Below are 56,756 nucleotides of genomic sequence, written 5' to 3'. Positions count from 1 at the left end.
AGACCTACAAACATTAGTTTCTCTGGGCTTGCCTTCGTTGTTTTGGATGTAGGAATACAGGATTGCTGTCACTAGTAGAACACAAAGGAACTTTGTGCATTTCTCTGAAGGTCAATTTCCTGCTACATCTGGTTTGTCTGAATGTGTGCAGCACCTCTTCTTGTGGCCACTCACCAGGAGGGTCCAAAGAAATACCTACAAAATCTTCACTAGATATAGATTACTATGCAAATGTATAACTGGTTTCATATGGGGACTTATAAATTGGCATGCTTCTTTTCATGCAGTGAACGACTGAAGGTTAGGCAGGTGTACAGTATTTCTACTACATTATACGGTTTTTGGAGAGGATGATTCACTGAACTATTCCATATATAGTCAAAAATATTTGTTATATAAGAGAGGAAGTCTCTTTTAAATACTTTAACTTATTTGTTTATAATATATATATATATATTAAGATAAATTTTGATTAATTAACCTTAATTTTATTTGGTAGGATTTCTACATCGAGCCAAAAAAAAATGCAAGGGAAAGAAGGGGGTGGATGAGTAATTTATGGAATGAATATACAAGATTTGTATTTGAAAATGTGAGATTATATTATACTATAAAAATGTTGGAGATCCCACATCGACTGGAGATTAGGATATTTCATTATATATAAGTGGGTGCAAATCTCACCCCATGAGCCGGTTTTATGGGGTTGCGTTACGCTTAAAGTCCGCTTCTTAATATGGTATCAGAGTAATTTTTGAGTCTATCTTAGCAAGTGTTTGTGTTGGACTTATCGCGCCACCCGCTATCGGGCCGTTATCGGACCACCCATAATATATATAAAATAAAGAGATCTAACTAAAGACTAGAACCACAAAAGACAAAATAAAGATTAAAGGAAGTTCTTATTTAACGGAGAGGAATTTAAACCTTCCAAGGGCCAGGCTAGTGAGACAAGGAAGGTGGGGAGGAATGAAATTGAATGTTGTATGTTACAATTTGCTAATGACACTTTGTTCATGTTTGAAGACTCCTAAACCAACATTTTCACAATCAAAGCAATCCTAAGGTGTTATGAACTAGTTTCAGGTCTAAAAATCAACTTCCACAAATCAAAGTTGACAGGTATTAGTGTTGAAAGGAACTCCCTTGATACATATGCAAAAACTTTAAATTGCAATATCATGCAGATTCCTTTTAAATGCTAGGGGTTAGAAGTAGGAGGTAATCCAAGGAAGAAACAATTATGGGAGCCAGTTGTGAATAAAATAAGTGTTAGACTTAGTACTTGGAAGGGGAGATTTTTATCTTTGGCAGGAAGAAATTGCTTACTTAAATCGGTCTTTACTGATATATTACTATTCTACTTGTCATTCTTTAAAGCTCCGGCATCGGTGTGTAACAGAATCATTAGTATACAAAGGAGATTCCTTTGGGCTTGGGGTAGAGATCAAGGTCTATATCTTAGGTCAGGTGGGAGAATGTATGTAAGCCCCTAGAGGAAGGCGGGTTGGGGGATTAAAGATATCAAAAAGTTTAATAGTGCTCTTTTGGCGAAATGGAAATGACGGTTGATGAGTGATGAGAAAGGAAAGTGGAAAAATATTCTTGTATCTAAATATGACTAAGAAATAGGGAGAAGCCAAACCCGTTTGAAATCCTAATCTTGGTGGTGGAGAGACTTATCTAAAGTTTGTGGTGAGGGAGAAGAAGATGGATGGTTCCAAAAAGCTTTAGTTTGGAAAGTTGGTTATGGGGACAAAGTTAGATTTTGGGAGGATGCTTGGGTCGACAACAATAATCTTATTTCCTTGTATCCTAGGCTATACTCCCTGTCTCTGGATCAAAGGATGACGGTGGGTGAGGTAGGTACATGGGAGGATTCTGGTTGGCTATGACGGTTAAGGTGGTGGAGGGCTAGCTTTGACTGCGAATCTATTTTGGAGGAAGAAATGATTACGTACATAACTAGGGGAGTTATGAACAAGGAAACCAAAGACCATCTTGTTTGGGGACAGGGGTCTTCTCTGTGACATCAGGTTATGTAAGCTTAGCTAATCAAGACACTGGCTCAACGAATGGTGTCTTTAATCTTTTATGGAAGGCAAAAGCATTGCTTGGAGAATCTTACTAGACAAAATACCAACTAGTATTAACCTTTTCAGAAGAGGCGTGGTAGTTAACTCTTCTTTAAGGCCCCGTTGTTTGGATCCAGGGGTGGTACTGTTGTCGACGACGGAAGTCACAACAGCACCCCGTTTGGATCCATGCATGGTTGCAGGTGAGTGTGGAAGGAAGGAGAAAGTTGAGTGAATTCTCCTTCTGCTCAAAGATGAAGAGAAAGTTGCACTGTAGAGTGGGAGTGCCAAGTCATCCGAAGGAAGTTACAAAGTTTCCCTTGCTTTTGCTGGAATCAAGAGGAACAGTGGCCCTGCATGCATGCCACATGAAGCCATGAGATTCCTGACTTGGCTCAGGAATCGTTTGACTCTGTGTGAAACTGTGAAAGGAGAGTGAATGCAGTGGGTGAGGTAGGTGGGCATGAAGCTGGCTATATAACAGCATGAAGGTGGTTCCTCCATTCACAGAAAACCAAAGAAACCGAGCCATCAGAGAGTGCAGTGTAGTGTGGTTGGAGAGATTCCTATAAGCCATCATAGTTTGTGTTAGGATACCTTGTTCATCTCACGTCCTGGGTTGATCTGTGTGATTCATCTGGGTTCATCTGGGTTCGTCTGAGGTGAGAGCATTTTTTGGAATGGTGCATAATTGATTATGCCTCAATTAGAATCAGTCAGATAATCGATTATGGTGCAGATAATCGATTTTTCAAAGTTAGTAATCGATTATCTGTAAAAATTTACAGGCATAATCGATTATCTGTAGTGTTGAAAAAGGGCCATAATCGATTATTGAGTGTCATAATCGATTATGTTGGATTTTTGCCTACCAACATAATCGATTATCCATGGATAATCGATTATCCTATGTGTATAACTGAGAGCATAATCGATTATGTTCTAAATTTTTTTGGAATTCTGTGTTTCTTAATTTTTTTTATGTGATTTTCAGGCACTGTTCTTCATCCTATCAGTCATCCTAAGTCATCCTATTGTGTTGTTCTTGCTTATCTTCAGGTTTTTAATTTTTTTTTATGTTAAGTTATTTTTTTTATTTATTTCTGTTTTATATTTATGTTTGGATGATTATGGTTTTGTAATATAATTTGTTTAGAATTTAGTTTAGTTAATTATGTTAAGGAGTTAGTAAATTAATGTTGGTTGTAATATAATTTGTTTAGACTTTAGTTTAGTTAATTATGTTAAGGAGTTAGTAAATTAATGTTCTTATTTGATTTATTGTTTTAATTTTTGTAGATAGTTATAATTTTTGTAAGATTTTAAAAAAATAATTTATTTGTATGAAATGAATGATTTCCAGAATGGAAACAAAAAATTTTAAAGTTTAGGTGATTAAAGAGAAGTGAAAAAGTTTAGTTAAATATTGTTTATAAGAGAATAGATTTATTTATTTAAAATGATTGGACAAAAATTATTAATATTATCATTAAAAGTATTAAAAAAATTGTTTTAGTTATTTTTGTTATAAGATTTAATTGTTTATAAGAATAAAATTAATGTTTTTAAAATGAATATTTTTACAATTTGAAATAGAAATTTGTAATTCGGTTTTTTAAAAAGTAATTGATATTTTTAGAATTTGTATTTTTAATTGATATTTTAATAATAAATGTACAAAGTTATTATTTATTTAAAAATGAATTGTTTCTAAAAAAGATTTACAAAATTTAATTTAGACAGAATAAAATTCAAAATTTTAAAAATATTTTTATAGGGTTTTCACTTTTGTAGATTTAACATAATCTATTAATGTTATAATTAAAAAATTAAAAAAATGTTATAGTAATTAAAAAAAAACAGTTAAAATGTTGAGTAAAAATATGATTTTGACTTATTTTTTTTAATTTGTATTTCACATTAATTATTGGTGTTAGAATTAAATGTTATAAAAAAAATGTTATAGTAATTTAAAAAGTTAGAAAAACATTACATAAGAAATATGAATTTTTAATAATAATTTTAGATAGTTATTAGTGTTTCAAAATTAAATTGTTTATAAGAAATAATATTTTTACTGCATGTTGTAGTGATTAAAGAATAAAATTAATGATTAAGGTACAATGAATATTTTTACAATTTGAAATAGAAATTTGTAATTCGTAGATTTTTTAAAAAGTAATTGATATTTTAGAAGTTGTATTTTTAATTGATATTTTAATAATAAATGTACAAAGTTATTATTTATTTAAAAATTAATTTTTCATAAAAAAGATTTACAAAATTTAATTTAGACAGAATGAAATTAAAAATTTTAAAAATATTTTTATAGGGCTTTTATTTTTTAGATTTAACATAATTTATTAATGTTATAATTAAAAACATTAAAAAAGATTTGTAGTAATTTAAAAAAACAGTCAAAGTTTTGAGTAAAAATATGATTTTGACTTAATTTTTTTTAATTTGTATTTTACATTAATTATTGGTGTTAAAATTAAATGTTATAAAAAAATGTTATAGTAATTTAAAAAGTCAGAAAAATTTTACATAAGATTTTTTGATGTTTAGTTAATATTTTTTGAGATTGTACATAAATGATTTGGTTTGTTTATATTTATTTGTTGTTTGATTAAATTATGTTATTGAATGATATAGTACTTTTTATGAATTTTTTTTATTAAAATTAATTTAAAGTACGTTTTAGGGTAACTGATGAGAATCAAAAAGATGTTATCAATAGAAGAAATGGACAAAGGCCAAAGCATTTAAAGTTCTTCTTATTAGTCTTTGCAAAAGATGAGGCCCAAGCCCAAAGCCCAAGAAGGCCCAAGCCCAAGAAGCCCAAGTCCAAACCATGAGGGGCAAGGCCAAGCATTAAATAAAAGAGCATCATTTGAATGACTCTTGTAGGAGGTGTGGATATTAAATAAATAGGTGTGAATGTATTAGAGAGAGTCACATTGTCCATGTGACTTAGTAGGGGGGTGTAGGTGTAGTTTTTAGGAAGTGTCATAGTAGAAAAAGGTCACACCTCCCATGTGACTTGTTTTTTGTGGGAATTTCAAATGAGTTCATTTGAATTTTCCCACCTATTTTTCAGCACCTCTTAGGCTATAAATAAGGTGCTTGCCTTTGTAAAATTCAGATTTAGAATTTTATAGTAGAGAGACTATACTCAAATTTGGAGAGAAATTGTGAGTCTTGAGTCTTCTTCTTCCTTTGCCTTATCTTGTGAGCTATGGTGAGCTTCAAGTGGCGGCATTCCATCACTTATCTTGGGTCAAGGAACCAAGTGGCGTGAAGTGTCTTCCAATTCTCAAAATCCAGCAAGCTTCTTCTATAAGTGTTCTTCCTTCATGTTCTTTCAATTCCATTCGGTAGATTAGCTTTGTTTGTTGTTTCTTTTCATTTCTACTGTTTGAATTTCTGTTTTCCAGCTTTGCTTCTAGTTTCTGTTCGGTGCAGTAGTTTATTATTTCATTTCTGTCCAGCTTTCAATTCTTGTTCTTCATTCCTTGTGTTTTGATTCCATTTGACAATATATGGACTTCCATATGAGTCTTGGTTGGTGCTAAGTCTTGGTGAGTTCTTGAATTAGAACATTGATCCAATTCTAAAGTAAGGTGCCATTTATGACCAACTCAAGTTGCTCCTAAGAATGTCAAAGAATCATGTATTCTTGTAGTTACATTCACATCATGTCAGGAGGTGAATTCATGTCAGGAGGTGAATTTCAAATGAGTTCATTTGAATTTTCCACCAAAAACAAGTCACATGGGAGGTGTGACCTTTTTCTACTATGACACCTCCTAAAAACTACACCTACACCCCCCTACTAAGTCACATGGACAATGTGACTCTCTCTAATACATTCACACCTATTTATTTAATATCCACACCTCCTACAAGAGTCATTCAAATGATGCTCTTTTATTTAATGCTTGGCCTTGCCCCTCATGGTTTGGACTTGGGCTTCTTGGGCTTGGGCCTTCTTGGGCTTTGGGCTTGGGCCTCATCTTTTGCAAAGACTAATAAGAAGAACTTTAAATGCTTTGGCCTTTGTCCATTTCTTCTATTGATAACATCTTTTTGATTCTCATCAGTAACTGTATTGGTGTACTTTTACACCGATACGGTAACCGCATTCGGTATGAATTCAGAAAGAAATTATGACGAGGCAGAGATGGAACATTTTGAGGATACAATTGCAATTTATGACGATCTTGTTGCGGCGAACATGAATTTAATTTCACAAATCGAAGAACAAATAAAAAATAATAATGAAGGTGCATCAGTCATGATTCTTTGTATGATTGCTTTTGGATTGAAATTGTTACGCACGGTGCCTACTACAAGCAACTGTATTAGTGAGTCTCAACCACAAAAAGAGCGTCGCAGACAAGAATTGATGGAGTACTTGGTTCACATTGAACAATCTCGTCACATTATTCGCATGGGACCGGAAGCTTTCATTAAATTATGTGAACGAATACGGGGAACTGGACATGTTAAAGATGCATATCGATCAACCGTGGAAGAACAAGTAGCGAAATTTCTGCACATTATTGGGCATAATGTGAAGAATCGAAGCGTGTCATTCTTTTTCCATCGGTCTGGAGAAACAGTTTCCTGTCACTTTCATAATGTTTTGAGTGCAATTTTAAGGTTGGAGGGGGAATTCTTAATCCAACCAAATGGAACGGTTGTAGAACCACACATCCTTAACAACAGTCGATTTTCCCCTACTTTAAGGTTTGTTGATAAAAACATTACTTGAAATTATGTGTAATGTCTTCTTTAGTTTGTGGTTAATTAAAGTTATGAATTTTTGTTTACATTAGGATTGTTTAGGGGCCATAGATGGGAGTCATGTACGTGCTAAGGTTGCACGTGCTGATGCGCCTCGTTTTCGAGGGAGAAAAGATTGGCCAACCCAAAACATATTTGCAGCCTGTGACTTTGACATGAAGTTCACATATGTCTTAGCCGGTTGGGAAGGAACTGCCTCCGATTCAAGGATATTGAAAGATGCTTTGGTACGAGGCGATCCTTTGGTTATTCCAGAAGGTTAGTTATAGGGGATTGGGTGTGCAGAAAAATTAAAAGGTTGTAGTAATATATACTAACCCAGTTTTCCACAATCTTTGTAGGAAAATACTATCTTGGTGATGCAGGTTTTATGTTAAAACGAATTATAATAACACCTTATCGCGGGGTGAGATACCATTTGAAAGAATATTCATGAAGAGGGCCACAAAATGCAAAAGAGTTGTTTAATCATCGACATTCATCACTTAGGAACGTAATTGAGAGAACCTTTGGGGTGCTTAAAAAACGTTTTCCAATTATAGCTAGTGGGACTGAGCCACATTATGATGTGGATACTATGACAAAAATTGTTTTAGCTTGTTGTATTCTGCATAACTTTCTACGCGGGATCGACAATAATGAGTCTCTGCTTGAAGAAGTAGATAATGAATTGTTAGAACAAGATGTCCAACCAAGCACCACCCATGCTCGTGAACATGATTACAGGATAGGGTGTGATATTAGGGACGCTATAGCAAACGAAATGTGGCAAGATTATGTAAACAAATAATTTAATGAAATAATATATTTTCTACCATTTTTCAATGTTTGTCATCCTAACTTTATTTAAGTTAATTAGATGGATCGCGGAAAAAATGTGGCTTCAAATTCATCAGGTTCTTATCGAGAGTTCACCAAGTGGACGACGGAGATGGACCTAATTTTGCTCAATGCAATGATTGACGAGGTACGAAAAGGGTGTAGAATTGATGGTAGCTGGACCACTCAAGGATACACTAACATAATTATGGCTTTAAATGAGGCTGATTTATCGGGTCTTAAGAAAAATAATGTGAAGAACCGGCAGAAAAGCCTGAAGGATAGGTGGGAAATCCATGATTTGTTTAGTGGATTGAGTGGTTTCGCATGGAACCAGACCACCAAACTTTTTGAAGTCGAGGACGAAGTTTGGAGTGAGCTGATTAAGGTACAATGATAAGTACTTTTTTACGTAACAATTACATTTAACTTCACATTTCGAATAATATAATAATATGTGAAATGTATGTAGGCCAAACCATCTGCGGCAAAATGGCGTTTCAATCCCATTCGCCATTATGACCTCATGGAGGAGTTGTGGTCTAATGATAGAGCCATGGGAAGTCGGGTGAGGACAGCTTGTGACATGAATTCACCTCCTGACATGACCAATTTCAGTATCAACCTTGGGGAGAATAATATGAATTATATCTCCGAACAACCGAACTTTGAGGAGGCAGATGACTACGTCCCACGATCACCTGCTGCTCAATTCCAATCTAGTGACACTCCTTCAGACACACCATCGAACACTCCTTCTATGCCGTCTGCTGGCTCTGTGGGCACATCCTCATCCCGAGGATCAAAGAGAAAAGGCCCCACTATGTACGGCATTGATGAATAATTTGCAATGTTGAATACTAATCTTCAACAATGCGTGTCATCAATGAAGGATGGAAATGAAAATGCCTCTCAGTTAGTTAATATTGCTCGTGCACAAGCAACGACAGCTCAAGATATAGCTGCCGAAATTAGACGAAGAAACGACCTATATGCTGAGCATGTACACCACCATCGACGTCATGCCTCATACCAGTACTCAGAGTCTGATATTTGGGCAATGCTCGTGGAGCTAAACATTCAAGATGAACAACTCATGGATCAATGCTATGAGTTTTTATGTGACCATCCCGGAAGAGTTAAGCAACTATTTGGGATGCCATATGAGCGTCGAATGACAAAATTGTTTGGATTTATGACTAGGCATTGATTTCATATCTCTGCGTGGGGGTTACCTTTAATTATTATTAATCTAATATTTGACTGTCTGTGTTAGTTATTGGACATGTAATATTTTGCTTTGTGAACTTCTACTTTCATTAGCAATGTAATATTTTGGTTTTTGAACTTGCATTATTGCTTTATGATATTATGTTAACTTCTGTTTAGTTATTTATTGTAGTAATTGCATTATAGATGGCATCATCATCCCACAAACGTAACAGAATCCGTAAGGGTAAATCTCCAGCAGAAGATGTTGACATTCCTCCTCCACCAACGAGGATTCCAGAAGTTCTTGATTATTCAAGATACTTCAGTACCAGGCGTCAAATGGTGGTTTTTGAAAAGAACTTTCACGCAAGAGCAGTATTACCACCAAAAGTGATGCATACTCCATTTTTTGCTGGTCCAGGATTTGAATTCCAAAATCTTCTGAATTGGCAAGGTTTACAACCTTTCCTTGGAATTAATCTTCCGTATTATGAGGATTTGGTAAGAGTATTTTATACAAATGCAAAATTCACACCTGCTGGTCACCTTGCCATTGAGATTTGCGGAAAAATGATACACATTAAAGAAATAGATTGGATGACCATTACTCATCTACAGTATGACGGTCTTAAGTTAACCCCTGGGACGATACCTGAGGAACTGAATTTTGATCGAGGTCTAGCATTATCGTCCATGATTCGTGAAGATGTTAAAGGTCAAAATCTGAAAAATGTCGGTAGTCTGAAAATGAATGACCGACTGTTGCATTACACATGGGTGCATATCTTGTGCCCTCGAGGAAGCAACTATGCATAACTGCTGAATGAAGATATTTTCATGATGTGGTTAATCAAGAATAATGTACGCATTAATTGGCCTCATTACATAATGCAACACATCATCAAATGCTGGGATAACAAGATGCCTCTCCCATATGCAAATTTGATAACGAGGATCTTGCAGGTGTATGGCTTTGACTTGTCCAATGAACAAACAATAATGCTAGGCTGGAATCATTACTTTGGCAAAAAAAGTATGAAAAAATTAAATATATTCCAGGTCAATGGCATATGGCAACTTGGTAGACCCCAACATGCAAACGAAGAAGATGATGAAGAGGATGAATTGCCAGCACAAGATGTTGAAGGTGGTCAACCTGAGGAGGAAAACCCCACTCAAAGGGAATTGTTAAATCAAATTTTGTCCGACATACAAAACATGAATACCCGAATGGACAGAATGGAGGTTACTCTGGCTGACATTCGACGTCATCAAGGCCATTGAGTGTGTTATTATTATGTTATTGTCATTGTTATTTTTATTTCTAAGTTTCATGTTGAACATTGATGAATTGTGTTTGTTATTTTTGACGTTGACATTGTTATTGTTAAGGTTTTATGCTACTTTTCATGCTACTTATTTACATAATCATATTGTTTTTAATGCAACTTTTTTACCATCTTATTTCTTCGACAGCATTGGTTAAGTGTCATTAATGTCTGCGTATCACAACACGTCGTCATCTAGTTGTACTGGTTGTAGTGTGCAAAAACGTGATACTTTTACCCATGCTACTGGGAGCACAAGTGCCTTCGCTGATCCTATTTGTGATTGTGGACAATTTGCTGTTTTGAGAATAGCGACAACACAAAAAAATGCTGGAAATTTTTTTTGGGGTTGTCCCAACTACAAGGTAAAATTTATTCAATTACGTTTCAAACAAACTTAAATTTTAAACTTATTCATTGTTCAATTTTATTGTTTTCTTCAAAACAGATTAGAAGTGGCATGGTTCTAGGCTGTAATTTTTTCAAATGGTGCATTGAAGACGTTGCCGATGAAAAAGATGAAATTATTATCATACAACGGAATAAGATATGTCTTCTAGAAAACCGTTTGAAGGTCTCCACAAGAAGGATTCAAATGTTATTACTGGGAATGTCTTTCCTTTTTCTAATTAACATTATTATGTTCTTCATGTAATGACTTTATATTATATATTTTGACACCTACTTAATATTCATGTTATATTCTAAATTTCTATTTTCTTTTTAAAAATATATTCATTTTGCTATTCATAATAATGAAAATTATTATTAAAATTAATTTTATATATATTTGTATATATATATATATATAACATAATTGATAAAATCATTTATAATATTAAAATTATGTAAATAAATTAACTTAAATAAAAAATAATTCTTAATTAATAAAATGTTAAATAATATAATTATACTTTAATTTTAAACTATAATTAACTAAAATATGAAATAGGATTAATCATTATTTATTCTTTTTTTATATACAAGGGTAAAATTGTAATCTCACAAACTTTACTATTCAAAATAATTTATAATATTCTTACAACTATCACATCACTCACAATTTTCAATAAACTTTCCTCACACATCCACTCTAACATACCCCAATCCAAACAACCTCAACTTTTTTCACACTTCCACTCCCACTCGCCCTCAACTTTCCACTCCCCCACACCCTCTAATTCAAACACACCCTAAGTGCACTTTGCAGAGCGTCTGAAGAATCTTCCCAACATCTATTCCTAGATTGTGTCTATGCACAACAAGTTTGGTCTCTATGTTTCAGGTGGATAGGTATCCTGTTTGTCCAACATAAGGACCTTATCACTTTGAGAACTTTCATCTAGTTCATTTGTCTATCAAGCAGAGAATCAGGTGTGGAAAGGAATGTGGCAGGCAATTGTACTATGTATTTGGAAGCAAGGAAATGTTGTTATCTTTAAGTAAGGGGTTCCTGACGCTGAAGAAATATTTCACTCGACTCAACTTGGTTATGGATGAAACAAAAGGTGAGTTCTTTTAATTATGCCTTCTCACATTGGAACTTGAATCCTGGTCAATGCCTTCAAATTTTTTTTGCTGGAGAGGTTGTAAGAATGGGTGCAGGAGCAGGAGTATGTTGTTCAGTAGGTGCTGGAAAACAATTATAGTTGAGCGGCTACAAGGGAAGGCGATATACCAGTTAAAGTTTCTGCATAATTATGAAGAGAGGGCAGCAGTCTAGCCAGTGCTTATGTAGAAGATGGAAGGTGGTTAGGAGTTGTCTATAAGGGTCTAGATGTACCTAGTATTAGGACAACTTCAGGAAGGATGGTTTGTTCCAGCTGGAGTTTGAGGTGGAGGAAATCAAGCAACTATCTTGCTTAGAGGCTGTAATTAGGCCGGAGCAGCTAGAGGAAAAGTTTAAGGAGCTGTAGAATTATTTTGGAATAGCTACCAACGATTAATCAAAATACATTGGAAAATGGAAGTTAAAATAAGAGGAAATATGTTCATAGTTGTAGCTGTGTAGAATTTTATCTTAGCAGCAGGCCCGTTTTGTTGAGGAGTATGGAAGGAAGCATATGAAGAGACGTTTGAAGAGCCAATTAATTGAAGTGTTTATCCAAACCTTGTTACCTAGTTGATGGGCTGTGTTAAGGATAAGCTGATGTCCTGTTTTTACTCTGTTCATGTAGGCAGGGCTCAACTCTCTTTTTGCTAGAATTTTGCTGGGAGTGTGCTGGGCATAGGTGCAGAGGTATAGAGGTAGTATAATAATAATTAAATTAGAAAATAAATTAATTGTAATTAAAATATTATTTTATTGATTGGTGAAGTATATGATTGTTACTGTGGTGTTAAAATATTACTACCCGCACTATTACTAGACTGCCTAATTGTTGGAATACTATTTACACATTTAGATGAATAAAAAAATAGTTACATGTCAAAGTAGAAAATAAATCAAACATAAAAATAAAATAAAATCACATACAGTTAAGTCTAATTAAATTCTTACATTTAACAATGGAGGACATATATTCAACCTAATTTATAAATATCTCTCTGCATAATTACCATTCCATACAGTGAACTTGGGGTTCTGTTTCAACATCTCACCAACCTTAATATTTCTCTACAACAAAGAAATGAAATATTTTAATATTTTATTATGACGTAATTAAAAAAAACATAAGGCAAAACATGCACATAAGATGAACGTATGTTGCTATATTTATCGTGGTTTTTTCCTCATTTAACGACCCAGTTACCCTCCGCTACTTTTTCGGAATCCTTTTATGTCTCTTCCTTGGTGATTTCCCGAGAAAGTTTGGTTTTTATGGTGACATCATGATCTGGAATATCTGGGGTTGGTTGGTGGTCGCATGGTAACGAAAGAAGAAAAGAAAGAGCCACGATGAGCAGCGATTTCTATCGACTCGCAGTTTCATCGCACTTCAGCAGTTTCCCCAAATCCTTCTCTCTGCGAAAGAAAGTGCCATGGTGGTACCAAATCCTAAACCCTCGATCAAAGTTCGTTGCCAAATGGAACCGCACCTTCCTCTACGTCTGCATTGCAGCGCTCTTCCTGGACCCTCTCTACTTCTATTTCCCCATCACCGGAGACAAGGCCTGCATGCAGACCGATCTCCTCCTCGGAGTCTTCGTCACCTTGTCGCGTACCGTCGCCGACCTCTTCTTCCTCTTTCACATGGTGCTCAAGTTCCGCACCGCCTACATTGCTCCCACCTCTCGCGTTTATGGCCGCAAAGAACTCGTCACAGACCCTCGTGATATTGCCTCACGCTACCTCAAATCTGATTTCATTATCGATCTCCTTGCAACCCTTCCTCTTCCTCAGGTCATTATTTTCTTTTCCCTTCTCATATTCCTTCAACTATTCAGCTCTGTTATGTATGTAACTTTTCTTAGTAAATTACTTTATGATTGTACATATTTTAAAAAAAAATTACAATAATTTTATCCATCGAAATATCTTTTATAATTATTCGTTGGTATATCATGAAACCTCTTGTATATATCGCCATTCAGTGTTTTCCACACTCCACAAACATTTCACACAATTACACTTATTCAACCATTTGCATTTAAAAATTAGAATAAAATAATACAATTTGAATCTTTTAAATTAGGAAATAAAGTGATTTTGATATTGGATTTCTACTCTAGTTCCATTGCAGCTGAATTACGAAAGTAAAGTGATATTTTATGTTATGAGAATTCATGTCATAATAATCATGGATTGTTGTTGCCTTTGTAGAATTTTCCATAACAACCATATTATAGTCACAGTTTCAACTGTAGATCTTAGTTTAAAAGTATGGTTTAAAAGCTCGTGTGGATTAAAATTTTGTATTTCTCGTACTTGAAATCGTTAAAACCAACATCAAACAACGTGCATTATAAAAGGAAAAATTTGCTATTTTTTAGATTGCATAAAGGTGAAAAGAATAGAGAAATAGAGAGGGAATAAAGAGAAGATGAACGAGAATTGGATAGAAACAAGATAATGACCTAGTTTTAGTTGAAGCGAAGAAATCGAAAAACTTATATAGGTGATTTGATCATTTTTGAATTTTCAGATATAATTTATTTTCTTGTGTTGCAGATAGTGGTCTGGTTCGTGATTCCGGCGGTGAAAGATTCTAAAGATTCTACGATGGCTCATGTAAACCACACCCTGTCCTTGATTGTTCTGATTCAGTTTATTCCTAGGTTGTTTCAGATTTTCCCTCTGCAACGGAGAATCTTGAAGACTAGTGGACTTATTGCCAAAACTGCCTTGGCAGGAGCCGTATACAATCTTGGCTCCTACATGCTCGCCAGCCATGTAACTATTCATACATACTAATTCCATTTTCCAAAGAAATTAATAATACATTATCAAATTTCATTAGGAGAAATGCAAAAGAAAAGAAAATTGCCAGTGTAATAAATAAATTATCAAGAGGTGAACTTTAAATATATTTTAACTTTATAAAATTGATTTATTATAAGATGAAATTTATAAAATTTATAATACTTAAATAAAAAGATATGTTTTTTTTTTATATTTTGAAATATTGTTGTCAGTGCAGGTTTTAGGAGCTTCGTGGTACGTGGCATCAATTCAGAGGCAGTACGACTGTTGGATAATAACCTGCAAAACGGAGATGAACAAGACGCACTCACCATCCTGTAATCCATCGTTTCTGGACTGTACTAGCCTGGAATACCGCGAAAGGCAAGCTTGGTTCAAACACAGCAGAGTTCTAAGTGATTGCGACGCCCTCAACAACAAAAACGAGTTTCAGTTTGGACTCTTCGCTGATGCTTTTACTGACCACGTTTCCTCATCAAGATTCGTCCAGAAATACTTTTACTGCCTCTGGTGGGGTTTGAAGAATCTAAGGTACATTCACCTTCCATCTAGTTCACTTTTTCCGTATTTGATGTTAAATATAATTTTTATTTGAAATTGAAGACATCGTTACGGTTCTCTAGTTCGTTTTGAATCCGTTTTCATATGTGCAGTTCATACGGACAAAATCTTCAGACTAGCACTTACAGTGGTGAAACGTTGTTTTCGAGTTTCATATGCATAGCAGGTCTAATCCTGTTCGCGCATCTCATTGGTAACATGCAGGTAAAATAATTGCAAACCCTAACACTTTTTAATGCATTCGCTTTTAACACAATTTTTTTGTTCATTAAAATTAAAACTCCTCAATAACTATAAAAATGAAAAACATGTTTGAAACTGGGTTGATTTTTCGTTTTATTGAAAAAAGAATTATCTGCAATCTTCAACTGCAAGAGTTGAAGAGTGGAGACTTAAACAAAAGGATACAGAAGAGTGGATGAATCACCGGCAGCTTCCAGAAGAACTGCAACAACGTGTTCGAAGGTTTGTTCAATATAAATGGCTGACTACCAGAGGAGTAGACGAAGAAGCCATTTTGCGTGCTTTACCTTTGGACCTTCGCCGCCAGATTCAGAGGCATCTCTGTCTTGACATTGTTCGTCGGGTAAGTATCTTCTTACATCACTACAAAATAACATCTATGCATGTAAATAAAACATTGCTGATTTCCCTTCAAATGGATTTTTTTGTGAAAAATATCTGAAACCCGTTTTTTAAGACACTATCTTAAACGTATTCCATGATCAGTAAATATTTTGATGAAGTTTAATCATTGAGAAAATAGAATAAAATGGAGATGGAGCCCTAATTGTGGTGGTGTTGATTGATTCAGGTTCCATTTTTCGGTCAAATGGATAACCAGCTTCTGGACGCAATATGCGAGAGGCTGGTGTCGTCTCTGAACACGAAGAACACGTACATCGTGCGCGAAGGCGATCCGGTGAGGGAGATGCTATTCATCATAAGAGGGCAGGTGGAGAGCTCCACCACAGACGGTGGCAGAACAGGGTTCTACAATTCCATCACCCTCCGCCCGGGCGACTTCTGCGGCGAGGAGTTGCTCACGTGGGCCCTCATGTCCTCCTCCAGCCTCAACCTCCCCTCCTCCACTCGCACCGTCAAGACCATCACCGAAGTCGAGGCCTTCGCGCTCCGAGCTGAGGACCTCAAGTTCGTGGCCAGCCAGTTCAAGCGCCTCCACAGCAAGAAGCTGCAGCACGCCTTCCGCTACTATTCCCACCAGTGGCGGGCCTGGGGTGCCCACTTCATCCAGGCGGCGTGGCGCCGTCACCGCAAGAGGAAGCTGGCCTTGGAGCTGCTGGGGAAGGAGAGCCTGTTCTATAGCAATGTATTGGAGATAGAAGAAGATGATGATGAGGTTGATGTTGGTGATGGAGGTGGTGCGAGTGAGAGTTCGATTGCGCATAGTGTGGGGGCTTTTCAGAATCTTGGGGCTACCGTTTTGGCTTCTAAGTTCGCCGCCAACACCAGAAAAGGAAAGATTAAGAAGGTCAAAATTAATCTTCCCGATTCTGATAGTTTGAAGATGCCCAAGATGTTCAAGCCTACTGAACCCGATTTCTCCACTTTCCACGATTAACTCAGAGTATATGCATACATCACTCAAAGATTGATTCCTTTTTTTTGTATATATCTAGTACAACACAAACAAACAATTTTCTCTCACTAATTGCTCGCCTTTGTAATTATTTAGTACATTGATACATGTTCTATTAAAAGATTTTAAGGGATCTTTTTGAGCCATGGTCACTTGAATTTTGTGCGCATCTTTTCCCTATTTATAACGTTAGAATGATTATTTTAATGTCTTGCCTGATTAATTGGGCTTGAACTTTCTATGAAATCACATGTTATTCAAGGAATTTGAAGGTCACGATAGTTTGCTTTAGTATGAAGTTATTTAAAAATAGAAATTTAGGCGAATATTAATAATTAAAAGTTGATCAATTAATCAACACGGTTGAATTAACCTTGTACAAAAGATTCTTAAACTATAAAATTAAATTTCTAAAGTAAACTCTAAGTATAATTGAATGTTGATTAAAACAGTTTCGTCATTATAAAAAAATTCATTTTTACAGGTTATATTTGACGATTTTAGCGGTTTAAATTCATTTTTACAGGTTATATTTGACGATTTTAGCGGTTTTAACTTACACGCAGATGATTTTTCTCTTAGAGTATTCAATGTCCGATTACTAGCGATTTTGAGTAATCCCTAAAAGATTAATTATTTTTCGACAGTTCTGTAAACCCTCTTATTACTTTTAGGTGTTTCTAAATTGTCGTTACTTCAAGGGGGTTTACAAACCCTCGTTACTTCTAGGGGTTTTTCAAACTTATTAGTTTCAGGATATTCCAAACTTCCGTTAATTTCACTTTTTTGTGTTTTTTTTAAATGAATTGTGTTTTTTAATGGGTTGTTTGTTTTAATACACACTACAAAAAAGCGTGTATGTATAGTGGTGGTTATAATATGACGGTTATTCAAAATCGTCACAATTCGTTGTATAATACGACAACTTCGTAGGCATCATAATGTTCATTTGAAATGTGGCATGTAGAATCGCCACAATCTTCATCTTTCCCAAAGTTTTTTTTTCGTTTTCCTTTCTTTCAGTCTTCGAAAATATACCTCTTTGACTCTTAGAAATGTACCTCTTTTAGTCTTCACATTCCTCATTCACTCAACCCAAAACCCTCACTCTCACTCTCATCCTCTTTCAGTCTTTACGTTCCTCATTCACTGAACCTCTAAACCCTCACTGTAATCCTTCCCTTCTCAACCCCATTTTGTAAACCCTCACTCTCACTGCAATCGTTCCGTTCTCAGCCCCTTTTGTAAACCCTCATTGTTCCCTTCTCAGTCCCATTTCGTAAACCCTCACTCACCGCCCCATTTCATATTCCCCTTCTCTCACCGCAATTGTTCCCTTCTCTCTCGGTTTAGGGTTTTCAATCGCATTCGTTCTCCCCATATTGGTTCTCATCGGAAAATTGTTCTCGTAACCCTTATCTTCTCACTGTCACCATAACCATTATCTTGTCACTCTCATCGGAATCCCTTCATAGTCTCACCACAAACTCCTCTTTTAAGTCGCACCGAAAACCCCTGTTCTCACCCTCATCGCAAACCATCTCACCTCTCTCACTCTTGTCAGTGCAATTTCTAGTCGTCATTACCACTGCTTGTCGCAAGAGGTACGTCGTCAGCAATATGTTTGTGTGTACACATTTTTGCTGAATAAGATTTTGAAATTGGATGAAATATGTTTAGGGTTTAGGGTTTTGATATATTGGTAAAGCTTCGTGTAAATATCCTTATGCATTTATTTTTCTGTAAAATGAATTGTAGGGTTGTAGTTGATCATAGTGAAGGCAAAGACGTCACTGCTACTCTTAAGAACATTTAGGTATGTAGTTATTATATGTATTGCTTAAGCTATTATCTATCTTGTTATTAAACTGCTACTTAAATGACCTTGGTTGTCTGCCTATAATATATTATGGGTGATGCTTGAGTGACAAGCTTAAAACTATTAAAATTTAACTCTATAATCCATCTGTGTTATTTGTGTATGAATATTTTAATCTTTAATTTTAGATTGTTTCTAAGACTCTTATATTCTTGACAATGGAAGTTGAAATGTATGAATGGAATAAGCCTTTTAAATATAACAGAGTTGATGATATAAGATGCCTTTTAAATATAAGTATGTTTAAATTATAGAAGCTGAAATTATCCACTATGTTCTATACAAGAAAACATTTAGATCATGGTATGGCATTTGCAAAAAGTGTCAAGTTAATCCAAGATTTTGGAAAAGAAAATATAAAAGTTCATCTATTTGATTGAAAATTGTGATTGTGATTCTCTTTCATTTCTACAGGTTTTTTTTTTACGTTTCCAAGTGCTTGATAAATTTAGTCTTTAACTTTGGTCCATCTTTTCTTTTTTCTTTTAAACTCAAAGGCTTATATAGCCTACTCCTTCATTGAGATTATTTCTAAAAATAGACACGAGAATGATGCTGCAAAGCATGGCAATAGCTTTAAGGAAACACGGGACAAGCTTAATGTTTGTTGAAAAAATTAGCAGCATATAATGTTTAACTTCATAAAATTAAGATATAAGATTGTATGTATATAATGAAACAACGTTAGTTTTAGCATAATTGAACTGAATAGCAAAGCGTAGTAAACAACGAACAGAGTCAAAAAGTGTTTTCAGAAGGAATTATGCATCAATAACATCAACTAAAACTAATTACAAAGTTTCACCCACCTTAAAGTGTTCTAGTGAATATTTGACTTCAGCCAAATTAATTTGATCCTACAGAAACACAATAGTTACATTTATTATAAGGGGGAGTTACTATAGAAACACCAGTGTAGCATATGAAGAACTAAAGTACAAAACAGAAAAAAGAAAGGCACCCTAATCTGTTTATAGAATAATTATTTTGACTCCTCACTGAAACTAAACCAAAGGGATGATATTTGGTAATACCTGAAAAGGGTACTAGGTTGATATATGTTAGTAAGTAAGCATGGAAGCTTTTCTTCTAATTCTGGTTGAGGTGATTGGGCAAATACGGTCATTAGCAATGCAAAAGAAGAAATTTCAAAGAGGTTTGTACATCCTGATATGACTTGAAACATAAACTCATGTCTAATATATCATATAAATGTACTTCAATTGTTAAAAAAAAAAGAAAAAGGAAGCTGGTGGAAAATATCATATACCAGGATATGGGATGCACTTGATCCAGATTGAATTCCAACATCATAGGACGAGAAATGGGCCCATTCGCTCAGTTTGAATAACCACCTATATAAACAGAAGAAGAAAAAAGTGATTTTTTTTATTGTCATGTGATACAAATCATAAATATATAGCCATAGTCAACAAAACTGGGGTCTCATTAATGCCTAAATTTACCCATAAGAAGCCTGCTTATCTGTCAAGAATCCTCCAACCATCACCTGGTTACCAGTCCCTTCATCAAAACAAAGAGTTAAGTGGATCATGTTGTTCAACCGGTCAGAAATATGAAGAACCTCTGCAATAATGGTTCTCTGCAATACCAGAAGCTATATAAGCAAAATAAAAATCAAATAAACTACAAACTTGAAAAGTAAGTCAAATAAATTATAATTTGTAAATCATCAAACCATAATAAATTATATAGAGAGGCCAGTTAAATTACTAAATACAGTCGCACTTCTACAAAAAAGACAACAACAAACATACAAAATTAAAACTTTCATCACTTAGAATTTAGATAGGACCTTACAGTTCATCACTTGCTTTTTTGTCAGCTATTGTTACAGTGGTTAGTGTTGCTGAAATCTTGAAAAATTGTTTGCATGATCAACATGTTCTCTATGTGGTTATTTATATAATGGTTATTTCACATCTGTTTGAAAATTTACTTGTAATGTTGAACGCAAAATTATGCTCCATTTGAAATCCCAAATAAGTTGAAGGTTGCTTGATTTTGCTATGTAAGCATAAACAAATATTGGAGTTATGATGAATTGTTTGCTCTTTGTTTAACCAAGTTGTATAGCTCCTGACTACCCTGTAATTTTGTCTTGAATTTTTTTTTATTTGCTTTTCTGTCCAGTTATTGCTATAGTGGTTAGTGTTGATAAAATCTTGAAAAACTGTTTGCATCATCAACATGTTCTCTATTTGATAATGGTTATTTATAGAATGGTTAAGAAATTTATAGAGACAACAATTGATCCAAACCAACATGCAAATTGGTTTGGATCTAATTTTATATTCAAGCATCCATATATGTTTTCAAGGGTATTAATTGCTTGTATGATGTGCTTGTGTGCTACAAGTACTTAAAAAATTAAATTTTTGTTTGTATGATCCATAAAATTTACCAAAAGCTAGTTTGGTAAATGTAGGTTCCGATTGACTATTTTATGTAGTTAACTTATGCAAAGAATTTTTTGTTACGGTGTTTTGTTTTGTAGTCATGCCAATTGATAAAAGTTAGATTTCTAAACCACGAAACACTATTGAATATGCAAATGGTTTGAATGAATTTTTGGAATTTGCATTTGGACATGCTAATGGTGTTGTCATAAAGTGTCCGTGTTCAAAGTGTGGTTTCAATAGAACCCAAGTCCTTCCAATGCCTAAGGAAGAGTTAACCACTAGACCAAACAAGTTCTTTGGTCATATTATTAATATTTATTAATATTATTCATATTATTACTAATATTATTAATAATAATAATATTATTATTATTATTAATATTATTATTAACATTATTATTATTATTAATAGTATTATTATTATTAAAATTATTATTATTATTATTATTAATATTATTATTAATATTATTATAAATATTATTATTATAAATATTATTATTAATATTATTATAAATATTCTTATTAATATTATTATAAATATTATTATTAATATTATTATAAATATTATTATAAATATTATTATAAATATTATTATTAATACTATTATTAATATTATATTCATATTATTAGTATTATATTCATATTATTAATATTATTATTGTTAATAATAATAAGTATAATAAAAATCATAATAATACTAAAGCATTTGCTTGGTGTAGTGGTTAAATTTTCTTTGAATTATTTGAAGGAACTTAGCTTCGAGTCCCATTGCAATTTTTTATATTTTGGTTCCAAAAGTTACATACGGATATAATTCGTATGTAATGTTGATTTTACATATGGATTTTGATCCGTATGTAATATTCCGTATATAATTCGCGTTTTTCTTGTAGTGAACAAACTTGGTCTTAATTATGTCAAAATACCAGCTTGTCCAAAAGATTGCATGTTATATTGGGGTGAAGAGAATGAAAGATTAGAAGAATGTAAACAGTGCAAAACCTTTAAGTGGAAAGATAAAGATAAGAAACGATATGCAAAAATATTGCGTTACTTTCCATTAAAGTCAAGATTGTAAAAATTGTTTACGAGTTCTAAGACAACTGAATCTATGACATGACATGCATCAGAGGATAACCAGGATGGGTTGATGAGGCATCCTAGGGATTCTGAGGCTTGTAAAGCATTTGATCTATTACATCCACAATTTGCAAATGATCCTCGAAATGTACGACTGGGCTTAGCTAGTGATGGCTTCAACCCTTTTGGAACAATGAGTACAAGTTATAGTATATGACCAACAGTCATTATCTCATACAATCGTCCTCCTTGGGAGTGTATGAAGCAAACCTCTTTCATCCTATCCATGATAATTCCTGGAAAACAAATGACAGGAAACGACATTGATGTATACTTACAACCACTCATAAAAGAATTAAAGGAGCTCTGGTTTGATGGAGTGCAAACATTTGATTATTCGAAAAAAGAAATGTTTACATTGAGAGCGACTTTGTTGTGAATAATTAGTAACTTCCCTAGCCTAGGCAATTTATCTAGATGGAACATGCACACTGGTCTTGCTTTCCCAACTTCTAACTTTAATACCAAGTCTTCTTTGTTGTACATGGGCAAATACATCTTTATGGAATACCGTCAAATTTTACATAAAGAACATAGATTCAAACTAAGTGGTTCTCTTTTTTACGGAATAATTGAACTAAGGGAAGCACCAAAACATTTGTTAGGGTCAAACATATTTATACAAGTTGAGGGTGTCAATGTTGCATTTGGAAAACAATTAGAACCTATGGATACAATAAAAGGGCTCAGGGAAAGAATGTTGTTGAAGTTGTTGGAGCAGAACAATGGAAAAAGAGAAGTATATTTTTTGACCTTCCTTATTGGGAGACGAACTTGTTACGCCATTGTCTAGATGTCATGCATATTGAGAAAAATGTTTGTGACAATATTTTGTATATGTTACTTAATGACCCTAAGAAATTAAAAAATAATTTAAAAGTTCGAAAGGTTCTTAGAGAAATTGGTATAAGGAAGGAACTTTGGCCAGATGAAAGAGGAAAATTTTGGCCAAGTTTGTTTTCATTGTCAAAACCAAAGAAAAAAATGTTTTTACAAACAGTGAAAGATGTCAAAATGTCATATGGATACTCAAGTAATATTTCAAGGTGTATTGATTTGAAAGATGGAAAAAATTTTGGCCTCAAAAGTCATGATTGTCATATTCTTATAGAACATTTACTACCCATTACCATGCGTAATGTTTTACCAAACAATGTCACGACAATGGTAGTAGAACTATGTTCATTTTTCAACAATTATATGGCAAAAGTTTAAGTCAAACCGATCTTGATAAACTTCAGTCCCGCATCATTGAAACTCTTTGCCACATGGAAATGTTGTCCCCTCCTACCTACAATTATGGTGCACTTAACTTGTCACTTAGTTGGTAAGGCCAAACTTGGAGGCCCAGTTCATTATAGTTGGATGTATTCCATAGAAAGGTAAATATTTCTGACGCACATAGATTTTGAAGTTTATTAAGCTTCATGTTTGATTATCCTAATTGCAAAATTATTTTAGGTATTTGGGACATTTATAATCATATGTTCAAAATAAGGCACAACATGAAGGTTCCATTGTTGAAGGATACCTAGCTGAAGAGGTTCTGACATTTAGCTTTGAATATATGGAGGTCGAGACAATAAGTAATAGACCTTCACGTGTGGATGATTCATGTAATACAGATATGCCACAATTGAGTACCATTTTCCAACCAATTGGTAGTGTAGTAAGTGTCTCTTCAACTTTTGAGATGTCAACCATGCAAAGAACTCAAGCACATCGATATGTGTTATTGAATTGCCCTGAAGTTACCCCTTTCATTGAGTGAGTCTTAACACAACTATAAATTTAATTATATTCAAAATGTGTCCTTAATGGAATCATCAGTAACATGTTGGTTATGATTATTTTCTTAGGGAATTTAAAGGTCATTTGTGAAGGAGGTCTAGAGGGAGAAGAATTTCAAATACAAAGATAAAAAGGAGTTTTAATAAAGATTTCATGACTAAGTAGAATATTTTTTATAATTGTTTGATTAAATTTTGTAACAAATGTTCACAGATTCAATCCTTATTTTTTTTTAATTAATAACCCTGACATTTCAAGTACATTTCAAGGACATTGTCAAATGATCTTAAATATCTATCTCAAGGTCCAACTCCACATGCTAGAAGAAGATGGGTTAAATAGATTGAATGTCATTTTAAGGTAGGGATAACTTGTGAAATAATTCTTAATTGAGTCAAAAATAATTTGTGAAAAAAGTACATGATTAAATCATTGAACAAAGTCAATTAAAAGTCGTTGGAGATTGAAACAGTGTAACTAGTGAATTAATCAGAAATACCTACGAATCCAAACTAGTCATATTATTTTCAATAAAACTCTAAATAATACTTTTTATAATTTTTTGCATTTTTCAGATTTTAATAACTTTTAAACAATAAAATGGGTACCATATTAAAAATCTAAAGAAAACTTTACTAGACTATACTCATCCATATTGAAAAATTCATAAAATATAGGTTACACTAAGTAAAAAATTATGATTTAAATTTAATTGAATATTTTTTCTAATTAAAAAAATTCCATTTTATGAAATAATAATTATATTTTTTTATAAATAAATATAGGAATATTTGTATTGGTTTATATGTAAATCATGATTTTATATCTATAATTTAAATAATATAACTTAAATTTTTAAGTTAAATATTTGATATTTTATTTATATATATTTATTTAAATTTTTTATTTTTATTTCAGAGCTCTTGTTATTAGCGAGCGCTCTTCCTTGATCAAATATACGCACTTAGGGTTTCGAAATAACTGCGGATTCAGGTTTATCCATGGCGACCGAACCAAAAGCTGCCACCGACGACGTCAAGATCGATCTCTTCGAAGACGATGATGAATTTGAAGAGTTTGAAATCGATGAAGGTAAATCATAGTAATCTCGTCCTTTCTGTCGATTCCCAACGCAGTTCTCTTTGCCTCTGTTTCAATTTCAATTTTTTGTTTATTCGCCCCAATGTTTTTAGCATGTTTTCATCTTTCAAATCGATCTCAACTTATTTTTCTAGTTCCTTGGCCTCTTGCAAACCAAATTTTTTATTGGAAAGCTTGTTATAGTCCGATTATCACTTTAATTGCCGTGTCCTTTTTCTTCTGTGTTTATCTGCTACGTATGTTCTTTTTACTGTTAAAATGAACTCAAACTACATGTTTTTGTGTAAGATTGGAAACAGTCAACGGAATAACACAAAGTATATGTTTAATAAATACCGAATTATCAAAAACCACATCTAGCTGATTCTTTTTATAGAAATTTAATTTATTGGTTATTTTTTTCTGATCCTTAGACATTTGAGTTGAGATAATAAACGTAGTGGACCTAATACATTTTTATGTAGTTCCTAATAGTTAATAGTATGTCGCTCTGTATTTATTGTTTACTGTTTTGCTGTTGGGAATAATCCTTCCTTATTGTAAATTGCATTGTTCCATTAATCGAAGAAAAAGAAATTTGCTAGTGAAGCTTGTGCGTTGCCATGTCCTTGGTATTCCACGCGATTCTGGCACATTTCTTTGAATCCAATGGTATATACCGATTCACAAAGTAGACCCAATGATCCTTCACCTACCTAAACTTGCTTTACTCAAAGCAAGTCTATCTGGACATATCCACAGACAGATTCAAAGAGAATACCCTTATTTAAGTGTCTAAACCTAGAAATTCACATGAGGTAGGATTAACCCATCTTTATTGGGTGGAGCTCAGTGGAATAACTAATTGAAGGATCATGATGCACGTCAATTACAAGCCTGAATTAATGACCATTTTGATTTCTTTAAGCCTAGCAGAACTATAAGTATTCCAAGTCCAAGGTAGTCTAAATTATAAGATACCTCTAAAGTAGTTGGAGCTTATTAAGAGTCCATGTAGGAAACCTCAACCAAAACTCTTATGAAATCTGTTAGTTTGCCCCCGCTTCAATTTTCTTTTGTCCATTCAAACCCATCAGAATGTCCTCACCCAACAAACCACATTTCATCTTACCAGCAATTAGAGTCACCATCCTCACACCGTGTCACAAAGCTGTTTCATTTCTGCCGCAAAGCTACACCACCTACAAACCACATCTCGAAACTGCATGCCTTACCTTAAGAGAACAAAGCTCCCTTTGTCTTTTCCCATTCTCTGATAGTAGTATTTCATTTACTTTCCTTGCTATTCAGGTAGTTTTCCTCGTGTATAGCAAATATGGGTTTATTCAAGTAGCCACTGGGCTGAATCTTTCTATCATTTAAATATTCATCTGTAAGACTTCACACAAAATACACTTAAGATTGGTTGATGCTCATTTTCTTATCTATAGATGTATAGATAGCATGATGTGTGTTTCTGAGCGGAAGTTTACTTAAATTTTGTAGACTGATCACTTGGGCTGGCTATTAAACCTTTGGACTAAAAATTCCTTTCCATGTTGGAAGTTATATTGCTCAGATTTGTATTAACATAAGCAATGGATGAGAAAGATGGACTAGATGAAAGGACTTTATGTTTACTGAAAGTTTCAGGGGCTGTATCCTAGAAGCCACCCATTTTATGTTCTGTTTTATATATAAAATGTACTGAATTATAACCCATGGTATTAGAGTATACCTTCCAAACATTACTTTAGTCCATCCCAACGAGGCATTATTCTGTCATTAGTTAGCTTATCATGTGTTTGATCCCTTTCTCATTTGTAATAAACATTTTTCTTATTGTTTCTATCGATGGTATTTGGAAGTTATTTGGGTATAGAGAATGCTAATTCAACATTTGTTTGGGATTTTGGTGTCATTCTAATGTTTCTTCTTTGCATTGCACTTTATTGTTTTACTACTTCCAGAGTGGGATGACAAGGAGGAAGGTAAAGATGTGACTCAACAGTGGGAGGATGATTGGGATGACGATGATGTTAGTGATGATTTTTCTCTTCAGTTAAGAAGGGAGTTGGAGAACAACACTGATAAGAATTAAAGCACCGAGACTTTGGTACTTGAGCTCTTGAAAGGAGATGAAAACTGTGCTTTGTTAGGAAGGAAATGTAAGAATATATGGACATAATTTTCTATTCTTTCCTGAATATCTGCTTAGAAGTTATTGAGTGCTTGTACATTAATCGAATTCTGCATTATTAGTTGGTGTATGGCTTTAAAAGTTGACTTACAACCTTGAATTATTCGTTCTTATTTTCATTTCGGGGTTGGGTAGTCGTGCTTTTTCTGTGAACCATTCTTGCGAGTTCTCCATTTTCTTGTTGCCCCCCGGGTTCCAATTAGGAACTTCCTAGCCAAAAAATCAATGTAAAGCCTGGAAACAACAGACTGATCAAGGAAGCATTTTGCAGATAACTTGATCAAACATTAAAAAATATAGAGAGAAAGGTAGAATTCAGTTCAATAACCTTAAATAACTTTTGTTTAAACGCTCCCTAACTTTTTATATTTGTTCATTGGACAAATATCGCTATTCTTGACTGTGATTTTAGATTTTAGTTTTCCTAAGAAATTGTTAAAAGATATCTTGTAACACACCCATTGATGATTATTAGTTAGATTATTTTAGTTTAATTTGTCGAGGACGTGTAAAGCAAAATGATGAGATTAAAATTGAATTTAAGAAGAAAAGAAGTACATGAAATAAAAATATTAAATTTTAGTTTCTTATAATATAGGGAAAATGGAAAATATTCATTTTAGAATTCTAAAGAATGAAATTTTCCTACCGAATTGGCATCAAATAAGTGAAAAAAAATCCCTTTAATACAATTTATTTTAAAAATTTAAAATTAAATTATTTTTATAAAAAAAAAGAGAATGATTTATCTTAATAAAAAAAGTGGAGTAATTTTTATTGAGCATATTTTTTTATCAAAATTAAGATGTGCGTCATACAATTTTTTTTTAAAATTAAACGTACTAAAATTATTTAATTTATATTTTATCTGAATAGATATAATAGAAAGTGAAATTAGGATAAAAAATCTCTCCTAAAATCAAACTTACTTATTTAAATATATATATCAAATAAATAATAAATGCATAAACATAAAAATGTTAATGTATAATAAAATATTAAAATTAATGTATAATTAAAAACATAAACTTAGCATTAACAAAAATAATTAACCTTTAACACATAAAACAATAAAAAGAAATTCTAAATTACATTATACTAATATTCTTTTAACATAATGTAGATTTATAAAATATGAATTTGGATTAAAAATCCAAATTACTTTTACAAAACATATGGGGCAGTTCTTCCTGCACTCTCACGTTTTATTTCTACCCAAAACTCTTATGCAAAGACTAAATTGTTCTTATTAATGTTTAAAATTTCAAAAATACCCTAACCTAAACAAAACTCTAGAAAACGCATACCAGTTTTTTTCTTGCGCAGTTGTGTTAGTCTTCTTCTTGCACAACAGCAGCACCTCCAAAATTGCAAAACTGCATTCTTCTTTCAATCTCACACATCTCTTGGTAATTGTTCTTGATAAAGGTAAGTAATTTTTCTTTTTTTTTTTGAACCTGTACATCCGTTTTTTTTTATGGATTTTTGTTTTCGTAAGTGCCTTTTCACATTCCAGATTATAGAATCCGGTAGAATTTTGGATTATAGAATACGGATGAATTTCGGCTTATGAAATTCAGCAAAATCCCAGATTTATGCTTCCGGTAAAATCCCATATTTGTGGTTCCGGGAATGTTTATGGATTTTTGGTTCTAGGATTGTTCTGGATTGATGTTTCCATAATACTAATTTGTTGTTTCGTGTTTGTGTTGGCTCAAATTAGTAAACCAGAATTGTATTGGGTCGAACTAGAGGAGTTGTGGGGTTGGGTTAGTATGCACTCATTCATTAGTTTGTAATTTGGTTTAACTTGAATGGTGTAATTGAACAAAAATGGTGAAGACTAGGAGAGGAGGTCACAAGGTGATCGTCTACGTCCCACAACCTCTGTTAGAAGAAGAAGAAGAAGACATGTTAATGAAGATGAAAAACATGTTGAACATGAAGATGCAGAACATGTTGAACCTGAAGAAGCTGAACCCCAAATGGAGGTGGGCGATGAAGGTGCACCTGAAGTAGAAGGTGAAGGTTATCCCGGAGGTCCACTGGATAGGACACTGTTGACAGGTTATGAAGTTCAACAAACCTAAACAAAATGATTTACATGAACATGTCCAATACAGATGATGCATTGATGATTAAAATCTCTTGGAGGTTGAGATCTTAATGGAAAAATAGTCAATGATTATTTAAGAGATAAACAAACAACAATCACATTATATCGATTCGCAATAACATATCCCATATTCGGAATTGTCATCCACTTATTTGTACTTATCTGCAAATAGAAGAAAATGTAATGAGTTAATCCAACTCATACACCATTTTACAATTAATGACATCATTAAGAATGAATAGAATTACCATGTGGTCAACTAGAAGTGAATTTTTCAAATATTCATATCGTTCATCCCCGCCAAACAAATCAATATATTTTTGACACCATTGACAAAGTTCTTTATGCAAGTTCATGTGTACAATAGCCCAAGACTCCTCTCCCATACCCAATAATGCACCAACCGCACGATAGCCACAATGACCGTCAGCCTTAACATCAACAATGTAAGGATGAATTCTCACAGGAAATTGTTCTAGCATTGGTATTGATTTGGTCGGAGGAGTCTCTGAAATAAATCCCTTTATACATTTCAAAGTAGATGAGCTATCATGTTTAAAGTAAGAAGGAATTCGCTTCGTTCATCTACCAAATTTACTCTGACGCCCTTTTTGTGCACCTTTTGTTTTGACTTTCTCCTTTGGTGGATACAAAGATGTCTTATCTGGATAGGCAATCTCACGCAGTTTGGCTTTGATATTAATCTTACCAGCCATGTCAACCTCATTGAACCGATTCATGATGACAACCTCTCTTGTTTAATGGACAACTCTACTGAAGTATCACCACTTGAAATATCTAAAAAGCTTAATCGTGTCCAAATGAAATGCACTGACTGCAATGGCATGCTACCCACACCAAAGGAAGCCAACTCACAAGCACAAGGAAAGCCATGAGTAGATCTAATGGTGCACCCATAACGAGATTTATCTAAACCAACATATTCAACTCGATCATTCTCTTCTGCAATATATTGCAAGGCATATTTCGATACAAAGTCAACCAATTTCTTATATCTTGTTACATTAAAGACATGACTCATCACATGCAAACACTTTTCAAATGAATATTTAATTGCATTATGTTGCAAGATGGTCATCTTATTCATGAAATCCCTACAAAAGCGTAAGTCCCCCATTGGCGTCTTAAGGATCCTCTTTAAACAAAGTCCCTCATTGGCGTCTTAAGGATCCTCTTTAAACAAAGTCCCTCATTGGCGTCTTAAGGATCCTCTTTAAACTCCAATGTGCAGTCTCAACCCTGTTACTTGTCATGTTGCCTAAGTGCATGATCTTATCCGTCCAAGCCTTAACAAACTTTTCTTTATCACTAGTACAAAATTCTACAATAACGACTCCCTTTAAAGTCGGTTTGAAAACAACCATCGTTAAAAACGACGCGGTGGCAATGTCGTAAATTTTTGAATTTTTTTTTGCACTTTTAACGACGGTTAGCCCCACAACCGTCGTTAAAAGTTGGACCTGAGACATACAACGACGGTTCGCGCCAGAACCGTCGTTAAAAGCAGCACTTTGAAGACGGTTCATTGAGAACCGTCGTTAAAAGCCCTTCCCGCTCTAAACTAATTAATTTCCTTCTTTCTCACACTCTCATCTTCACTCTTGTCGTTGCCTTCTTCTTCACTACGCCTTGCAAACCGTTGCCGCGGACCACCGAAGCGACTTCGCCGCGGACCACCGCTCGTGACCTCTTCACTCTTGACCTAGCCGCCCACCGCCCTCTTCCGCGACCTAGCAGCAAGGTCGACCGCGCCGCGCCGTCTCCCCGCCTCACAGGTCGACCGCATCGCGCCTCTTCCGCGACGCCCAAGGCCGTACGCGACACCCACCGTGACGCCGTCTCCCCGCCTCACAGGTCGACCGCGCCCACCGCGACCCGCGACGCCCAACGCGCGACCGCGCCCACCGCGACCCGCGACCCGCGACCCCCAACGCGCGACCGCGCCCACCGCGACCCGCGACCCCACCGCGACGCCCAAGGCGGACCGCGCGAAACCCCACAGCGACGCCCAACGCGCGAACGCGACCCCGCCGCACCCACCGTGACCCCACCGCGAGGGTTGCTGCTGCCGACTGCCGGTTGCTGCTGCTGTTCTGCCGCGTCTCCGTTCCTTTGAGCGGCGTCATTGTTCCCACCGTGCCCTCCGACCGCGACCGCCGCCTCTTTTGAGGTTAGTATATTTTATCTATTATTAACTATAGTTTGAAAGTGTTTATCTTGAGTTAAGTATTGATTTTATATATTGAACGAACTGATTCTGAGTCCGAAGGTGTCCGACCTTCGGCGCTTTTGATTAACTTTCAATTATTATATATTGTTTTGAGATATTTAATCTGCACTGGTTCTGAGTCCGGAGGTATTCGACCTTCGGCAATTTGATTTATTTTTTAATGGTTATATATTGTTTTGACATATTGAACGCACTGGTTCTGAGTCCGAAGGTGTCCGACCTTCGGCAATTTTGATTTATTTATTTATGATTACATATTAAACGCATTGGTTGTGAGTCCACACTGGTTGTTAGTTTGGCAGTTCTATGGATCGGAGTTGGATTAATACACCACGGATAAGTGATACTTACGAAAAAGGGGTGGAAGAATTCATACAATTCGCAGAACATAATGCCGTTAGTTATAAGAATGAAGTAAGGATAAGGTGCCCTTGTGTCAATTGTTTAAATGGAAGAATATTGAGTGTTTCCGAAATTAGAGAACATCTTTTGTGTGATGGATTTTTGAAAAGTTATACAACATGGACGTGGCATGGTGAATTGTTAGACTTGCCAACTGTGCACGGAGGTTCCGAGGAAGTTCATTTCTCAATGGATGATAGATTAGAAGACATGATTCGTGATGTGGGAGCAGAATCATTTGCTAATGCAGTTTTCGAAAATATGTCTAATGATGCAGAGACTCCTTTGTATCCTGGTTCAACTAACTTCACACGATTATCTGCAGTGTTAAGGTTGATGAATTTGAAGGCAATGAATGGATGGACCGACAAAAGTTTTACAGAATTGCTTCAATTGGTTAAGGACATGCTTCCAGAAGGAAATACCTTGCCCAATCGAAATTATGAGGCAAAAAAAATACTTTGTCCAATGGGTATGGAGTATAGAAAAATACATTCATGTCCTAACGATTGTATTTTATACAGAAATGAGTATGAAGATTTAAGAAGATGTCCCAGGTGTGGTTTGTCACGTTATAAGGTTAAAGTTGGTCAGAATGATGAAATTGATGAAATCACAAAGGAAGGTCCTCCTGCTAAGGTTGTTTGGTATCTTCCAATAATTCCAAGGCTTAAGCGTTTGTTTGCAAATGCAGATGACGCTAAAAACCTTAGGTGGCATGCAGATAATAGAAAATGTGATGGATTACTTCGTCATCCTGCTGATTCTTTGCAGTGGAAGAATATTGATAAAGAATTTCCTGAATTTGGAAAAGAATCAAGAAACTTAAGACTTGGATTGGCAACTGATGGAATGAATCCCTTTGGAAATTTAAGTAGTAATCATAGTTCATGGCCCGTTTTGTTAGTGATTTACAACTTACCTCCTGCTTTGTGTATGAAGCGCAAATACATGATGTTATCTATGATGATCTCTGGTCCAAAACAACCTGGAAATGACATAGATGTTTATCTTAATCCATTGATTGAAGATTTGAAATTATTGTGGAATGAAGGGGTTGATGTGTTTGACGCGTTTAAGAATGAATCTTTCCGATTGCATGCAATGTTGTTTTGTACTATCAATGACTTCCCTGCATATGGGAACTTGTCAGGTTATAGTGTGAAAGGCCATAGAGCATGTCCAATATGTCAAGACAAGACATCTTATGAGCAGTTGAAACATGGAAGAAAAACCGTGTATCTTGGGCATCGTAGATTTCTAAAGAAATATCATCCGTATCGTCGATTGAAAAAAGCTTTTAACGGATACCAAGAACATGACATTTGTCCCACTCCATTAAGTGGTGTTGAAATTTATGAAAAAATCAAAAATGTTAATGTGACTTTTGGAAAAATGAAGAAGAAGCAAACGGTGAGTGAAATATGGAAAAAGAGATCAATCTTTTTTGATCTTCCGTATTGGTGTAAGTTGGATGTTAGACACTGTCTAGATGTAATGCACGTAGAGAAGAATGTGTGTGACAGTCTAATAGGAACACTTCTGAACATTAAAGGCAAAACAAAGGATGGTGTGAATGCACGTCTGGATTTGATTGAGATGAATATACGAGAGGAATTGGCACCGAGAGAAGTTGGTAAATGTTTATATACTTGCCTGCAGCGTGTTACACTTTGTCAAAGAAAGAGAAAACAAGTTTTTGTGAATGTCTTAAAGGTGTTAAGGTACCACAAGGCTACTCTTCAAATGTGAAGAGTCTTGTATCTATGAATGATTTGAAACTAATTGGCTTAAAGTCACATGATTGTCACGTTCTAATGCAACAATTACTACCGGTGGCTATTCGTGGAATCTTGCCCAAAAATGTTAGGCATACAATCACTCGACTATGTTCATTTTTCAATTCCATATGTAGTAAAGAGATTGACTCTCAGAAGTTGGATGAACTTGAAGAAGAAATAATTGTTATCTTGTGTCAACTCGAGATGTTTTTTCCTCCATCTTTTTTTGATATTATGGTACACTTGGTTGTTCATCTTGTAAGAGTGGGCCAGTTTATATGCGATGGATGTATCCAGTTGAACGATACATGAAGATTTTGAAGGGATATGTGAAGAATCAATGTCGTCCAGAAGCTTCCATTATTGAAAGATACATTTCAGAAGAATCTATTGAGTTTTGTTCCGAGTACATGTCAAAAGCCAAATGTATAGGAGTTCCTGAAAAAGGTTGGCACTCTCGTAGATTCATAAGTAAATCTTCAAGAGGTGTACATGTCATAAGCAAATCTAGAGAAGAGGTTCTGCAAGCACACTTGTATATCTTAAATAACACTGATGAGGTGTTACCATACTTGGATACACACAAAGACATTGTCAAATATAAAAATCCAAGACAATCAGAAAAATGGGTGTTAATTGAGCATAACAAAACTTTCATGTCATGGTTTAAGCAACAAATAATGAATGATCCATCAGCATCTGAAACATTAACATGGCTTGCAAACGGTCTCAAATTTGATGTTTTATGTTGTTCTGGCTATGAAGTAAATGGTTGTTTGTTTTACACAAAGTCTCGAGATGATAGGAGTACAGTGCAAAATAGCGGAGTCACCTTGGAGGCAGAGTCTATGCAGTTTTCAACTGCAAAGGATCAAAATCCTGTTGTGGGATCAATGCCTTATTATGGTGTCATAGTAGAGATTTGGGAAGTTAATTATACCAAGTTTACTGTACCTGTTTTCAAATGCAAGTAGGTTGACAATAAGACTGGTGTCAAAGTTGATGAATCAGGAATGACTTTGGTTGACTTTCGAAAGATAGGTTATCATGACGAACCATTTATAATGGCACATCAAGCTTCCCAAGTTTTCTATATCCAAGATCCTACGTCTGACCACTGGTCTGTTGTGCTACATGGAAAAAAACAACATAATGACCCAGAAGATATAAACAATGACATTTGTGAGATTGAATCACTTACAAGAACGACCATCAATAAAGAGTACGAGGATGTTGCTGATGTTGTACATGCAACTCGAAATGATCATGATGAAGGAATATATATTTGTATGTACATGTGATTCATGTTTAGTTTTACAATATATTTCATTTTTATTATATTTCATATTCTTGATGCTTATTATATTTTTTTGATAACAGGAACATGGCAGATGATAAAGTTTCCCATTCAAAAACTGGTAGAGGACCTACAAGATTGAAGAATATGTTTAAGAAGATAACTAAAGATGACAAAATACCTTTGTCTATTGATATCCACACTGGTGTGCCCACTGGGCAACATGCAAAGAAATATAGGAGTTATCTCGGAGTACTTTCTCGTGAAAGGATCTCTATCTTAACTCAGTCTTGGGATCACGTGACTGACCACGAGAAAAACATGATTTGGCAAGATATTCTGGTATGTAACTGTTTTTACTTTGCTAAATCTAAAGTTCTTTTATACTTTGTTTTTGTTTATGAACTAATTCTTTCAAACAATGTAGACACATTACAACATCCCGAATGTGGAAACCTTGAAAGCGAAGGTTCTTTCAGATGTGGGTGTCAAGTTTCGTCAGTTTAAATCAAAATTGACAACAGATTATATATATGGAAAAAGGAAAGAAGAAAATCCTTGTGCAAAATATGCATCCATTGATGAAGAAACTTGGCAGCAGTTTGTCAATATTCGACAAACTGAAAAATGGCAGGTTAGTATCACTTTTATATTTGAATATAGTTTATATTAACGTATTACTAAATTTTGAGTGTTATGATAGGAGGTTCGAAACAAAGCAAAAGCCAATCAGGCACATAATGATACCCCACACCTATTGTCTCGTGGTGGTTATAAGTTGCTAGAGCAGAGGATGCTTGAAGAAAAGATTAAAGCACGTTCTACTTCCATTGAGGAAATGAATAGTGTAGATTCTTTAAGACCTCCATCCCCACCACTCCGACATGAGATGTGGAAGGGTGCCCGTATAAACACATTAGGGACATGGAGTTCTAAGTCTACAGAAGAAACAGTTGAACGCATTGTAAGTTTGACAATTTCTTTTCAATGTGTTATTTTAAATTCTATGTGTTATTTTAAATTCAATGTGTTGAAGTTTGTCAATTTCTTTTCATTTGTTTTAGGATTCTCTTAATGAGCAATCAACACAGGGGACTTTTAAACCATGTGGTCGCAATGATATTCTTAATGTTGCTCTCGGACGACCTGAACACCCTGGACGTGTTCGTGTAGCTGGATATGGGGTTGGGATTCGGTCATACTTTGGACCTCCATCACACAGCAAGGAACAATTGTCCAATGAACCTAGCCAAGAGTATTTACTACAACTACGTGAGCAGTTAAAGGCTGAGGTAACTCAAGAGCTTAAAGAAAGCTTCATGGAGGAGTTTAGTGCGCGAATGGAAATGGAGTTCAAAAAGCGGTTGGAGGGTTTAGGACACTCACAGCAACCACCTACTATGGTAGAAGATGAACCACCTCCGCCTCCTATTAAGAAAGTCAGCACTAAAGGGAGTTGTTCGGCAGTTGATCTATCAGGGGATGACTTTGGCTCAACTAGCCAATGCGAATTATATGTTGAGTGTAATTCCTCAACCCGATTCGTTGCCTTGGGTAAGTGTTATGAAGGGGTCACAATGTTACACAATGTGCCTCTTTCTTCTAATTTGATGAAGGTCACGGTGGAGAAGGTCCTTTATGGTGATCTTGCAGTTCCTGTGCCGACATCAGAGGTGACAATTGTGGCAGAGGCATTACATACTTTCGTTGCCTGGCCTAGACATCTCGTCAGACCTATAGACTCTATGGTATATATTTGCACTAATACTAATACAATTATGATATATTACATTCTAACTAATTTAAGTATTTTTTGTTTTGATGAGTAGCAGGAACCTAAGACAAATTTGCCTCTGGGAAAGAAGAAAATAGTCTCCATTGATGATCCTCTGGCGGCATTGGTGGAAGTTGCTACAGCTTTAGATACAACCGTCTTAGAGGTTCCATGGGATGCCAATGTTTTTGGAAGGCATAGTAATCTACCGTTGTACGTTCACATGTCTGATTTGTTGGACCTTGCATCCGGAGATCAAGAGATTAACATAACAGTTCTGCAATTATGGATGATGTAAGTTCAAATTTTAAATTCTTTATACTTTTGATTTATTAAATATACTAGTACTAACTTATTGAAATTTAGGTATCTTTCTGGATTATGCTTTGATGAGGGGAAACATAATATATATGGGTTTTTAGACCCTCAAATCACTCAATCAATTGGAAACAAGAAGTCGGAAACACAAACATACATCACCACTGCCTTAAAGAATGGTGGAAAACACATTTATTTTGCTCCGTACATCCATGAGTAAGTTCTTATTTATTAAATAAGTTTTAATAAATTATTGAAATAAGAGAAACTAATTAACTGATTTGTTATATAGGCGTCATTGGCAACTATTGATCATATCTGTTCAAGATCATACCGCTGCATGGTTTTGCTCCTTGCATAAAAAACCTCCTGCCTATTTTAAAAACATTATAGATAGGTACGACAGTTTCATTTAACATTTATTATTACTTATATATTATATAATGTTATGTATTCTAACATGAAATCTTATTATTTTAGTGCTTACTCTGGATATAATATGTTGTGTGGGAGGAGAACTTCAAACGCACAAAAACTCACTTGGATGTACCTTAAGGTATTTAAAGTATATTTGTTCACTTAATTTAATGTGTTTCACTCATTCATTTAATACATTTATTTTCACATGCAGTCCAACAGGCAACCTCAAAATTATGAGTGCGGTTATTATGTTATGCAGTGGATGTTGACTATTTTGCAAGCTGAAATTAAGAAAGGTTGGGATAAGGTAATACCTCAATACAATAAACACTTTAAAATTTGAGATTTATTAATCATGCACTAATTCAAAATATTTCAAATGTCACAGTTGTTCAACGACCAACACCCGCTAGATTTAGAAGCATTGGAGTATGTGAGAACAACATGGTCAAAGTATTTTGTAACCATGTATAACACTCTAGTATAGATAAATCATTACAATGACAAATTTTTTCATATATTACCAAACTTTTTTGTATTATGTTATAATTTGTTGTATGTAATTTTTATATTTAAATTATGATTTGAAATGTTTTTATTTTCTGGAATTGAAAACTTTATGCAGGTTATTTGAGATTTTTTTAAAAATAAAATTTTTTATTTTTTTTTAATCAATACTTATAACGACGGTTCCTAGAGGAACCGTCTTTGAAAGTCACTTAATTTTTTTTAAGAAAATAGGAACCACCTTTAACGACGGTTTTCACAACCGTCGTTATAAGTCCATACCTTTTAACGACGGTTCCCAGAACCGTCGTTAAAAATTCATACCTTTTAACGACACCTATAATAACGACGGTTCTGGAACCGTCTTTAAATGTCGATTTTAACCGTCGTTAATTTACCTTTTTGTACTAGTGTATGTGGATTTAATCAAGTACTAATCACATATTCAGTAAATATAGGACATGGTGAACAAACAACATTAAATGCCTCCACACGATGTTCATAGGACTCTACATTTTCACAATCAACAATAAATTCCCAAGATTCCATCATTTGATCCCATGCCTCTTTTGGATGAACAATCATTTTACATTTTGCTTTAACATTTTTATCAATGTGAAAACGATATAACAAATTAGCAGTTTCGGAAAACACAACATTTATTGCATTCATTAGAGCAATATCTCTATCACTAACCACAACCTTTGGGTATGAATCAACTCTAAAAAACAAACTTTTCAACTTCTTAGGGGCCCATACAAAGTTATGATGACGTTCTGATGCGAGTAACATAAATGTAGCACTGAAGGTCAATCCCGTTGAGGTAACACCAACAACTTCAAACAAGGGCATCTTATACCTATTAGTTTTGTACGTATTGTCCATCATAAATACAATGTTAAAGGCATTCAATAGCTTCACTAAATCAAGGTGTGTCCAAAATAAATCTTGCACAACATTCGTCCCTTCTTCAAACCTAGACCAATGGACATACATATCTCGCTCAAGTAACATCATCGATTGTTGCATTTCAGTTCTATCACCTCGTACTGATTTTCGTACAAATGTCATGCATTATAAACTTGCTTTATTGTGGTCACATTTTTCTCATTATTCTCTTTCATTGTTAGCAAAATATTTTTGGGCTTCACCGAATTGTCTGTCATGTCCATAAGCATTGAATTCTCACTACATGTGAACCTACTAGCATATGGATGACCCACCAATGTATTTTCCAACTCATGACTATGAGACCCACAAATTAATTTTTATATCCATCTTTCACCACTCTTTACTAGATACCCTCGTAATCTGAAAGGACAACCACATTTCCTAGTTCTACTCTCAGTAACCTGTAAATTCTTCTTATATCGTTTGTATTTACCTCCTGTCTCACAACCTAATAATACAAATGTCTTCCTTCCTTGTTGACCAGTTGAAGTATCCAATCTCAATATCACAATAACAAAACCAAAGTGAAACGCAACTTTTCTAACCCACATCAAGAGCTCATCTCGAGTACAAAATACCTACAAAAGTTATCATAACAAATTTACCAATTAACAAACAACCTAAACATACTTTACAAACTTAACTTTACCTCATTTGTAGTAAATGCATTTGTACATTCATATCCCTTCGATATATTGTCTATTGCTTTGTTACATAATGACTTCTCAATATCATCATCATGTAGACCGTCTCACACATCAACCCCATCATATAGTTCTTGTTCAAATTTTTCACTATTGTCCATGCTTCTACAAATAAAAAAAAATAAAACTAAATCATTGCATTATGGATCCATGAATCCATAAGTCAAACAATTCATTTCGGATCCAGCAATCCATAATTCAAAAAAACCATTCTGGATCTAGAAATCCATACCTCAAAATATGCATTCTAGATCACGAAATCTGTAATTCAAATTACGCATTCCGGATTCATAAATCCATAATACAAAAAAAGCATTCTGGATCCATCAATCCGTAACAAAAATTAGGCTTCCAGATTCAACAATCTAGAAATCAATAATTTATGAAAACTTAGCTTCTGGAACACCCCCTCATCCAGAAAACAAAATTTAATCAATTACGGATTGATGAATCTATAGCACATTACCGGATCCCGATTTTCGGTAACCACAAAATCTTCATAACCACCAATGCTCCTAAAAAATACTTAATTCTTACCTCTATAACCCAAGCAACACTTTCGCAACGTAGCCTACTCTTCCACCTTGCTTTGAACAACTACATATACCCTCCACCAATAGTTGATATTCAATGGTGAAGATGAACAGTGGAAAATAAAGTTCAGCACGGTGCCCCTTTTCAAATAATAGGTCAAGGTTGGTTTTGGGATATTTAAAATTGTGGGGGTGCAGGAAGAAAAACGTGGGGTTGCGGAAGAAAAAGCCAACATATGGATTTAGATTTAAAATCTTATCCAAATATTTGGATTTGGATTGGATTTGGATTTTTAAAAATCAAATCCATGATCACCCTTAGTTGTATCATTGACCAAATTAGATTAATATCATAATGGTTGGATTGGGTTGGGTTATATGGCCCAACTCCTTTGTTAAATGAAAAATAATAATTTGATTTACTCATTTTTATAAATGAAGATAGCAACAAAAAATTCTTCGCTGATTGTTCTTCCTTTGCAACAAAAAGAGTTCTTTTTTGTCTCCGACAACTCTGGTGTCTCTGACAACTCTGGTGTCTCCGATGACTACAACGCTTCGAGTAACTTCTGCACCTCCCGCTATTTTTACTTGTGAACTGAAGTGTCCCGTGCCTCATGTTGCTCCAACGTGTGCTTCCATTCTAATATTATTTCGTCGTTGCTGCCTTCGTCGTCATTCGCACATTCTGGTCATCCACCTCAAGTTCAAGCTTCGTTGTTGTTGGAGAGGAGAAGGACATTCGTCTATGGTGCAGGTTTGTGGGTAAAAAGATTAAAATTAGGGTTAACTCAAGTGACCAGACCCAGTTCACACCTAAATCCAGAAAAAAAACCCAAGTCGTGATACGAAATCGTTTTATGATTCATATGATTCACACAGTACAACTACAATACACAAGAAAATATGATTATTGTTAGGATTCATATCACAAACATTTGAAACTATGTCTTATTGTGAATCTTACACTATTTAATACCATGTTTCTATGAACAAATGTATTTTTCAAGCATGATTACTGAAAAGGTTTTAAAGATTATTATGTTTTGACATATTCTCTGAATATAAAAACTTGAAAAAGTTTTAAAGCCAAGATTAATTCGGAATCTCTCTTAAAAGCTTATAGGAAACCTGGGAAGTTGAAATAATTTTTTTTTTTATCTAAACGAAAGGATATTAATAACGCAGAAGCCTAAATTTTAAAAATAACTAACTAACCAAGTCTTTATGAGAAAAATAAAAACTATTTTTATTTGCTATGTTTAATTATTCTTTGTATAAAAAATCTCTTTAATCCATGTGTCGGTTGACACTTCTCAAATAGAGATATTGTGACTTTGTATCCTACAATTAGAGTTAGGTACTTTGATTTAAGTATATAATTACCAATATAATTAATAGGTAGCGTTAGTGTAAACTTTAAATTTATGACATTTTTTATGTAGATTATTTTCATCTGATTCATATAACTTAGGGACTAAAATGAGTTTAGTCCACGAAGAGTGTGAACTCACATACCACCATTTCAAGCTAATTACATTAAAAATTACCTTTATAATTTAAATTAAAGAATTCAAGGTGTTTTAAATGTTATTTATACAGTGAAAAAACACGAAAGAATCAACTAAGGTCAAACAATATTTTGATAAAAAAAATCGATGTTAATGTGTTTTTAAGTTGAATACACTTTTTCTATCTAGATGTTTATAGATTTTTTAAACATTTGAACGTATGTTTAATTAAAAAAATAATTTTGGTGTTTTCGAGATAAGTCAATTTGTATAAACGAGTTTTACAAAAGAAGAACTATTCTTAATAAGGTGTGTGATGCATTACAAGTGTGTGGTTGATGGAATGATTGGAGTGGCAGCAGAAATGGAGTGAAGACGAGGCACCGAAGTTGAGAGAAGATGAGAGAATTTTGTGAGGTTGAAGGTGCAATGAAGGGAAAGAGTCTATCCTTATTTAAATATCTTAATTATCTAAACATCATAAATATACCATGATATATCGAAATATACGAAGACTATATCGTTTAATTAGGAACCTTAAAGTTTCAATGAAGTTATCACAAAGCTAGAATGATGTGATGTCATCATAAAAGAAATATAAGCTTTAGAACAAAACAAAAACATGAAAGTTAACTGAAATACCTCATGGAGAAAAATCCATTGGGTGTAAGTAGGTTTATAAGATAAAATATAATGTCAAATGAGACATAGAAAGTTATTAGCTATTTCAGCCACACAAAACTGGTATTTAGAGAAATGGATGTTAAGAACACTTTCCTTCGTGAAGAACTAAGTGATGAAGTTTATATGCTACCACCACTAGAAATCAAAGTTAAAGTTGGGAAGGTTTGCATACTTACAAAATCCTTATAGAATCTCAAACAAGAAAGTAGACAACGATTTGCCAAACTTACTTCTTTTTACAACAGCATTGGTTTTTTACAATTTGTTTTTAATCACTCATTATTTATAAAGAAAACTGAAAAATAATTTTACTACATTATTAGTATATGTGGATTATATAATCCTTTCAAGAAACTCAATCTTTGAAATAACGAAAGTGACACAACTGTTGGATAAAACCTTCAAAGTCAAAGCCTTAGGGAACTTGAAACTTTTCCTCGGATTGGAAATTGCTAGAACCAAGGACGATATACATGTTTCACAACACAAATATGCTCTTGATGTGATATCTGATGCAGGTCTTCTTGTAGTCAAACTATGTTCCACACTAATTATTAAAGGTATGAAGAATATTTTTAATGAAGGTAATCCTTTAGAAGATATTACTTCCTATCAAAAACTTATTGAAAGGCTAATATACCTTACTAATAAAAGACCAGACATAAGCTATGTCATGCAGTTTTTTAGTCAGTTCATGCATGCACCCACATTGGAACATCACATTGCTACTCACCGTGTATTGAGATACATTAAAGGAGCACCTGAACAAGGTTTGTTCTTTCCTAGCCACTCCAACTTACAACTAAAGGGTTTTTGTGATTCGGAGTGGGCAACTTGCCCCTCAACTAGAAGATCTACAACTGGATTTTGTGTGTTTCTTGATTCATCTTTTTAGTCAGCTGGAAATCCAAGAAGCAATCCACTGTTTCACGATCGTCTTTCGAGACTAAATATCATGCTTTCACTACTCTTACTTGGGAGATTCAATGGCTAACTTACTTGATCAATGAGTTCAAAATAAAAATTAAGACACATGCAGTTGTTTATTGTGACAACCAATTTGTAAGTTGCATTGCCTTCACTCCAAACTTTCACGAGAGAACTAAACACGCAGAAATAGATTGTCACATTATTTGGGAGAAACTTCAATCCAAACTCTTGCATATCCTTCCCATTTCCAACCATCAACATGTTTTTACTAAACTCTTGAACAAAGAATGTTTGCAGCAACAGTCTCCCAACTCGGTTTGAAGGATATCTATCACAGAGCTTGTGGGGTATTAAAATCTAACATAGAGTAACTTTACATAAAGCATTGTATGCGTGTTTTTTGCTTTTACTTTTTATCTATTTTTTCTCTCATTCTTTTCTCACTAAAGCATATATTATTGCTTACCCGTGATCATCTGCTCCTCTACCATGAGTGCTCCTCTACTATGCATACGAGATCTCAATCTATACCCCTAGCACAAATTTTCCAATTATTTGGTGTTTACTCTTCCCATATCAATGAATTTCATTTTCCCCTTCCTTTGTTACTATAAAGTGGGTGAAGACTATTTTTCCAAACTCTTTTGTAATAATTACTTCCCTGCACCCAATGATTCTAGACCCGTACCCAATCAACTTTTGAAATTTCAAAATTGACTTTCATTCCAAAATTGAAAATCCAATACATTTCGAAAAAGAAAATCTAGATTAAATTTGTGTGTTTTGAAAAAGAAATTCTAGAATAAAATTGGGAAACCAAAACAATTTTAGAATAAAAAAGTACATTCTAAAATATAAAAAATATATTTCAAAATATCAAATTCAAAATACATTTTCAGTTGTATACTACGCTTATTTAGAAATTACGTAGCATATTTCCCGTCGGTGATTGGATAGAGGTCTAACTTGACTTTATTGGGTGGAGGAAGTCATTGCCAACTTTTGCGCCATGTCTGCATCCGTTGATGTACCGTTGCTGCGAATAGTAGCTGCAGATTGCAGGAGATCCACATGATTTGTTTATTAATCATTCACATGACTTTCCTGTTCTAAGTTCAACAAAAAAACATGAGATCTAAATAACAACACCTATAAAAAAATAGTAAATCTCACATTTAAAACGTTTTAGTAAATTTATAATACTATATGTTTCTTCAGGGAAGTTATTAGATGTTGAAATAAGAAAATATGTGTGATATATTTTGTAAAATAGCGTGGGTATTTTCGAAGTTATCACCTATTAATATATTTGTTGTAAATTATACATATTGCTTAACATGAGTAGGATAGAAGACAATGAATGATTTATCTACCAATGAACATAGTGGGGACGATAGAGCAAAAGAAATAAGTGTTGCTAAGAGCGTTTTATGTCTATATACAACTGACTAAGAAAAAGACAAGTCACATGATAACGATTTATCTCTGTACTAGTAGTATATTGACAGCGTAACAGAAAAGTCTATTATTATCCACGGAATATTTGCAAAGACCATTATCTACTATAATATCTATGCACAGGTAGTAAGACAAAGATAAGATAATGATTTATCCACCACATTTGAAGATCCACAATGGCCAAAAATCTTAAGATAACAGTGTACATTCAAGTACCAGAACCACATCATAGTTAGAGTCCAAACCAAAATACAATGAAACAACCAGCAACAGGTAAATGAACTAGTGTTGTATCCATTTGATAAGATAGCAGGAAAAAAGATAAAGAAACATTCACTGTTTCCTTGTTCGCATTCTTTGGGCTCAAAATCTGTCCTAAGATACCAGCTGTCTGCAAGGATAAGTGTTCTAACAAAATTATTCATTGAATTTGGAAAGAATATATAAACTATCTTTATATAAACCAATCCAATAAATAAAAATAGTACACGATTCAACAATGAAATTATTGTTTTAATCTAACAATTAGAGCTAAACATGTGAAACACTGAAAATAAGTGTCTGTGAGTGAGTCAGAACATTGTACAGATTAGATGATTGAATAACAAAGATCTCTTAGATACATTGATAACTGGGCATTTAGTTTCCCATGAAAAAACTAGAAATTATTTTGAAAGTAACTTAAATTTAGATACAAATCATGAATCTGCAGTGGGAAAGCAGACATAAAGGAATATCTAGTGATGTTATTACATCCTACAGAAAGGCAAATTTAGGCACAAATTCAGCTAAGCAGACATAAGAAGAAAGAGGAGGCAGTTTGAATAGGTCTATGTTGTTACAATTTGTACATTCTCAGAAACATGAGTTTGTTGTTCTCTTACTGAAAGAACCAATGTTCTACAAATGGGACAAATGGGTGTGTGGAGAATCCAGGAGTCTATACAGTGCACATGGAAGGTGTGGTTGCAATTGGGCAACAACCTGCACACATCACCAACCTTGAAACTGTCCAAGCAAACAACACAATCCACGAGGCTGCACCCTCTTCTCTCTGCTGATGCTGCTGCCTCCTCGTACACAAAGCAAGGAAGGTTTTTGAGGTCACCAATGTTGTCTCCACCCAACATTCTTTTCATTCTATTCATGTTCTGCCCCTGTTGATTACCTTCATTAGTATCCCCTCTGAAGGCTCTCCCCACGATGCAGACATGGATAACCACCAAAATCGCTATCCCCACAAACAATATTATCAAAGAAATCACAATCTCCATCACAATAATCTTGCCCAATTTTCTCTCACTGGGTACCTAACCTTATTTTTCTTCAAACTTTGATGGGTCTGATTCTGACCAAATATGTTTGCTCCCTAAAGACAACAAATTAAAACTCGGGTCAAACAACCACCGATTGCAGCAACGGTGAACCACTGGTTGCTTTCATCACAGCGCATATTATATATATATATATATATATATATATATATGTTCAATATTTATGATAATATATATCCTAAAGAAGAAAGAAAACTAATTAGAAGACTTAGAATTATTACTATCAATAGAAAAAATAGCAATCAGAAAACTGAAATTCTTTTTCTTATTGTTGTTGGGTGGTTAGAACCTGAATCAGGTGTCATCTACAGTGTGAAGATCAGTTCGACGAGTACTGAAGCTCACTAGAATCCAAAACAGAGCTAAATAAGGTGATAACAATGAGAAATGTGAACTTGGTGATTGCTTTTATTGTGTTAGGGTGAGATAATTTCCTTCAAGAATTGAGTAAAATATGGAAGATGGAATATAATAGTTTTGAGAAGATTTGAATCAAACTTTGTAAGTAAAAGTGAAACTTAAGATATGTAAATTATGATTGAGAAAATTAAAAAGAACCTCAAGAGAAATCTGAGTTGATACAGATTTGGAAGAGAAGATCGATGAAGTGGTTATTAGTAGAAGTTAGTCAAATGAACACTTCAAGCATAACAATTCAAAACACCATGACACACATCCAAGATAATCATCAATTTTTAGTGTGATATGAAATTCATCAAAATTTGATAATTTTTCAAATATTTACTGTCAATGTAATTAATATACATATATAGTAGGATTAACATCCTTTTAAACAAAAATATATTTGTAAAGTATTTACTTGTTTGTGACGTTGTATTATAATGTATTTCTTTAATCTTTTATGCTTTGTTTCTTTTTAAGGTCGTCTCTTTTCTTTTATTTTTTTAATCTCACACACTTATTCCTTTTTTACTAATTATATTATGTGAATTTTTTAATGTTAAAGTATAATATATTATATAAAAAAATTATTATTAATTATTAAATAAAAATTAATTTTAGAGATAAAAAATAATTAATTACTATATTAATTAAATAATATAAAGACTAAGAAATTATTGGTATTTAAAGTAATTTATATTATTAATAAAAATTATAAATTAATTTCTAAATTAGAATTTAATTAGCTATTAATTATTTTATATTTTAAAATTAATATTTAAAACATTTAATAGTTAATTAAATACTAATTTAGATATTAGTATATAAGTATAATTGTTTTAAGATGCGTGATTACTATAAATAAATAATTTTAAAGAAAAATTCCTTCCATAATCACATACTCAATGAAGTAATAGACATTGATATTCGAATTAAAATTTTTAAAAAAAAGTAACTTCAGCATTGTTGCTTATACAAGTTACTTAACTTTATCATCTTTTATTTAGATGTTTTACTATTAAAACACCATATAATGCTGCAAATACAAATATTATTATTGTTTAACCTGTTTTAACCAATATATTTAATAATTCACGTAATTTGGTTATTAAAGATAAATATATTACGAGCAAATTACGCTATTATGCTATTAAAGTTTGACCATTATTTGGTCAGATACTCCTTCATTATAAAACATTATTTCCACCTCCCAAAAATAACAGTGTTAAGTAACATTATACTCCTTCATTTTGATGTTTTGTAGTTTTAATTTTTAATTTGTTTATTTGAGTACATTGAGATTTAGTGGAGACACATATTGTGTGAGGACCACATGTTTAGATTAGGCGTGTGAGGTCATATTCTAATATTTTTATTGTTGGATTGTTGAAGGCTAAATGGATTACTTGTCATATAATTATAATTATTAGTTGTTCTTATAATAGATAATCTCAATCATCACGTTATATTATTTATTTTAGAGTTTAAAATTTTATTATAATTTTTTCTTAAAAAATATTTCAATAAATTAGAGAAAATAAATAAATAAAAATTATTCTTAATTTTAATTATTAAATAATGTGAAACTATTGGATGTTAGAATAAATATGTTTGTAAAAGATAAAAATATTTAGTAGATACACGAACCTATTTTAAAAGAAACCATTAAGAATTCAAATGATTTGAAACTAAAGTTGTTAAAGTTGTTGAATTTATTATTGTATTTTGAGTGAGAATGGGATTGAAGTTGTGAAGGTGTAAATGATTAAGCGGGTGACTAATTTTCAAGACTTTAAAGTAAGTTTAGATTAGCGATTAATATATAGAAATTAAGCTTTTATTTAGATGAAGTCTATTTGGAGAGTTAATAAAGTTAATTTTTCATCTGCAAAAAGTTCAACTCAACTCTTTAAAATAGATAGTTTTTAAGAATTTAAGCCTAACTCGTAAATACATATTAAATCATAATTAATGAAAGTCTTTGGTTATGCCAACAATTTTTTCTAAACGGAGAATAATTTAATTATAAATATCCAAACATTTAATCAAAAGAAAATAGAGAAAAATTACTTAAGTAAAGTAGGGTAAAAAAATATTAATATTTTTCTTGGATTCTTTTTTTCTTTTGAATATCAATGGACTGACATATTACAAAACTGTGGAGATGTTTAATTTATTAAAATTGCATAAAATTTTTCTTATTTTTCTTGTTGGACTTATGATGTCATACACTGATGCTTTAGACGCTTTTATAAATTTGTTAATCTGCATTTGGTTGCTTCGTCTCCTATCATTAATAAAGCTACTAAGCTTTGGTGTTTATCGGTTCCAAATCTTGTCCAAAATTTCTTGGTCAATGATCCATTTATTTATGTAACTTGCCTTCTGCATGATAAATGTTTTAGCTTTGCAGGTGTTTATGATGCTAACACATACTTGGTTAGACAAATTTTATGGAGGGATCTTAGTTTCTTCACAGGATCTTGGTGTATTTTGGGAGATTTTAATGTTATACTCTCGGTTGATGACTGCAAAGGGGGGAAGGGGGGGCGCTCCTAATCATGTCTCTTGTAATGAATTCCTTGATTGTATTAATACTAATGATCTTACTTGTATCACTTTTACTTAACCTTGTTATACTCGGTGTAACGGGAGGAGAGTGTTACACGAAATTCATAGAAAACTGGATAGGGCTTTATGTAATGGAGTGTGCCAGGATGAATGAGATTTTTGTACTTATGAGGTTCTAGTTAAAAATTGTTCTGACTACTCCCCTATTCTTGCTAGTCTTGCTAGTAATTGTTTAAGGAAGGTTAGCAATTTTAGTTTCTTTTCTATGTGACTTCAGGATAATTCATGTATGAAGCTTATTCATGATTCTTTGGCTAATACGATTCTTGGTTGTCCAATGTTTATTTTGCAACATAAGTTAAAAAGGTTGAAAATTGAGCTTCGAGCCTGGAATAAAAATTCTTTTGGTAATGTTCACAATACAGTGCTTCTTAAGCAGGGTCTCCTCCTAGGTATTCAACAAACTTTAGAAACTACTAGTTTGTTTGATATTGATGGGCTTTTATGTCAAGAAAAGATTGTTAAGGAGAAGTTTGATCATGTTGTTCACTGTCAATATTTGTTTTGAAAAGAAAGGGTCAGGATGCTCTGGTTTAAAGATGGGGATAGAAATACTGTTTTTTTCCATGTTGTGGTTAAGAGGAGAAATAATTCTAATGGGATTCATTGTCTACAGATTGATAATGAAGTTATTGAGGATCATCAACTCATTGGAGATCATATTTTGGATTTTATAAAAATCTTTAGGCGAGTTTGTTTCTAATAATCAGGATACAAGTAATATGGAAAAAAATTTAGTACTTATATTCCTGAGCTGGTTTCCTTTGAGGAAAATATGATGTTGATTAAATGACCTGATTATTTGGAAACCAAGAAAGTTGTTTTTAATCTTAATGTTAATAGTGCTTATGTCCTGATGGTTTTGGTGGTGTTTTCTATCATTCTTGTTGGGAAATACTTGGGACAGATGTTTGCAAAGCTGTTCAACAACTTTTTAAACAAAACTAGGTTCTTCCTAGAATGAACAGTAATGTGGTATCTCTTATTACTAAAATTCAAGGTGTTGAATCCATTAAAGGTTACAGGTCGAATGTTGTTGCTAATTTTAAGAATATTTCAAAAATACTTGCGGATAGACTTGCAATTGTGGCTGCTAGAATTATTTCTCCTAATCAATATGGGTTTGTGCAGGGTAGACAGATTCGGGATTGTATTGGTATAGCTTCTAAAACTATTAACATGCTTTCTAAAAAGGTTAAAGGAGGTAATGTGGCTTACAAAGTTGATATTCATAAAGCATTTAACACTCTCAGTTGGAAGTTCTTATTATTAGTTTTGACACACTTTGGTTTTCATCTCTTATTTGTCGGTTGGATTAGTACAATTCTCCGTCCAACTATGCTTTCTATCAGGATAAATGGTAGTTTGGTTTAGGGTTTAACGAATCTTTTAATTGAATATTCAATTGTTCCTTGTGGGTTCGATATCCATCCTTAGAGACAAATTATTACTTCTGACAACGCAGTGCATTTGCCGTAAAAAAGTCATCAATCGTATGTAAGTTAGAGCGGACATTATAAGGATTAAAACAATCACCTCGAGCATGGTTTGGAAGATTTAGCTCAACTGTGATAAGATATGCTTTTAACCAAAGTAATGCAGATCACACCCTATTCTTAAAGCATCATCAAGGAAAGGTGACAACTCTAATTGTTTACGTAGAGAACATGATTATTACTAGAGATGACACTAAAGAAATTTCAAGACTACAAGAGCAATTGACAGCTGAGTTTGAGATGAAGAATTTGGGTGGACTCAAGTTCTTCTTGGGAATAAAGGTGGCGAGGTCACAAAGAGGATTTTTCTTGTCTCAAAGAAAGTATGTGTTGGACCTATTGGCTAAAGTGGGGCCGCTGGATTGCAAACCAACAGATACTCCAATAGTCCAAAATCACAAACTCTCACAACACACAAACCAAGTACCTGCGAATAAAGGAAGATACCAAAAATTGGTGAGAAAACTTATCTATTTGTCACATACTCGCCCTTATATTGCTTGTCATAAATGCAGTGAGTCAATTTATGCATAATCCAAGTGAAGAACATATGGATGCAATAAATCGAATACTTCGCTATTTAAAAACCTCACTAGAAAAGGAGTTGATGTTCTCTAAGAATAATCACTTGAATGTTTAAGGGTACACTTATGCAGATTGGGCAGGGAATGTTTCAAATAGAAAATCTACATCAGGATACTTCACATATGTGGGAGAGAATTTAGTTACATGGAAAAGTAAAAAGCAAAGGTAGTGGCTTTGTCTAGTGCTGAAGTTGTGTTTAGGAGCATGACAAATAGACTTTGTGAACTTTTTTTTTATCAACAAATAATTTAATGAATAAATAAGGGACACTTCAGTGGTGTCCCAATCTGGATACAAAAAGCCAAAAGAGGCTTCGGCTTCTAAGGCAAACAACCCAATCTACATAAAAAAAGATCATCCCAAACCCATTCAAAGAAACCAACCAGCCCCTCAAAAACACTCAAATGACCTAGCTGCTTGGCCACTACTACAGAAAAGAATGCGCAATGAAGGACTTTGTGAACTATTATGGCTCAAAAGGTTACTAATGGAGATTGACTTTGGTTCTAGCATGGAAATGAACATATTCCGTGACAACAAAGTTGCAATTGATATCTTACAAAACCCTATCCAACATGATCGAATAAAGAATGTGGAAGTAGATAGATATTTCATCAAGCAAAACCTTGAGGAGAAAATTATTCAATTTCCTTTTGTCAAGTCGAAAGATCAGTTGGCAGATATTCTTACAAAGGCAGTTTCCAGTAAGAACTTCCATAACTCTCTTGACAAATTGAGCATTAAGGACATTTATGCACCAACTTGAGGGGGAGTGTTGGCATGAGTTATTAGAATCACAAGAAAATATGAGCATTAATTGTAAATTGCTATCAAATCTTTGTGATCAAAGATTTAAATTACTAAGTATTGTGTATAGGCTAGAGAATTCCTAAATTTTCTCCTCTTTTATCTATTTTTACTTTGTAAATAAAGGATATACATAAATAAAGCTTCCTAATACATTGTCAGTCAAAGGCTCTTGGCCCATCTAAATAGCAATCAATGCTTCCTGCATTCACATACAAACTGTTTTTGCTTAAACTCTAGGTTGTAGCTGCTTGCTTCTCCAAGCCCTTTCAATTGCTTCCTTTAATATTGTCCTCCTCATTTCCATATTTCTACTGCTTTAAAATCCTTTGTGCCTGGTCACACCATAAATCAAAGATACCTACTGCAGTTTCTCCATTAGTAACAATTGTGCCTTGCACCTCCTATATATGTCTATTGATTCACCTTCATTCAAAAATACCTTATTTTTCCTTTTGCTAAACCACACTAACCTACTATTTCTACTGCCTACAAGAATCTTTCTACATGTTCAACAACAATCATCTGCTCTGAAACCTTCCAAAAAACATTCAAATCTCCCCCTTCAACTCCATTCACTGTTCAAGATGCTAGCTTACACACAGCTGGGACCAACATCAACCTCTAATGCGTTAAACATCTTCAGATTCCACGACTTACAGTAAAGCTATAGCCTAGGCTCGTGTTGTCATATGATTCCATGTCTCAGGTATGTATGCTAGCATGCAAATTTGAAGTGCATCAGTTTCCTCAAGAAAAGTATTTTTTGTTTCTGTTTGTCTGAGGCACTATATGTGTGCGCCCTATTTTCACAACCTACTATTTTTCAGAGACCCTATTTTCACAATATCTCTAACTCAGTTGATCAATTTTGAACTTATATGCTCCCAGGTAAGCCTAAGTTTAAGAGTTTTGTGTTGATTAAGCACTGAAAAATTCCTAGCAAGTTATATTTCATACTGTTAAGAAACAACAGTTTATGATTGCATCTGATAAGGCTTTGAACCATAAGCGTTAACCTTCGTTTAAAACTATATTACATTTCTCAACCTATACATTCAAGGTTCATGACCTAAAATACTTTCATAAACAAAACTTAATTTAATAGATACAACACACTAAAATACCAATTACAATCTATCATATATAGTAAATAATTCATTAATGTGTAGTAGTCATGAGTAACTCACTCAAAACGTCATTTAAACTCTAAAATCATTTACTGCTTAATTTTTTTTCTTAAATCAAGTTAATAAGAGTATGCTTAACTGACACTAACAACTTACTCAATAAAACATCCATTTATAACTTATACTAATTGTAATAAAAAGTTATTTCCTTAACATCATGCAAACTATAATCATACTTTACTTTATATTATATTTTTATATTTAATTTTGTGAAGATTAAACCAACACTATAATATAATTTTTATTATAAAATATAATTTTAGGGTCTATTTTATGTCTTTTAAATATATGTAAATTTTTTTTATTAATTTTTAATTTGGGTGTAGGAAGGAATGGGTTTAGCCGACTCTAACATTTCTAGTTATTTTGTTCTTGCATTAGAGTTCTGTACAAGTGAAAGCTATATATTATTTAGTTGATAGTGCCTTAAAGTTTTTATAAAAGAAAGGTATATATTATCTAAGTTGATAGCTAATCAACATATTTTTGTAATATTTAAAAGGTTATGTTGTCTAAATTTTAAAAGATTGATTTTTATGTCCTAGTTCACTTTCAACTAAAATTAACATAAGAAAATAAAAACTTGATTTCACTTAAACCACCACCAGACTTGCAGAATTCTTTGAAGAAATCATGACTTAGACATGGACTATGAGGACAGTTGTAAAGAGATCAACATACCACTAAGCTAATTAAAACTCTAAAATAATATCTCTTTATGATAAATGCAAAATGGGTTAATTAATTAATAAATTTGATGATTTAAGGAGCAAATACATGTTTTTTATTTCTATTTCTTCATTTTTTTTCTTAAAACTTTGTTGTGTTATATGAGTAAATCACTACCTTAATCATTGAAAAAGAGTTTTCGGTTTAGTTATATATTTTTAGATTTTGGTGGTTTCTTACTTTAGGTTAACTTTTCAGATTCGTATTTTTAGATTTTGGTGGTTTCTTACTTTAGGTTAACTTTTTAGATTCATATTTGCAAGTTTTTGTTTTGAGTTGCTAGAAATTTTCTAGAATTATTATTGAAAAAATAATTATTTTTCTTTAAAATATATTGGAGTAAATGGTGAAATTATTGATAGAAAACTTTAGAGGAGACAACTGTCAAGGAAAAACATCCTAGATCTTCTTTTCTTGTTTTTCATATTTGTAATGGCCAACATAAGTGATTAATTCTTTCATTTGATATTGGGAGTAATTTATTCAAACTCTTATGTATTTAGGTGATATTTATCTATAATATTTCAATTATTGTTTGGTGAGTGATATTATCATTTTACTCTCAAAGCTTGAGTTACCCATCAATTTACAGCAATGGACCATGAGGATCCATATACACATTTGTCTACGTTTTGTGAATTGATGGGAATAATCGGCTTTCAATCAAGGGATATTAAAATTTTTTATTTGCATTTTTTTTTTCATTTCTCATTGAGAGGAAAAGTTAAGGAATGACTTAAATCACATCCAAATCAGAGTCTTACCGGTTGGAAGGATGTAGAGGATCTGATATTTCTATGTTTAGACAAGGATCAGATGAAACCTTTTGTGGGACATGGGAGAGATTAAAAGTGATGCTGAGAAAATGTCCAAATCATGGGTTTGAAGACATTGCCCAATTGAATATCTTTCATAATGGTCTCAAAACTAATACCAAAAGGTTTCTAAATACTGTAGGTGGTGTCACAATGATGGTTGATGAAGAAAAGGCGACACAGATCATTATCAAGCCCATAATGATAGACATATTGAGTTAAAGAGAGGGATGTTGGACTGTATTACTTTAGATGCAATTGTAGCTCAAAGTAAAATTTTGACACGGTAGACTGAAGCATTGACTAAGAAGATGTCTAAGTTGTCGTAACAATTACAAGTTGTGCATTCTTATCAAAGTCAGATTTAATCCATGAAATGTGAATTTTGTGGAGGTGATCATCCAAATGGTCACTGTTTTATTTCAAAATAATCCATCTAAAAAAGAGGTCCATTACATGAGCAATCAAGAAAGGTAGGGTGGTTTCTCCAACAATAATAATTATCAGAATAATATGGCTCGAGGTTGGAGAAGCAATCAAAACCAAAATTTTAGGTGGAAACAAGATGTTGGATCATCCAATAGGCGAGCTTCTTTTCAACAACAATCACTTTATCCTTCAATTCAGGAAAGATTAAGCATATTTGAGGACACCTTGGAGAAATTCATGCAAGCTTCTCTAGCCAGTCAAGAGAATGATAAAGTAGAAATAAAAAAATTAGAAACACAGGCGGGACATATTGCTAAAAAGTTGGCTAAGAGACAGAGTGGTTAGTTTTCAGCTAACACACATACCCACCCCAAGGAACATTGTAATGTAATTACCACTAGAAGTGGTATAGTAGTATGAGAGGAGATTGGTGATAATTTAGTTACTGAGGAAGTAAGAAAAGATGAGACTAGGGAAGAGAAAAATAAGATTGAGGAATATAAGAATAGGATTGAGGAGGAAAAAAAAAGAAAAAAGAGAGAAAACTTGAGAAACTAGAGAAGAGTGTTCTAATTCTGGATTTACCTTAACCACATGCCCCATCAAGGAAGAATAAAGAACGAAAATTTATCATATTTCTTGATATCTTTAAGAGATTGGAGATCAATATCCCTTTTACTGAAGCTTTGGAACAGATGCCGACATTTAAAAAATTCATGAAGGAGTTGCTAACAAAGAATATGAGCTTTATAGATGAAGAGACTATAGAGCTGGAGGACAATTGCATTTCTCTTATTCATAAATTCTTGTCATTAAAATCCAAGGATCCATGAAGATTAATATTCCAGTTGCCATAGCTGTTTTATCTGTGCACAAGGCTCTATTGGATTTGGGGGCTAGTATCAATTTAATGCCTCTATCTATGCTAAAAAAGATAGGTGATTTGGAGGTTAAACCCACTAGGATGACACTATAATTAGATGATAGATCAATCAAGTATTTGTATGGTGTGGTTGAAGATGTTCTTGTTAAGGTGGACAAATTTATATTTCTTATGGATTTTGTTGTGATGTTCATAGAAGAAGACAATGAGGTTCCCTTGATACTTAACAGACCCTTCATGAAAACTGCTAGAGTTATTGTTGATGTCAATGAGGGAAAGCTTAAAACGAGAGCTCAAGATAATGAGGCAACTTTTAATATTTTTTATGGTTTAAAACATTCTAATGCAGGAAAAGATTTCTTACAAACAGATACAACAAAGGAAGCCTCTCTTGAAGCAAAAGAGCAATTGGACCTTTCAAATGTATTAGAGAAAGTTATACATCATTGTACCTCAAAAGCAGATGAAAAGAAGAAAGAGCTTATACCAGAATCTATAGAAAATCAACCCAATAATAAAGAGTCATCTACATCAGGTA

General features: G+C 33.6%; 3 protein-coding genes, 1 long non-coding RNA gene and 1 pseudogene across 4 annotated transcripts; 3 read left to right on the top strand and 2 right to left on the bottom strand.

The window, feature by feature from the left end:
- Window positions 1-6,225: 6,225 nt before the first annotated feature.
- On the top strand, window positions 6,226-8,547 carry LOC137822352 (uncharacterized; annotated as a pseudogene).
- A 4,506-nt stretch (window positions 8,548-13,053) lies between these two features.
- On the top strand, window positions 13,054-16,922 carry LOC137821152 (probable cyclic nucleotide-gated ion channel 16). Its single transcript, XM_068625614.1, has 6 exons — window positions 13,054-13,586; window positions 14,355-14,576; window positions 14,824-15,137; window positions 15,260-15,371; window positions 15,517-15,753; window positions 15,982-16,922. The coding sequence occupies exons 1-6, from the start codon at window positions 13,143-13,145 to the stop codon at window positions 16,747-16,749; spliced, it is 2,097 nt and encodes a 698-aa protein (XP_068481715.1). The 5' UTR covers window positions 13,054-13,142; the 3' UTR covers window positions 16,750-16,922.
- Window positions 16,923-24,918: 7,996 nt separating this feature from the next.
- On the top strand, window positions 24,919-27,399 carry LOC137820807 (protein DSS1 HOMOLOG ON CHROMOSOME V-like). Its single transcript, XM_068625063.1, has 2 exons — window positions 24,919-25,092; window positions 27,051-27,399. The coding sequence occupies exons 1-2, from the start codon at window positions 25,002-25,004 to the stop codon at window positions 27,179-27,181; spliced, it is 222 nt and encodes a 73-aa protein (XP_068481164.1). The 5' UTR covers window positions 24,919-25,001; the 3' UTR covers window positions 27,182-27,399.
- A 2,066-nt stretch (window positions 27,400-29,465) lies between these two features.
- Window positions 29,466-30,136, bottom strand: LOC137822351 (uncharacterized). The gene is made up of 3 exons (XM_068627235.1): window positions 30,016-30,136; window positions 29,645-29,904; window positions 29,466-29,558 (listed from the first exon to the last, which is right to left on the bottom strand). Exons 1-3 carry the CDS (start codon window positions 30,134-30,136, stop codon window positions 29,466-29,468), a joined length of 474 nt encoding a protein of 157 aa, XP_068483336.1.
- Window positions 30,137-45,511: 15,375 nt separating this feature from the next.
- Window positions 45,512-46,684, bottom strand: LOC137822617 (uncharacterized). The gene is made up of 2 exons (XR_011082947.1): window positions 46,541-46,684; window positions 45,512-46,286 (listed from the first exon to the last, which is right to left on the bottom strand). It is a non-coding gene; the product is annotated as an uncharacterized lncRNA (long non-coding RNA).
- Window positions 46,685-56,756: the final 10,072 nt, after the last annotated feature.

Source organism: Phaseolus vulgaris, chromosome 9 (assembly GCF_000499845.2).
Source record: "Phaseolus vulgaris cultivar G19833 chromosome 9, P. vulgaris v2.0, whole genome shotgun sequence".
Classification (NCBI taxonomy): domain Eukaryota; kingdom Viridiplantae; phylum Streptophyta; class Magnoliopsida; order Fabales; family Fabaceae; genus Phaseolus; species Phaseolus vulgaris.
This window is presented reverse-complemented; position numbering and strand designations above follow the sequence as displayed.

Excerpts from the sequence above, each read along its gene's own strand:
- LOC137820807 (XM_068625063.1), top strand. The coding sequence starts at position 25,002 with ATGGCGACCGAACCAAAAGCTGCCACCGACGACGTCAAGATCGATCTC. Across the intron at positions 25,093-27,050 it reads AGAGTTTGAAATCGATGAAG|AGTGGGATGACAAGGAGGAA; the intron begins GTAAATCATAGT and ends TACTACTTCCAG.
- LOC137821152 (XM_068625614.1), top strand. The coding sequence starts at position 13,143 with ATGAGCAGCGATTTCTATCGACTCGCAGTTTCATCGCACTTCAGCAGT. Across the intron at positions 15,138-15,259 it reads TGGGGTTTGAAGAATCTAAG|TTCATACGGACAAAATCTTC; the intron begins GTACATTCACCT and ends TCATATGTGCAG. Across the intron at positions 15,754-15,981 it reads GTCTTGACATTGTTCGTCGG|GTTCCATTTTTCGGTCAAAT; the intron begins GTAAGTATCTTC and ends TGATTGATTCAG.
- LOC137822351 (XM_068627235.1), bottom strand. The coding sequence starts at position 30,136 with ATGAATCGGTTCAATGAGGTTGACATGGCTGGTAAGATTAATATCAAA. Across the intron at positions 29,905-30,015 it reads GGAGAAAGTCAAAACAAAAG|AGACTCCTCCGACCAAATCA; the intron begins GTGCACAAAAAG and ends GATTTATTTCAG. Across the intron at positions 29,559-29,644 it reads CACTTCTAGTTGACCACATG|ATAAGTACAAATAAGTGGAT; the intron begins GTAATTCTATTC and ends TTCTATTTGCAG.